This window comes from Pararge aegeria, chromosome 7 (assembly GCF_905163445.1).
Source record: "Pararge aegeria chromosome 7, ilParAegt1.1, whole genome shotgun sequence".
NCBI lineage: Eukaryota > Metazoa > Arthropoda > Insecta > Lepidoptera > Nymphalidae > Pararge > Pararge aegeria.
In genome coordinates this window covers 2,366,509-2,426,270 of record NC_053186.1, presented here as the reverse complement: position 1 = coordinate 2,426,270, position 59,762 = coordinate 2,366,509, and the positions used below count along the sequence as shown (strand labels likewise).

Here is a 59,762-nt window from a genome sequence, read left to right as displayed (position 1 = left end):
TCAGACAAACAGGATCGTTAAAATCTAATTGTATGAAGTCAGCGAAGACATATAGAAAACACGCTTTTTAATCCTGTGGCACAGATTGCAATTTAAAATGTTTTATTACTGAATATATTAAATAAATAAATATTTCGCAACCAAACATAATAACAGTTGAGTATAGCTGCCTTGGTATATCTTAAATAGTCATAAAAATTAGCATTGCACATAAAAGCATCTCTCATGTTAGTAACTAGTTTATTTCTTGTAAAACAAATAAATTTAGTTTTATGTATGGCAATATTTATTTAGATGTATTGGTCCCTACATTTTATAGGTTCTTAATATTAATACTACTATAATAAAAGCTAAATGATTTTCCGATTACATAAAAATCACATTTTATTAAAAGAAAAAAATTAAACGTTCTACTCTACATTGATTTAATCATATAAAACTAGAAAAACAAAAACTAATATTTGAAGCTTTACTCCTTGCTGTTTTTAGTATTTATTAAACTAAAGTTTACAAAATAATCTTTGTTAGTTTCATGACAATGAGATGAAGGTTTAGTTAATAAAACAAAAGGTTTTAGTTATTAATTATTAAAAATAGTTTTCTTATTTTAATAACATCAATACAATAATAGTTTATAATATAAAAATAATTGAGTTTGAACTATTATATAATTCAAATTTTGCGTAAAAATATTCCTATATTTTGAACATACATCCACAATATATTTTGCAACATCCAAAGCGTTTTGATTATAGGCTTTATCGTATCTCAGCAATTACATTCGTTAACTTAAAATCCATCAGCACCTCCCCATTTGGTCTAGTGGGAGGCTTCGGTGGTGACCTACCTACCGACAAAGACGTGCCGCAAAGCGAATTAGCGTTCCTGTACCATGCCGCGTAGAAACCGAATAGGGGTATGAGTTAAATATTACCACCAAACCATTAACAGGTTAACCCTCTACCATTTCATCATTCATTCATCTTCTTTTAAAACTTGAGATTGCTGTCAAGGGCAAATGGAAAGCAGTATGTTTAAAAGTTTCATATGGCTGTAAATATAGGATTTTAACTTGATTTTAAACTATGCTCCGTAATTCTCTTATTGAAAGACTGTGCAATCAAGTTGTCCAATATTTGGTTTGATCTAAAGTAAAGGATAGTGTACACTTTTAAATCAGTGCAATAGTTTAATACAGTAATAAATTTATCTAGTAGAATGTATCATTCAAGTTACAAGTAGATTAGTTTTTTTTTTGCTTAAAAATATCCAAAAAAGTCGTTTGATATTTTAAATAGCTCTTTGAAAACTTTTTGTTCAATAAAGAAACATTATTTTACAATTATGGCAAATATGATATCCATTGCCAACTCTCGTTTAACATGGTATTTATTATGATGCTCAGAGCCTGGTATTTGGTTAATTATATTAACCTTGGTCAACCGGATAAATTATCGGTTTCTCTTTTATTAAATTAACCTTTTCCTCGTTAATCTTGGTTTAACCAAGTTACTCTATCACAAAACATAGTTAAACAAGTTACCATCTCGTTAATCTTAGTTGTCTAAGTTGCCATCTTGTTAATGTTAGTTAGCGACTTTGCCACTTAATTTATCGTAATTAAACAAGTTGCCACCTTTTTAACCGTTCTTGACCTCTGTTTTATTAATTCCCAGTACCCCCTAATGTTAGTAACGTGAGGCTCACTTACCCCTCAATATTGAGGGGTCATTAAAACAAAGTAACCACTATACCTAACCAGATTAATCACGCTTTTAATGGTCGCTAGCAATAAGTTTCCCTAAATTCCATTAGTTCTTAACTAACATTCCTAAGTAACCATGTATCTATGGTTACCATGCTTATGGTTTGTCTTTATGGTTTTAATGCATACTGCAAACACGTTAATCATGTTTAACCAACGTGCCACCTTGTTAACTGTGTTAACCATATTGCCACCTCGTTAAGCATGTTTGTTGCCACCTTTTTAATGGTGTTTAACCAAGTTCCTACCTCGTTAATTGTGTTTAGCCATGTTGCCACCTCGTTAATCATGTTTAACCATGTTGCCACCTCGTTAACCATATTTGTTGCCACCTAGTTAATCGTGTTTAACCATGTTGCCACCTCGTTAATCGCGGTTCTCGATGTTGCCACCTCATCAATCATCGTTGACAATGTTTATTCCATGTCCGAGTAATTCTGGAGGAGTCAACCCCGGTGTCAGTTGCCCGTGGGGCTCAACAGTAGAGTATCATCCTCAATTCTCTCCAAGCGGTACGTAGAGTTGTCCGGCAGGTGTCGTACCAGCTCGTCGGTTAGGCGTACCGGTGCACCGTTCGGACCGGAAACGAGTACGGTGTCACATTCCTGAAATCAAAGTAAAATATTTCTTTATTCAAATAAGCACATAGATGGTACTATTGATGCGTTAATTACATGCAAAATGTGTACATAGCAGTGAGTAGTGATGGCGATAACTACATTCGTAAACTTAAAACTAAAGCTACAAGGGTTCCAAATGCACCCTGGTCTAAGAAGAAGCCAACAAACAACTTAGCCCGGTAAATGAAACAAAGACATGATATTTGATGTTTGGTGAAACAAATATTGAAATCTATACAATTTACTAGCGGTTCTGTCAAGTAAATTTGTCCCATCCAAAATATATTCTATGACCCATGTCATTTTGCATCGGCCGCCAGTTGCTCGAATCCAAAAGGTCGCAGCATTATGGTAAAAAAAGTCTATAATCTTTCACAAAAATTGATCTATTATTTGTTGTTAAAGAGATTATTCAAATCCGAAGGGCAATTGCAGAGATGAGCGCATTGAAACATTAAAAAAAAACTATATTATTTTAAAGTTTCACCCCTCACCAGAACGAAAATTGTATGTGAATTAAAAATAAATAATCTTAATTATAAAGGACATTGCCCGTGGACAAGCCCAGGATTTAGAGGCGTGTCACATGTGTATTTAATCCAAAAAAATGTCTGATTCTTTTAGCCTACCATTAAAAAACTCAATAAATAATGGATTAATTGACTAAATTATTTTGCACATCTGCCAACCTACAAAATGTAACCTAAATGTTGCCAGATATCGGAGCTGTATTTCAATCAATTATTTATTAGAAATCGATTTAAAAATTACGATACTCTTTGACTAAATAAAATGATTACCTACATTTATTCAAACTTCAAAATAATAATAAAATATCTAACTACTTGGTTGAACGAATAACGTGAAAACGAAAATTGCTTGAATAATTACGTCCTAAACTAACCTTTTTCTAATCAAAGAAAGCAACAATAATTCAAATATCATTTTTCCTTAAAAAATAATGCAATAATGAATACGATATTATTTAATAATAAAAACTACTTCAAAAATCCATTTCAAAAATCGAGTGTCAAAATAGTTATATCTAGCAACACCATATATAAACATTCGGGCGGTTACGGCGAGTTGTTTTTGTTTACATCCTAGATATTAGATAATAATAAGATATAACCTCAATTTCTCTTAAACCTGGGTGAGTAAATCAAAATAGTTTGCAGAATTTTGAAAGATAATTGTTTTTCTACGTAATAAAATTAAAACCACCGTGACATAACATAATGCCATTAGGGGCCCAAAGCTACTAAGAAAATGGGCAATGTCCCTTTAATTTATACTAATACTATAATATAGTATAATAGGTTTATTCATATTTGCATTATTATTCTCAATAGTTTTTAGTTAAATACTTTTTTTAGATTTTATTTTTTTATAATGTGACCGATAACAACGATAATACTGTATACACCTATAATTGATTATCGCAATGGCACTAGAGATAATTTGTAATTCTAATAAATAATTTATTTTTTTATGAATGTAGGTACAATAAATTGACTGTGGGTCTTATGAATGAATGAATGAATGAATGAATGAATAAATAAATAAAATTTACAAATGAAAGTTGTAAAACAAAATAATACATAACAGGTTTAATTTTTTTTTAACTCTATCCCCCACAGAGGTTATAAAGGGCATGAAATATTATTGGGAACGACATAAACTAAGGAGTTATCATCAGTCCTTATATAAATAAAACTTTTTTACATTAGATAGGCGGGCGGGCGAGACAACGCAATCGGAGTATATTGTGTATGAAAGTTTGCATGCGAACATTACCAGAAGTTGTTCGTTTTCCGAACCTCATTTTAAGTAGTTCAACTGACCTTGCTGGTGGGCGGTAGAAGGGTTCGGAGCTTATGCAGCAATTCCGCGGCCCGACAGGCGTGCAAATAAAGCACGCTGTACACGGTGCAGCCGGACGGACAGACATACACTGTGAGACGGGGCTCGATGCGTCTGTGGAGATAATGTTTAATTTTTTTATTCAATACTATCTATTTATCGACGTCTGATTGTGTAGGTTGATTCTAAACCTATTTTGAAGGTTTTTTTAATTATTTTTTCAGTACCAAAATAGGTGACATACTCCCAGTGGGAGGCAGTGGGAGAGGGAAGGAAAATAGGTAAAACAAGAATTACAAGTAGGACATATTAAAAGCTTAAAATAGGGAACGAAAATTTAAATTAAAGGTGTTAAACAAAATAATAAATAATATGTTTTAATTCTATCTCCAAAGAGGTTATATGGATATGGAAAAATTAACAAGGAAATACTTATCTCTCTAAGAGATCTCTACCAGTGACCCAGTGTGGGGAGAGGGAGAGGGAGAGGGAAGGATAATAAGTAAGACAGTAATTAAAAGTAGAGCATATACATATAGTACATCTTGTTATATATAGATATATGACTATATATAAGTCAAATTCAATATGAAATGTTTACCAACAACATGTTGCTGGACCAAAGACACGCAGATGTTATGAACCTTTTGTAAAATTTTTAAATTATTTTAAAAATAAATAAATCACTCAGTTGGAAATATTTATATAATATTATCTATAATTATATTTATATTTATTTTTAATATTTTAGATTATTTGTGTTAAAATTGAAACAATTTTAAGTCGAATTAATCGCAGATTTTTGGCTCGCTCATTTTGATCGTCAAGAACATTTCACCACGCTTCAAAATCCATTCAAATAGGGTAACTCAGGATAACTAATTTTTTTCTTAAGTTCGTTAATAGAAAAAAAATTATCATCATTTCACTTTTTGTAGTCAATTTCACGATTGATCAAAAAAATACTAAATGTTCCGCGAAATTCTATGATGAGTATAATAGTGTAGTTATATATAAAAAATTGTATTAAGCAATGGTTCTTACGAATTACGCACTGGGCGGTACAAATAAGGGTGTTTAACTAAAATTTTAATGTTTAACTTGGATATGGTGATAAAATTACAATTTTTGATTATTATAAGTGTGTAATAACCAAAAACGACCATGTACCCTATACATGGTCGTTTTTGGTTTGTTTACATAAATTCCGCATCGAAGTTGGCTGTAGTATATATTACATACAAGTTTTAAATAAAGTGCAATGACTTTTTAACGTTCTACGTTTTTTTTTTACAATACTGGTGATTCGCGAAAAGCTGTAATTTATAAAAGAACACTCACTTGGCGTGCAGTGCGTTGAACAAACGTATTCCGTCAGCAAGGCCGCATATCTGTATGATGTCATCACGGGATAGTCTAGGGGCAAATAACATCAAATTTTAAAGTTTACCATTAGGGTTTTTTCCTACAATTGGCGGCCGATCGGCGCAGTGGGCCCTGCTTTCCAAATCCATGGCCGTGGGTTCGATTCCCACAACTGGAAAATGTTTGTGTACATGAATATTTTTCAGTGCCAGGGTGTTTATCTATATTTCATAATTATCTATTTATTATTTGAAAATATGCACCATTCATCTGATGTGTGTATTGTCTTCGTGTATTTATTTATTTATATATTTCGGAGAAACCTCCGAAGGAAACGTAGACGTATTTTTTTTATATTACTTTATCTCATGTTAATCTTAATATATATAAATCTCCTGTCACGATGTTTGTCCGCGATGGACTCCTAAACTACTTAACCGATTGTAAATTAAATTGGCACACCGTGAGCAGTCTGCTCCAACTTAAGAGATAGGATAGCTTAGATCTTTAATTATAGTCGCAATTTTATTTTATTGCAAATTATTTGTCTATAATTAATTGTCAGTCACATGTTATATATATACTACTATACTCATTTAAGGCTTAGCGATACTGAATACAATAAAATCAAAATCAAACGCAGACGAAGTCGCGGCCAACAGCTAGTTAAATATATATTCATTTTTATTCATGTTTTTCAATGAATTCTAAAATGCAACCAATATAATTAATATTTTTTAAAATTGTGCTCTGGTATTACATCTTGTTACAGTTTCATACTATTTTCGCAACGTTCATGTTCGTCGCACACACATTTTCCAGTTGTGGGTATCGAACCCACAGCCTTGAAACTAAGAAAGCAGGGTCGCTGCCCACTGCGCCGGCTATCAAATCATGAAGGCTCTCTTACCTCAGCAAGTCAGCTCCGGAGAAGTTGGTGAAAGTGGGCACATGCTGCGTGAAGCGGTGTCTCGCCAGCCACGCTTGTGTCTCTGGGGCCGTAGCGTCCTTCGACAGCCCGCAGTTCTGCAAGCAAATATATACTAATTTTATAAATGCGAAAGTGTTTGTTTGTTTGTCCGTCCCTACTTCACGCTCTAAATATAATAATAATAAATAGATATACTACGACAATACACACATCGCCATCTAGCCCCAAAGTAAGCATAGCTTGTGTTATGGATACTAAGATGACTGATGAATATTTATATGAATAACATACATAAATACTTATAATATATAGATACACAACCAGACACTGAAAAACATTCGTGTTCATCACACAAACATTGTCCAGTTGTGGGAATCGAACCCACGGCCTTGGCTCAGAAAGTAGGGTCGCTGCCCACTGCGCCAATCGGCCGTCATAAACAACAAGGGAGTAGAATTTTGACGAAGACCTTGGCGTAAAGGCGAGCGCTGTGAATTTAAGTTGGAGGTCCCGGGAACAATTCCCGGCAATTTGGGAATTTATAATTTCCGAATTTCCTCTGGCCTGGTCTGATCTGGAGGTTTTGGCCGTGGCTAGTTACCATCCTTCCAACAAAGACGTGCCGCTAAGCGATTTAATTTATTTACTAACAGCTTTATTTACAAAGTTGACGGCCCATTGGCGCAGTTTGCAGCGGCCCTGCTTTCTGAGTCAAAGGCCGTGGGTTCGATTCCCACGACTGGAAAGTGTTTGTGTGATGAACATGAAAGTTTTTCAGTGCCTGGGTGTTTATCTGTATATTATAAGTATTTTATGTTTATTATTTATAAAAATATTCATCAGTTATCTTAGTACCCATAACACAAGCTACGCTTACTTTGGGGCTAGATTGCGATGTGTGTATTGTCGTAGTATATTTATTTATTTATTTAAAAGTACCCTTTATACACATTCATTCTCATTAATGAATACAGTAATACACACCCTCTCTTCACTACAACACAAACTCACACAACAGACATACACCTTTATATTTATTATTTTTTTATAGAGAGGAACAAGTAGTATATAACATATTTATAATCAACCTTTTACAAAAATTATAAATCAATTAGCCCGTTAGTATATTCCTATTATTATTAAGTAATTATAACTGCATGCTTAATATTTAAGCTAAAAATAATCAAAAACCCTAGGGGGTGAAGGCACTGAAGCTGAAATACAAGGTTTCTTAGTTTAGCTTCAGAAGCTTGTAGTAATATAATTTTTTTTAAGATTTCATGGATGCCCCATCCTATAAAATAAGAAATGTTTTTACTATATTGTTTAGACTTAAGATTTTTGGAAATTATTATTATTATTATTATTTATTTAGTGTTCCGGTGCGATGTCGCGTACAAACCGATTAGGGGTATGACTACGATACTCCCTAACAGGTTAACCCGCTACCATCTTAGACTGCATCATCACTTACCACCAGGTAAGATTGCAGTCAAGGGCTAACTTGTAGTGGAATAAAAAAAAAGTAGAGTTAGTAGGAAGGACGGAGAGTGATAGAGGCTAGTTTTTATCCCAGGAGAACAAAAGGATTCCAAGTGATCTGAAAAAAAAACATTATAAACGCGGACATCGCTCAAAACTTTTAGACTTCTGTACACAGATGATGTCTTTTATCGCGCATTTGTATTATGTGTTGTACAAATTTTATGACAACTTTATAAAATCACTAGCTGCTGCCCGCGACTTCGTCTGCGTTTGATTTTATTTTTTGATGTGGCATTCAATTTAGTTGTAGTTCTAAAATTAAATTTAACTATTCAGTATTGCTAAGCCTTAAATGAGGGGTTTGTTGCTATCCGCTGCGGAGTTCTGTCCTCTATCTCCAACCACATTCATCAGATCTACACAAAGTTTAGGCAAAATTAAACACATATTATAACCTCTATAGTACAGAAATAATTATTTAAATCGGTTATAATTTGTCGGAGTTATGATGTAAAATCGTCAAACACTTTCATTCCCTCTCCCAAAGGAACCGAGCTTAATGTCGGGATAAAAAGTATCCTATATTACTTCTAACACTTCCAAGAATATGTCTACAAAGTTTCATGAGGATCGGTTAAGTAGTTTTTGCGTGAAAGCGTAACAAACAAACTTACATTGACATTTATAATATTAGTAGGGAAGTAGGGGTAGGGAAGTAGGGATTTCCCTAAAAGTAGGAATTCATATTAGGTTATCTGTTTATTATTACGAATATTGTAATGTCCTACCAATGCTGTACCCCATTTGCAACTCGCGCTAAGTATATATGACATACTGTTTATCTAGAAAAAAAAACCGTAAAGTGCCGTAACCACGGAATAACTAGTGCACTAGTGTGAAACTGGTTAGTTTGTTTGGATTACCTTATCAGGATCTTCCGCGGCTTGTGGCAGGTCGGGCAAGATGGCACCGGGCGAATGACATGGTGGGCTGTTCACCTTAACGTCACCGCCGCTGTAGAGAACAAACAAAAACTATTAAACCATTTGATAAAAAAAATTTCTCAGCGACGTTCTCCGTTTTATTGACTTTGATTGTGACTTTGACTTTACGCGACATCAGACCAGAACGCTAAATCGCTTAGCGGCACGTCTTTATATGTAGGTTGGTAACTAGCCGCGGCCTTAGCATCCCACCAGACAAATTTAATTGTCTACTTAAATACCGGTATTATCGATTATAAAAAATTGAGCAATGTCGTGACATTCGTTAAAACTTTCACCCCCTATTTATCCCTCTCAAGGAGGTTTTTTTAGCGTTGGACTATCGAAAGCAAAAATGGATTAGACTGGCGCTTCTAAATATAAAAACAACTTCCACTTATTTATATAGAAGGATATAATTATGAAACTAAGTTTTTTAGCATTAAGTAATTTTTGACAAAAAAAAAATGTAAACTCACTCTGAGCAATACAGTGGTTTCATCTGGTTGGTGGATGGAAGTATTGCTGAAACAAAAAAAAAAACGGATAATTACTCTATGGTTAGAATTTTTTAGTATGGTGCCAGGCTCACCTACAGTGGCGTGCATCTCATAGATGCAAATAAGCAGTGCATACCCTGACCTCAGGGCCTCTCAGACCATAAGGACGACTTAAAATTTAAAGATTAAAAAAAAAATTAAACAATTTATAGAAAACTATAAAAGCGCCATCTAGTTAAAACCGGCCGCACTTCTATGTAAATCAATGGACAAGTCCCGTGTCATGGTTTAGAACTAAAATAGACAAACTGCATAATATTTCGACTATATCTTAATTTTGAGTTGTAAACAGTATCCCTAAATAAAAAGTAACGCTTTAAATATAATTTAAATCTCATAAAATTAGCTGGGGTTTTCACGATTAAGTATCCATTGCCGGGCAAATCGTTTATTCGTCGCTCGAATTAATGCGCCGCGCCGCCGCGGTCTCCATAGAAGCACGGCGATTGAATGCATCTGTCGTTACTTGTGTGCACCAGCACACATGGAAGTTCTGGTGTGTAGTGATATAATCGCGTGCGTGCTTACACAATATTTAGCTCTTTCTATGTGTGCGAGTTTTCCAGGTTTCCAGTATAGGGGTTTCGCTTGTGTGCAAATCTTAAAAGCACTGCTTACGGAAATTTGAAATCCAAATGTATGCTTTGTTTTTTATAAGCACAAGTAATTTGCTTTGTTTGTTATTGTTTTAAACGGCAATAATTCTTTTTTGTAGTTAAAAAATTTATCAATGAATTTTATTACGTTCAAGGTCTTTAGAAATTTATAAGTACCTAATTTGTTCAAAAAGTATATTAAAATAACCAAATTAAAAGTTGCCGAATTATGTTAAATAAATTATTAACGTACACCAGGTGCCATTGGTAACTGATGAAGTAATATTCTTCAAACGACAACTTTTAATAGCATTTGTGTACTAAGAAAATATTACGGACATATTTTGACTATGATATTCTCATTATCGCTGGCGATCGCTCAGCGCCATTATTGTTTACCTTTTACCTTCTGTCATAACAACTTATATTCACCGAATTAGAATTAATTACTGTTTTTTTTCGTTTGCTGTACGGTTGTTTGTAAATAGTTACAATTATTATTGTTAACATTAACCTTTGTGACAGTGTACTGTTTGTAAATGATTGTGAGGAATATTCTTAGTGTAAGAAAGTTCTTATATTCGGCGTGTGATCTGATGGTTCAGTGTGCTTGGAAAATGTAGGTAAGTTTAGAGCTAATTCTTAACTAACGTTTAATTGAGATTATTCGTAAAGGAAGGAATGCACCTACAAGGAGCGGCACGTAAAAAGAGCTCTGACTGACTTACAGAAACAGGCAAATAGCAGTGATCAATGTTTTGTTTCATTATTTATTTATAATAATACCTATGTTTGTTTATTGTTTACACTAAAAAACATTATTTAATGTAATTGCCGCAATGGCAGACAATTTTAAAAACTCGCTAGTCGGTCGTCTCAGAGCTTACTATACCTACTGGAAATAGGAGATGATGAGAAGATCTACATGGGTATCACAAACAATGTTAGGTTAGGTACCTACTCACAAATAAAATTATACAGTAACATCAAAATAACATGTTCAGTACCTATTTTTTTTTATGCATACCCTGACCGAAAACCCTATGCACGCCACTGCTCACCTACTGTCTATCATTTCAATTTTTTCCCCAGTTAGGAGCCACGCATATACAGATTTATGTGCGGCTGCTATAATGGAAAAGTAGAATGGCAAAAGAATGGAAAGATAGAATGGTAGGTAATTAAAAAAATTCAATACCCTAGTAAATTGTCACGGAGAAAGTGTAGTTATGATCATCAGGCTACACCTGTTTAGCTTTTTTTTTATACGCAAAAAATGTTCTGAGGCCAAAGAATTAGGAAAATACAGAAACCGTGTACACGACTAACATTGAAGCATAAAAAAACCACTCTTCTTTGGTAGTGATTCTCGAACAGGTGGTAAGTCACTTCATTCCATTTTGCAGTTAATTATGTTACCTCTGAAGAAAATGGGAAAAGTGTGTGGGCTAGCAACATTCCCCGGCTGTGAAGTGAGACGTGCGCGGGGCGTTTTTACTGTTTTTGGACACAATACAATAATAACTTAATGAGGGTTCTGAATGTTCTTAATTCTGTGGCCAAGGCCTACTTAAATAAAGAAATATTTGATTTGAAAAAGTACTCACCAGGTTGAGATACGACTGGCTTGTTTACCAGTACTGGACTTGGAATAGCCTTAGGGCTGACACTGAAACAAAAAAAAAACATTGTTTCAATCTAACTTCAAAGTAATCAATAAATAAATAATATTATTGCTTCACACGAAATTAAAATAAATCTAAGACGATTGTGTAGGTGGGATTCTGCATAGATAATGTATTCTCATATTTCATTCCTGAATAATTCCTTTAGAGTTCTAAACGCTTTATGTTTGTATTTTTTTTGGAGACTAGAAAAAAAAAAATAACATGAAAGTAAGAGTAACTTGGATATCAGCTTTCTTAAAATTTTCCTAACTAAAATAATTGAATTGGCTCTTTGCGATTGCAATGGACAAGAAAATTCGTCAAGATTTGTCGGCGCTGTCGCTGTCTTGTAAGACACACTGAATATTAGTAGACATTAGGATTTCAGGCTCAGCATAAAGAAAATAGTGGTTTTAAATACCTATTAATCGAATCTGTCCCAGCGAAACCATTGTCTTAAGGGTAATATCTGATCTTATATCATTAGTAGGTGCACTGTCAGAAAGTAATCGATCTGACACGTAGAATACCAGTACTAATGTTTTATTAACCGGGTGTGATATATAAATATTATTATTCTATTTATTTAATACTAGCTGTTGCCCGCGACTTCGTCCGCTTTTGTTTTTCTTTTTTGAAAGACATGTGCCTCATAAATGTGGCAGCACTTACGTATTTAGGATAGCTAAGCCTGGTGTAAAATCGTCAAACACTTTTGTCCCCTCTCCCAAGAGAACTGAGCTTAATTTTGGGACAAAAAGCAGCCTATATTACTTCTAATACCTTCAGGAATATGTGTACAAAGTTTCGTGATGATCGGTTTAGTAGTTTTAGCATGAAAGCGTAACAAACAAACTTACAATCACATTTATAATATTAGTAGGGATAGGGAAGTAGGGATATGGATTGCATAGCATAGTACAGGAAAAACTAAGAATACTTTTAAAATATTACAGGCAAAAGGCGACCTTATCACTATAAGTGATCTCTTCCAGGTAAACAAACAGGATTATATAAGAGGGAACTCGCAAATACAACAAAACAATATATAAATTTACACTCTAAAGTACATCTTAGTTCATGAGTAGGAGCATACCAGGAAGAAATCCTATGTTTACCCAACATATATGTCAACATGGAACACCAGTACTAATTGAGGTCACATTGATCCAAGTTGTCACTCATGATTGCAATAAGGTGACCTCTCTGTATATAATCATTCACTTTAGCTAGTTTTGCTGATATTTCATGTTTGCGTGCCAATTTAAATGTATTGTTCCAACCTAGACTTCATATTATCATCCAAACTATATTAATATGCAAGGTAGTGTTAGATAGCAAAGCTAAGCAAATCAAAGCAAAGAAAACAAGGTGGTATAGCATAGTCTTATCTTATCTAACGCTAGTGTATTCAATGCAATATTGTCTGTGTTAAAATTTTTATACATTTCCCATTCAAACTTTCCACTGATATGCAATATAGAATCCAAATGGTAGTAGTAAAGAGCAAATCAAAGCAAAGAAAACAAGGTGGTATAGCATGGTCTTATCTTATCTAACACTAGTGTGTTCAAAGCAGTATTGTCTGTGTTAAAATTTTGATACATTTCCCATTAATACAGAGTAGAGTAGTACAGAGAGAGCACTTTCACCAAACAAAACTCATCAGCTTTATTAATATTAAAGATTTCTAGTGGACCTACTGGCTTTTTGCAGTTAAGTCATATACTTGTAGTTTGAGTCGTCAATCATCATCATTATAATCATTTTAACCCATATAACCTTGCCACTAGAGGGCACAGGTGTGAGACACAATGAGGAGGGAGTTAAGGCCCTAGTCCACCACACTGGCCAAATGTGGATTGGTGGAATCCACACACCTTTTGAGACCATTACGGAGAACTCTCAGGCATGATATGCTGTTATCCTCACAATTTTTTTCCTTTGCCATTGAAGCTAGTGGTATTTAATTTCTTAAAATACACAACACTTAGAAAGTTAGAGGTGGGTGCTGGGATTCAAACTTGGCCACCTAAAAGTGAAATCGCTGAAGAAAGTTTCAAGAGTCTGAAAACCATTACCAATATATTGAGAAGCCTTTTACACTAATGCAGTAAGACATCTGTTAAATTGCCCGAGTATCTACAGGTTAAAAAAATCATTTCAATATTAGACTAACCACCATATGAAAAAGTTAATTAAATGTTATGGGTGCATCAGTGAAGGCAGCTTAACTTATTCTACTATATTATAAATGTTATAGTTTGTATGGATGGATGATTTTTACTCTTTCACGCAAAAACTACTTAATCTATTTGACTGAATTTTGGAATCGAGATAAATTAAACCAAAAACCACATACAAAGCCACGGGCAACAGCTGGTTATAAGTAAAATAATAATAATGCAACACTTGCCAGAAATTATCATGTTTTAGTAATAGATTGGGCATAGATGTGCTGTGATAGTCATAGCATAGAGATTCCTCTAAGCAAAATTAAAACCAAAATTGAAGAGATAGTTTCCTTGGTCCTAACACCTATGTTTTTTTTTTAAATATATAGACAAGTGCTTGACTGCAATCACACCTGATGGTAAGTGATGATAACACCTAACATTTGGAAGTACCCAAATTATAGGTATGGGGAAAATAATTATGTAAAAGATTGTTTAACAAAATAATCTATTTACACCACTACTTTAGTTTTTTCCACTACAAGTTAGTCCTTGACTGCCTGACTCGTAACCTTGTGGCTATCCTGTTAGGAGTATGATGTTTATATTACGCCCATACCCTCAATCACTTCCTATGCTGAAACATACCAGAACACACAAGCTCTTAGCGGAAAATCTCTCTTCGTCAGAAATGGCCACATAAATAGACTATAGAAAATTACAAATTACTGAATTTTCTCTGTGGAAAACCTTCCACTTATTAATCTGTCAGACCCAGTGCTACAGACCTCACAAATAAACCAGGGAGGTTGACAACCAACGCATACCACCCACAAGATACAATAAAACGCATTATTGAGTCTCATTATTTTTCCCTTAAAGTGCAAAAGTGGATATATATTTACGTTATACGAGATCTCCTAGGCCTCACGATCACATTCGCTGCGCGCAGTCTTCTAGCGATTTCTGTGTACGTTTCTGGGTCAGCGTCTATTTCCACCTCTGTCTTCAGCAAGGAAAACTTCATGCGCCACCCGTTTGTCTCCAAACCGTGTACGAGTCGGGCTCTTATGATAACCCCACGGCCGATCTGCCGTGCACTTAGTCTCTGCTCTAAAACGAGCATAATACTCGTCAGCTGTAGTCTTGTCTTGTCAGATTACAGAATAGGAACGCTCCAGATCCCACACGGTATGCCGCTCCGTCGATAACCACCATAGCTGGTCCACAAACCACTTCCACAACCATTTGGTCTCGCAACGAACTTATAAAACAATCAACGATTTGTTTTAGTTCACTTGTCTAACATTATTCGTCGCTGAGCGACACTTTCACGCACTATTCCCGTATTATTATGAAGTTTAGATCAAAATTGAATAGCTTTATTGGGTTTTAAACACTATTAGTAGGGCACGAAGTGTAAAATAGGAATTTAACAGCACAGAGCAGTGGTAAATAAATATAATGTCAAAATAACAAAGAACATGGATGGTGGAAGGAACTCAAACGACTGAGCGATTAGGCCTCTGATTGGTCGCGAGTGAAGCGCGGCATGTCGATTGGATCGAAACCGGTTCGGAGCGGTTCGTAGAGGCCGCGGCCGGCTCGCGTTGGTGCACCGTGCTACGTCATGCGTCACGATAATATAGTGACGCACCGTACTTCGGTTTTATCGATTCGAGTTACGGTGTTTTGTTTAATTTACTGAAGTACGATTACAGCATCTATAGATAAACTAAATTGTTTTGTGGGTTCGAATGTATTTTTTACCACAAGTGTTATTAAATTTATTCTGGTTGGATGTATCGGCAACGAACCGGATACAATAATGGCTGCATTCGAGCAGTTTAACACAATTGAGTGTCAATTTGTAGCAAACTGATGTTATCCAGTTTTCGTTTTTTGATCGCTGTGAACGCTTATTCCCACGCAAAACAGCAATCACTAGGAATTGCGAAACTATACATCAGTTTTTATGCATAATTACTATTAGTAATTTTAAATTTAACTCAAAAGAAGATTTATTTATCCGTCTGTAAGATGAAAGGGCTGAATAAGTTTTTTTGCTTATAAATATAGTAAGAAGAACTATACATGTATAAGTACAGTAAAAATAATGTATTTAGCCCGAAAAAATAAATACTGTGACGATGATTTGAGTGAAACGAGAATTTTACCTACCCTAGTGTTTGTTAACGGTTTTAATAAAAAACTTCGAGAGCTGCCGTGCCGTACGGTTATATTAAAAACGTTTCGCATGATTATAGAATCATGACCTCAGACAATATGATGACGCGATCATAGTTCGTATTTCGTTTACCGTGCACATAAATTATAAATGAATCTTGTGCTCACGAGTGCGTATCTGTTAAAAATAAAAATTAACTACCTATCAGAAATAAATATTGAGCATATATATATATCAAGTATATGCTATGACAAGTTTTCTAGTCGACATAATATTGAGTGGTAGGACGGTTCACGTGCATCAAGCACTTGTAGCTATTGCGTAGCAGATTATACTTTCAATTGTATTGTTTTCATTGTGTTCTCATGGAGTAAGAATATTACATTTTTTAATTTTTTTATTCCTCTATTTATTCTACTTAAAACCTGAGTGACTGAGTAACTCTCACTATCGATAAAAGGTACTTTTTCATTAAAATAATACAATTTTTATGAGCGCTTGTCTATGATTTTCGGATTGTGTAATAATGATATGGCTTTTGGTTTTGTACAAATTAGCAAATGTGTTCCTGTAGATGTAGGAATGTACCTATAACACTTCAGTCGTAACATATGATAACAAAAATATCTCAGGGTCAGTTAATAACAGTCTGCGCATTAAAAACGTATTTTCTGATGCGTAGTTTTTCCGCACAGTGGTTTAGGTGTACTCGTGAATATGATTAACTGGTTATATATATACGTTTATAATATTATATATATATATATATTCTAATGTGCGTGTGTATGTCAGCGTGTGAACTCCTCCTAGACGGCTGGACCGATTTGAATGAATTTTTTGGTATACGTTTGGGTGGCACCCTGGATGGTTTAGATTCACAAATTAGCCCGACAGATGTCATATAAAATCTTATCGTATAAACCATAATGCTCTAAAGGAAAAAATTCTTATATAAGCAAGGTTAGGTGGTGGCGGTGAGGGTGAAATTCACCATAGTTCCTGAGATATACTCTATATATATACGACTTTTTTATCGAATCTATTTTAAGCATACAATAATAACCGACCAAGATAAATATAGATAAACTTGAACTACATTTACAATTGCGCGCAGCGAATTCGACCTTTGGAATATGAACAACGTAACAGATCCTTTAACAGGTTCTTTAATAACAAGATAAGGAATTATGTCCTGGCGATGGTTCTAAAATTACCAGTCATATTCTTAGACCTTAAGTTGGTAATACGATTGTTATGAAACGATGACGCGCAGACTTTAAGGTATCGACACACGTTTACTTGGTGTCCATGACTTGATTTTATGAGAATCCTATCAGCTACTAGGGCCCGCGCGTGTTTGCCGTTATGTACTTTTATGCGTTCAGTTTTTTAGCGATTTCGGAAGTGTTTTCCAACTTGCAACTAGTTTGCCTCCGTCCAAGCTGCTGATCAGTGGCGTGCACTGGGTATCTTACCAGGGTATGCATACAGCAGGAAAATTGCATAAAACAGCAAAAATCCTCCTTTTATACGAGTTATATATCAATTTTAGGGTATGCAGTGCTTTTGTGCATCTATGAAGTGCACGCCACTGCTGCTGATAGCTAGTCCACGACTTATTGTAAGATAGGTAGGACTAGATTATCCTGGATCACGCATGAGGCAGCTGGAGATAACCGGGGATAATTCAGTATATGAGAAGAAAAAATCGCAATAGAAATCCATACTATACCTACATTTAAAATTTTGGTATTTATGTATATCTATCAACACTCTTGGCACTATCCCGTTCTCTTGCTGTAAGTCCTAGGTATCTATAATATAAAGCTTGCCTGTAAGAGATTGGCAATAAGGCCGCCTTTGCATGTCTACATTGTGTACTGTATACTCCTTATTGTTTCTTTTCCTGTGCAATAAAGTGTTTCTTCTTCTTCTTTTCTATACGATGTGTCGATAGCCGAAAGGTGAGGGCGGAAATAGAAATAATAGTTCCTGAGCACACTGACAACAATGAAACTATGATGCAATAAGTGAATACTCTGAAATACAATAATTTTGGTATTTTTAGCATAACATTATAATATGAGTCACGAATAAACGAGTTTCCCAGATATACATAGACACAATTACAATACTGCCACTGGGAAAATGCGTAGGACGATTTCGACCTATGCACCGTGCATACGCACAAATAAATAATTGAAAGTAGGTACTTGCAGCGTGGCGAGGACAAATTAACGAGCGAATGATTTAGAGGGGGGGGGCGTGAAGCCAAAACACCGAGACCGAACTGAAGTGGTTCTAGCCAGTTACAAATTACAATACGACTACAGTCTACAGTTTAGACACTTTCGTCATGTCTTTGCTTGCCGTCCGGCGATAAACGAAAATTGTATCAGTAATAAATTGTTCTATAATGTATGCAATCTTTATCGTCTCGTTTATTTTGCTGTAGAAGCTTTAATTGCTTTGTTTTTTTTTAGAGAATGGTGATTTCCATATGCTATCTCTATCTTCTTTCTTTCTTCTATATATCATATATATGTAAAGTTGTGCGTATCTTATATTATATGTAATTTCATGTAAGTTTATTGTATGTGTTGTTTCTCTACACCAACCACTGTTCTTTGTTTCTATTGTTCTCCTTCTACTTAATGGTTGCCACTGTCAGTGATAAGGCCGCCATTACACCCTAGTTAATAAGATGTTTGTGTATTATGTTTTATAAATAATAACTAGCTGACCCGTGCAACTTCGTCTGCACCAAATCTGTTATTACCGGAAAACACGAATAAAATGAAATTTTCTAAAAATCAATTCTAGCTAGATCGATTTATCGCCCCCGAAACCCCCTGTATACTAAATTTCCTGAAAATCGTTGGAGCCGATTCCGAGATTCCAATTATATATATACAAGAATTGCTCGTTTAAAGATATAAGATAATAAGTATACTACGACAATACACACCTCATCTAGCCCCAAAGTAAGCGTTAGCTTGTGTTATGGGTACTAAGTTGCCTGATGAATATTTTTATGAATAGTATACATAAATACTTAGAATATACATATAAATACCCAGACACTGAAAAACATTCATGCTCATCACACAAACATTTTCCAGTAGTGGGAATCGAACCCACGGCCTTGTACTCAGAAAGCATTGTCGCTGCCCATTGTATGTCTTGGTGTGTCATAAAGTTTTTTTTTTACCTACCAAAACCATTTGGCAAATAATAAGATATTTTTTACTTTTTTTACTGAGAGAGTACAATAGAAATGCAAGAAAAAGACACCTCGCATTACAGAAAAGCGATTGTTAGGCGTATAAATTACATCACAGAATCCGTAGCGTGACTTAGTTACGCGGTGGAGTCGACGACCTATGATCCTGGAGAAATAGGCTTATTATAGCAACACACACTGATCCTATAGCTGTATCAGTTGAGTAACAAATCACTGCAAAAATATTTATCTAATAACTTTGGAAACCTCGTAGTTTACTTTTAAGTTGACGAATTTAGTCATCACCATCATCAACTCACTTCTATGTCAAAATTCAAAAAAATTCAAAATTCAAAATTCATTTATTTCAAGTAGGCCTAATACAAGCACTTTTGAAACGTCAAGCCTGTCCGTGTGTAGTGACTCTACCACCGGTTCGGAAGGCAGATTCTACCGAGAAGAAGCCGGCAAGAAACTCAGCAGTTGCTCTTTTCCAACATCAAAAATTTACATTTTATATGTCATATTCTACATGTAATGTACGCATCAAAAGTGCCATCTATGTGCCTATTTGAATAAAGAAATATATGACTTTGACTTTGACTTTCGTAAGCCAGTTGCAATCGTATTATGTTGCTGCTACACGACATAATTCGCGTGTTTATATTTTTTTCACATATAATATCACGACCGAAATCAGGCTCGGCGATCGCAAAAAAAAAACCAGATCAACAAGTCTGTCTTCAAGTTTGAATAAAACATGTGCCGACCAAATATTACATGAGATAAAGGAGAGATATATTTTTTGACAAGGAATAAACACATATGAAGAGATTCGATTTGAAAGTATATCTAAGATGATCTAGCGCATATAACTCAAAAAGACTAGTTTGCAACTGGTAATCAAAGAGCTGGCATATCATCTCAAATCTTTATCAAAACCATTGCGAGACTAGGCCGTTTGGGAATGATAACGCGGCTCGTAACATAGCATCTGCAGATCCGCACCAAACAGGTTCGTATCTCTTCGGGAAGTGTAAACAAATTACTTCGCTAAATATAGCTGCGCAGTTATTTTCGTAAACGGAAACGGAAATCCGAATGTAATAAGCTCTTACTTTTGACAACATTACTTTAGTTCCATATTATTTTAATAAGTTTCAGTTATTAAACACTATATGTGGTGTCATATATATGTTGAAATATTATATGCGACTGGCTTGCAGAGATTCACTCGGTGTTTGTTTTTAAATCGTGTTTTTGAATAAAGTAGATCATGACGTCAACATATCCTGATGATGCGACGTATTAGCTAAATGTGCGTCGAGAGCGAATTGTGTTATGTGGAGTTTAAAATAAGTTTAATTTCACCTTATAGATTAGTATGTCAAGGGTGTAGCAAATTAAGCTTAATGTCTATTATACAAGAACGGCTCTAAGAACTGACGTTTATGACTATAGTTTAAACAAATTGATGAAACATTTCAATTTATTTATTAAACAAAAAACTTTTTTCTCATATCATCAAGTAAATAATAACAACGCAAACTAGTGACGATAGAAGAACGTATAAATTATCCGAAAGCCAACAAGCAACAGGCATAAAATACAGTCGCATTTCTTATTATCTGTATACAGCACGCAGTAAGCACATCAATTGAATAACAAGAGCCCAATTGAGGAACGGTATGTTAATTTAAGTTCATAGGGCTCAACCAATCAAACGTTTGGTGCATTTAAGTTCTATTTTTGAAACTAGTAGTGATGTCACTTTTTTGCAGTTTTTATCGATTAATAAAAAAATGTTCCTACCGGTTTTATATTACGTTAGATGAAAAGTAGAAACCACGCTAAAAAATTAAATCAAATTGTCTGTCGGTGATTTAAGGATAACTACAACATAAAACGTCCAATCATATATCTTGTAATTTTTTCATCTTTTAATATCTTAAAACTCTTAGGATTTTTGACCAACGGAAAGATAAAGCGGGAGTATTTAATATTACTAAATATATTGACGTACTCGTAGCTAGTTTAAAATATTCGATAGATACGGAAATAAAAAAAAACAAATTAACAGGTAATACTGTGTGACCTACGAAATAAACTTATCGTTTCGTAGGTCACACAGTAGTTCGATATTGATACAAATCAATCGCAAAACACATAGCGACAATGTATTTTAAATAAACTCTGTAACTTACACTTTCCCTGAGAGAGTATCCAAATAAAAAATATAATAGTGTAAAAAAAAACTTTAAAATTCACGCTTTTATACAAAATAGCCTTAATTTGTGTCACCGATTCGGCGGATCGTAATGTTTAAGGGGCTCGTACTGCCACTTTACAGATGAAATAAATATAAATCCGGTAAATAATCTTAAATCCACACGAAAAATGAAAAATATGATAATACGGATACAAAATAACACATCTTGTGGTAAAAATATTAGACAAGTTATAGTTATATGAGCTGCCTAGTGAAAATCGATTGGTGAAAGGCAAATATGTATGCCTTCTTTGATTAGGCGTTACCTACTTAGTCATTGCCTTGCCAGTCGTTAATGAAAACGGGCATTATATTTATAAATACACATATTATTACACATACACATAAAATATACTCGTAAGAAAAATAAAATATATATTCAGACTCCCTTGACACTAAAGTGTGTTTTACTCAAAACAGTTATTAATCAAAATTCTACATTACTTACCACATTTCCGGCGAGTATGGTGGTGAAGTGGTGACCAGGGATGGCGGTGGTAGCAATGCATCGTTTGACAACTGAGGGCAAATAAAAACAAGGTCACAAAGAACCTTAATACTATGAACTTAAAGTTCTTAATTGCAAGTTCAAATAGTTTTTATAAGATCACAGAGCCACACCACTGCGCTAGACCTTACCGCTAGTCTTCACTATCATCGCATAAAGCAGTATTATTTTAGTATTGTTAACATTTTGTTCCAAATTCAAATTAAAGAACGTTTCGTTCATGTAGAAGGTCTATCCCTCTTGAAGCTTTCATACATATAATATTACTACAAATGCTAGGTGAATGTGATAACTACATTCGGTAACTTAAAACTGAAGCTAGGAGGGTTCCAAACGCGCTCTTGTCTCGAAAAACCCACAACAAATTAAGCCGCGTTTTTTTTTCCATCTGAGATATGGTTTTTATTAGTGTTTTTACCTACACTTGGAGGAATTATCAATTTTTTAAATTTAAAATGCGTATAAAAATATAAAAAAGCAATGTGTCATCTCTTGTTTCAAACGTGTATCATTGTTATATGGATCTTTGAAAAAGTAGATCGAAACTACAACGTTTCCTACTAGATGACGCTACAGTCGCCATAAGACTGATGTGAAAGGCATATACTAATTTCGGCATCGACGGTAGGAGAGCCGTAGCTTAATTGGTGAAAGCGCTCAGGCCGCGATTGCCCGAGAGTCGCAGGTTCAAATCCTGTCGGTTCCGAAAATTATTATATGCATTTTAAATTTATAAAATTGAGATATGGATTTAAATCAGTTTAATAGAATACGAAGATCTGTTTGGCGTGGAGTATTAAGATTGAAGAAATTATGAACTCCACACTGATTCTCCTGCTTTTCGCGCAGTATAACAAATTAAGGGTAACCTTCATAGTATATGGTGGAATTCCGAAAAGTAAATGCTTCTATCCAACGTTTATAACAAGTAAAGGTACGCTTACAGTGGTGAGGACGGTGGCATCGCAGCCTGGCTGGTATTTCTCGTGGCCGGTGGTTGGTCGCCGCATCACCTTCTCGCGGTCTTGCTTGTGTTTGCGGTCCGCGCCTTTCAGTTTGAAAACCTGCGTAAAGAAAACAATACATCATAATCACCAAAAACCTATAACTGTCTACTGGTGGAGTTAAGGCCTCTCCTAAAGAAAGGTGTGTGTTTTTGAAGTTATACTTCTTTAGCTAAAAATCATGGGTGTGAAATTATACTATGTAACGAAATGCGCACGCGCATGGTTACACGATTTTAACAGAATGCAGTTAGTTGCGATACCGAGTGTGAGAGGAATACATCGTCCGTAAAGAAAGGTGTGTGCTTTTGAAGCTATACTTCTTCGGGAAAAAAACATGGGTGTGAAATTATACGATGTAACGAAATGCGCACGCGCATGGTTACACGATTTTAACAAGATGAAGGTAGTTGCGATACCGAGTGAGAGAGGAATACATCGTCCGTAAAGAAAGGTGTGCGCTTTTGAAGTTATACTTCTTCGGGAAAAATACATGGGTGTGAAATTATATTATGTAACGAAATGCGCGCGCGCATGGTTACACGATTTTAACAGGATGAAGGTAGTTGCGAAACCGAGTGAAAAGAGAATAAATCGTCGGCCAGCTCACTTTTTACGATGCTCGTGCACACAGTCACAAAAAAAAACCGACGACCTGAAGTTAGCTATAAGGTTTGACAGTGTTTCAATTGTCAAAGTCTGCGGGCTCATTCCGGTGATCTAATTGATTCAATTGTAAAAAAATCGCAAATTTTAATATTGAGTGAAACTTGCTGATCCGATAATGAGATAACTATATCTAAGATAATGCGTTAGAATAAAACTTTCAATGTATTAAATACCTTTTTTCTATTGTTAGTGTAGTTTTTCCTACAGAGGTAGAATAAGGCGAAAGATAAAATTTTTGAAAGGATTTTTATCTTGTCACGCTGAAGAAGTATAACTTCTAACGCGTGTTCATAAATGCACACAGGTTTTTTTATATTAATTGACGGACCTAGCAGACGGCACACCTGATGGTAAGTGAAAAACCATATAAACAGAGCAACACTTCACAGGGCACGCAAGTAGCACGTCCTGCAACACGCCGCCCTGTGTCCATCAATTGGACGGGCGATTGGCGCAGTGGTCAGCGACCTTGCTTTCTGAGTCCATGGCTGTGGGTTCGATTCCCACAACTGGAAAATGTTTATGTGATGAACATGAATGTTTTCAGTGGTCTACAGAAGCACCCGCTTCTCTCTTTTTTATAAGTATTCATATATAGTGGACCCCCGGTAGTCCGACAAACATTTTGCAGGGCAGTGTCGAACTATCGAATTCGTCGGATTATAGAGTACTGCCTAAGACCCCCTATAGTCCGGATTTTTTTACAAAAGAGTACCTTGTAATCCGACAAATTACAGATCCAATGATAAGATTATAAATATTCGTATTCAATAATAAATAATAGACCATGTCGGATTACAGGGGGCGCCGGATAAGACAGGGGCCGGACTACCAGGGGTCCACTGTAATTCTATAAAAATAGTCATTAGTAATCTTAGTACCTTAAGCACAAGCTACGCTTTCTTTGGGGCTAGACGGCGATATGTGTATTGTCGTAGTATATGTATCCATACCCACTAACCCGCTAAACACGACATTATTACCAATTGCGGTACTACCATAAAATATTGTTACTCTGGCAGGTGGTGATTTAATATGTTACTATTATCGATAGAATGACATTAAGCGTTATCACGATTACAACAAGAACGGTAACTTTTAGAGGTAATGGCGAGTCAAAATTAGTTCTTTAGGTAATTGGGCTTGCTTAAATTCAAGACCCTAGGAACGCCACTGTTTATAAGTAACTAAGGCAAAATCCTGTTATAATAACCTTTTCAAACCACTCCCTAGACAATACCTTATTGCATAGCCTAGTATTGCAAGGTAAAGTGCGTCGATACATCCTATAGGCTTTGCGGGTAAGTAATGTTGAGTCCCCCTTAATTTTTCGAATAAGGAACATCGCGCAAGACGCATCTGAATATAATCCGTCCATTCTAATAATGCTATCTCGCTCTTACGTATGGTGGCGTCCCTGTCACTCACCAGAGTCTGTGAACCATAAAGTTTAGATTGTAAAATAAGTGCCCTCGCAGAGATGCAAAACTCTCGCTACGTTCGGGACTTACACTAATATCCATCGTTTGCTGTGGATTTACACCGGCGCCCGTAACGTAAGACGTTGCTTTACACCCTTGTTGAACAATCTAGTATTACGCAACGCGTTTACCTTGATCTGGCACGCGGCCGCGTGAAGCCTGTTGTCATCGTTGGCGAGGTAAGTCTCCACCTGGATGCGAAAAGGCACCCCCTTCTCGCCACCATGCTTCTTGGCTGTGAACTCCGTGGATATGCAGTTCACCTGTACAACAATATAACGTCAAAGTTTTGTTCTTCCGGTTTCGGCTGTACCTAGTTACCACTATGAAAATTAAGCTTAATTTGCTGTACTCCGCGAAAAGCAGGAGAATCTGTATGGTGTAATTTATAATTTCTTCAATCCCTTATACTCCACACCAAACAGATCTTCCGCAATGTACCCTCTACGCACTGTTGTTGGTCTGTTGATGACAACCGGCTCCGGTTTCGGAGCGAAACGTGCGTAGACGATACATTGCGTATGTGTGTAGTGGGTATCCTGCACTCAATCATCGAGTCAACATTTTAAGGAGAGCAGTAATACACGTTTTTACCTAATTACATAAATTTATTACATTCTAACCAATAGAACACTTTTGAAACGTCAAGTCTTTCTGTTTGTAGTGACTCTACCACCGGTTTGGAATGCAGATTCTACCTAGAAGAAGCCGGCATGAAACTCAGCAGTTGCTCTCTTTCAACATCAACTGTTAACATTTTTCATTTTAACATTCATTTTTCTATTTTGTGAGATATGAAAGCGGAGCCGGATGCTTCCAAGCAACTTTGTCATTAAGAAATTCATCAAAAGTATATATCAATAATTATATTAACTTTACCTTATATAAAAATAAAATGTTTTACAAATTAAAGATAACTGTAAATTAATCTCAGTTCAGTTTAAGTTAAAAGTTCAAATAAATATATAAAAAACGTGTGTTCTTATGTACACGCTTTAGAAGTTATACTTCTTTGGCGTAACAAGATAAAAATCTTTTAAAAAATTTTATCTTACGCCTTATTCTACGTTTGTAGAAAAAATTACACTAACAATAGAAAAAGGTATTGTTTGAATTATTGAAAGTCAACTGTCAAACCTTTTTTAGAAAAACTGATATGTTGACTATAGCTAACTTTATGGTGTAGGTTTTTTGTGACGGTGTGCGCGCACATCGTAAAAATTTACTCTCACCATTTTTCCCTAACGCGCCAAAAGAAGTATAACTTCAAAAATAAAATTAAATGTGTGTGTTTATGTCTATAGGCTAGTTACCTTTATGTAAACGCCGACGTCCTTAGTGGGGTCCCAGTAAATGTGCAACGCGTTCAAACAGGTCGGCTGTTCCACGCGCGTCACCCCGTACGACAAAGGCACGTCCACCTGTGAACAAAAAAAATGTATGGACTATATACGTATGGACTGCGTATAGTACATATAAAGAAATAAATAAATATACTACGACAATACACACATCGCCATCTAGCCCCAAAGTAAGCGTAGCTTGAGTTATGAGTACTAAGGTGATCGATGAATATTTTTATGAATAATATACAAAAAATCCTTATAATATACAGATAAACACCCACACACTGAAAAACATTTATGTTCATCACACAAACATTTTCCAGGTGTGGGAATCGACCCCAAGGCCTTGGACTTAGAAAGCAGGGTCGCTGCCCACTGCGCCAGTCGGCCGTCAAATATCAGCCGTGGCGATATCTGCATCGCCACGCCAACAATCAGGTTTACCCTCGCCTATAGATGTTTCACATCAATTGGACATTTACATTACAGTTTCAAAGATTTGCATCAGAAGGCTTATAAAAGAAAGAGCGCCATCTAGCGTCAGGCCTGGTACCCAGTACTGTGACAAGATGACGCACTCTCGATACCATATAAATCGTAATCAACATTTATTACGATTTATATGGTATCGAAAGCGCGATCGAATGGATGAATTATTGAATACACTTGAATTATACACAAAAAAGTAGTTACAGAGATACATAGATATATACATAGAGCAAGACAGTACTTTGGTTATCTTATCGCTACACAGCGATTTCTTCCAGGAAACCAAAGACGCAAAAGAAAAACATTTGTGCTTGATTGAAGCCTCAAATTTATTTATTTTCCATTTTACTTTTTTATCATCCCTTTTTTTTGTACATCTATTCAGTTTTGAACTTTTCTTTGTTAGTTGATTAGCTTAAAGTTTATTTTAAATAAGCATGCCATGATCATTTCTTCTAGAAGGTTCCTTTCTTTCTCTTTTATTTGTGTTATTCTCATGATAATGTCATTGACTGTTACCAGTTAAATGATCAAAAGAAAAAAACATATGTGCTTAATAATTTAAAATGTCAAGTTTAAATTAGAAAGTAGATAAATAGTACATTTTACTCCGTCTGGAATAATAATCGAGGCAAGAATCGCGAGTGAATAAACGGTTTCAACCAAAATCTAGACAGCGGCCTACGAAACTTTCATACAAAAACAGGAAAAAAGGGTACAATTATTTTCTAAGAATGTATTTAAAGGTTTATCCCCTTTTTATCTTAGCAAGTGAGATGAAAATCGCCGTAACAAACGCGAATGGTACACTACCTGAAACACTCTCGGCTTCCTTAGAGCGTTCGCTTTTAGCTCAAGCGCCTAATACCGCATCGACTATAAAACGCAATGTAACCATACTTGATACATAATGAACTAATTTTCATTATCTCCCAAACTGTGCGACCCAATAACATTTTGTGAAGGGCAATGTTTATCGACATAGGATTGTCTTGATAATAAACTGTAATTTTTTTTTAAATATTAATAAATAAGTATGCATAAAAATTACGATTAAAAATTAAATTTTAATCTTTTACCCCCTGTTAATACTATGGTTTATAAGAGGTGGTTTAAAGTAGCTTCCCACAGGCGAAATAATATTAAAAGCGGTTAAGTTTGCGAGTTCACGCATTACATACGAACATTAAAAAAATTTTTACTCTTTCTAACATTAGTAAAAATACATAGACACTAACTTCTATGATCCTTTCCCCGGGTCTCTCAGCATGCCACTGAGCAATCTGTTCGCGTTCCATGTACTGCAGGCGACGCTCGTGGAAGCAAATCTTGATGATACTCTGCGAAAAAAGATATAAAGATATAAGATGTGTTACTAGTTTAAAGAAAAAAATAAATAAAAGAAAAAAAAAATACCTTCAATATCTTGTCCTTGCAATGCAACAGATCGCCAACTTTCTTGAGTTTAATCTCATAAGGCTGCCCCTGATTGAGGTAAGTTAGAGTTTCCTCGTTCTGTTTGGTCGCTATAGACGTGGCCGCGGCTAACACGTATTGGAATCTGTAAGTAAATTGAAGGTTTTGGAATCTGGAAAAAATTACATTCTTGTTATCTGATGAATGCTTTCACGTGAGAAGGAAATAAATATAATTGCATTATTAGAAATATAAATAAAGAAATAAATATACTACGACAATGCACACATCGCCATGTAGCCCCAAAGTAAGCGTCGCTTGTGTTATGTGTACTGAGATAGCTGATGAATATTTTTTTTTTAAATATAACACACATAAATACTTGTAATATACAAATAAACACCCAGACACTGAAAAACATTCATGTTCATCACACAAACACTCTCCAGTTGTGGGAATCGAACCCACGGCCTTGGACTCAGAAAGCAGGGTAGCTGCAAACTGAGCCAATCGGCCGTCACTGGACCAGAGTGGTGGAGTACGGCCTTAACCCCTTCTCATTGTACTTGTACCCGGAGAATCATATCGTAAACAGCTGGCTTGCCGTACATCGCGACGGAAACCGTAAATAGTAGGTCATACGGGTACAAGTACCTCTTTTGGGGTAATTTATTATATTTTATTTGTATTTTTTTTTAATTGAAGAAATTAAAATTCTTATTTTTTAGATCTTTTTAAATACTTTGCTACTTTATATAAAGCGTAAGCTTATAGAAAAATCCTATTATAATATTAAGGATTACATGTATGATAAAAAAGCTTGGGTATGAATTGCACTAACTTCATAGCTCAACATTTACCAGACTGTGAGATGGTGATAACAAAAAAAAACTTGGCTAAGTTTGTTGTGGGCTCTTCTTAGATCAGGGCGCGTTTGTAACCCTCCTAGCTTTAGTTTTAAGTTAACGAATGCAGTCCCCATCGATAACATTAGTGTAACATGTTGAATGTATGAACGCTCCATAAGTCTCTATGAATAAAATGTTACTATTGTCTATATGAATAAAACATTTTTGAATATTTGAAAATAAATTATAGCTTATGTTACTTCCTTATATAGCTTAAATAGTTTTGCTTTCTTTTGGTGAAGATAAGGTTAAATTCAGTCGATTACTTTCGGAGTCTTATTGGGTACAAACACACAAACACAAAAAACTTTTTTTTTTATATAATATTAGTAGATAGATAATAAGTTACCTGGTATCATCTTTGAAGCTGTTATCCGAGCGGGCTGTCGGTGAGTGCAGGAAGCTTTCCAGTGAGCTCGGAGAGCACATTAGCAAACCTGCGATTTTTTTAATGCATTACGAAAACGCTATAAGACTAATATAAATGCATATATATACTGATTTCGGCATCGGCGGAAGGAGAGCCGTAGCTTAGTCAGAGCGCTCAGGCCGCGATTGCCAGCGAGTCGCAGGTTTAAATGCTGTCGGTTCCGAAATTTTTTATATGCATGTAAAGAACTCTTTTCTCGAGTTCATATATCGAACCTTTTCTGAAAGTCACCAATGTTTTTACAGTGATGAGTGACATAAAGAAAAGGATGTTTAAGAAGAAATTATTTTGATTTTAAAGACCTGAAGTCCTTACTTAAATGTTGTTTCTTGTATTTTTACAGAAACGCATTATCGTCTTTATTTCAACTACCCATTGAAGGGAGTATTATAAACATTATTATATGCATTTTAAATTTATAAAATTGATATTTCCTCCAAGGGTAGGTAAAAACAATAATGAAAATTATAAAAAATACGAAAACAAGTCGTATAAAAGACCAGCACAATGGTGTTTTTTATGCAACATGTAAATGAAAACCGAAATAATACTCCAGAGGCTTTAGAGTTACATTATTTACTGTCCCTGACATTCATGATCATTTGGTGCACTGGGCACCGACACTGCTTTCTGAGTCCAAGTCTGTGGGTTCGATTCCCACAACTGGATAATGTTTGTGTAGTAAGAAACATAAATGTTTTTCAGTGTCTGGGTTTATAGTCGTAAAAATGTAATAGGCCCGTTTTGACATTTGTGCAAGACCATAGAATGTAACTTGGAACGAAACTGAAAGAAACAATAAAATAAAAATCAATTACATACAATGTTTTTAAAAATATATAAATTTTTTTGGGACGTTAAATAATATGAAAGAATATATCGCGAGTATTCTTTTTGCCCTTACTTCATAGTAGCATGCAATTTATAATTGTTGCAAAACGTTCCGAAAACAGTTACGTTCTCAGTCTTTTTTTTTTTTTTTTATACTAGAGCTGAACCATTTTTTTACTGAATATCGAAATGAAATATTGTGTAGTAATCTTTACTGCAAAGAATGAGCTTGGTTCTCAAAATGGGTTCTAAATAATGAGTCTGAGTTGATGTATCTGACCAAGCGGCACATGACTGAAGCGTCCCCACGCGCACTGCGCAGTTTTTCGTTCCTCATCTTGTAAAGTTGACTGTGCGCTCGTTTAAGTTTGATATATATTGTTTACTATTACGTTAACTATGGCTCTTCTATTTTGGACATTAATTTAAACATAGTGATTTGACTCGATTTTTGTGTTTGTTGTTATATAGTACTAACTCTGTTTCAACATGTTGAAAAGTGGACGTATAATCAACAGCCAGTCACGCGTATTGGTTGTGAAGTTAAAGGAATACTTTGAACGATCGAACACTTTACAATACATAATAATATCAATCAAGTACTAATACAAACTTGAATTGATTTATCGTGAGTATCGAGTCCCGAGTCTTATGGTTCCATAACTAGTTACGTCGCGATGACAAATGTCAAAACGGGCCTATTACATTTTTACGACTATAATAATAAATAAATATGTATATTTATTTATTTATTTACCAGACGCTGAAATAATAAATATATTACGTATTGTCGTAACTTAATGGTTGCCACTATCAGTGATAAGGGCGCACGTACAACAAGCGAAGCGCTAACGGGCGGAAACTGCCCAGAGAGAAGAAGAAGAAGAAGGGCGCCATTACACCCTAGTTTAGGTTATAAGATGTTTGTGTATTATGTTTTATAAATAATAATAATAAATATACTATGACATCACAATCTAGCCCCAAAGTAAGCGTAGCTTATGTTATGGGTACAAAGATGACTGATGAGTATTTTTATGAATAATATACGTAAATACTTATAATATACAGATAAAACACCCAGCCACTGAAAAACATTCATGTTCATCCCACTAATATTTTTCAGTTGTGGGAATCGAACCCACGGCCTTAGAACTCAGAAAGAAGGAACGCTGCAAACTGCGCCAACCTTCCATCTGTTATCATAAGTTTATCTGTATAACATAAGTATTTATATATATTATTCAAAAAAATATTCATCAGTCATCTTTCCACCCATAACATAAGCTACGCTTACTTTGGGGCTAGATTGTGATGTCATAGTATATTTATTATTATTATTTATAAAACATAATACACACACATCTTATAACCTAAACTAGAGTGTAATGGCGCCCTTATCACTGATAGTGGCAACCATTAAGTTACGACAATACGTAATATATTTATTATTTCAGCGTCTGGTAAATAAATAAATAAATATACATATTTATTTATTAAGAAACATAAATGTTTTTCAGTGTCTGGGTTTAATAATAAACAAGCTAAACTTTACGGCTAGATGGGTCGTAGTATATTTATTTCCTCTGTGTAATACGCACGTACCTTTGTTCTCCTGGTTAGTTGGCGAGTGGTAGCCATTCATTGGCATCACGATTGGCATCGGTTGGCACTGCATGCTTTCTGGGCTGGCTGCGGAGCGAATACATACGTTTAGTCTTATAATACATACAAAAATATAAATCAAAATATATAAATATAGCTATGTGCCCCGCCCATTTCCACTTTAGCATCGCGACTTGTTGAGCTATGTCGGTAACCCTAGTTCTTCTACGGATCTCATCATTTCTGATTTGATGATTTGATCACGTAGAGTCTAGAGATACTCCTAACATAGCTCTTTCCATCTCTCGCTGAGTGACTCTAAGAGCCATAGTTAGCGACCACACTTTAATGGTAACGAGAAAATACCCTTACATACAAATCATTGTATTTCAGCCGCTGCCCGCGACTTCGTTCGCGTTTGTTTCAAGTATTTAAAAATCATTATGAACAACATCTAAATTTGGATAAGGATTAATAACTGATAATAATCACCTTATCAAATAGAGCAATATTTTTGGACAAGTTTGATAACCATAAAACAGGCTATAGTGAGTCAATCTTAAATATATGCTCCCAAAAAGTATACGCTCCCAAAAAAATTGCCGGAAACTTTTTTATAGAACTTTCAATGTGACAATTCATCTAAGTACGATTTTTTTTTTGATAATTTTTATATTTATTTTTTTCTTTTAACATAAATTAATGTGGCGTATGTAACCCACTATGTAACTTGCAATAAATGATTATTATTATTACTCTACAGGGGAACGCTTTCGGCTTACACGATCTTATTGAAACTAAAAATAAATATAAAAATATGAAAACTAACAATGTGTTTTATAAATTTAAAATGCATCAAAAAAAAAACTCGGAACCGACAGGTTTCGAACCTAAGACACTTTGACAATCACGGCCTGAGCGCTTTCAGGTCGCAGGTTCAAATCCTGTCTATTCCGAAAAATTTGATATGCATTTTAAATTTATAAAATTGATAATTCCTCTGTGTATTTAAAAACACTAATAAAAATTATAAAAATTATGAAAAGCAATGTGTCATCTCTTGTTTCAAACGTGTCTCATTGTAATATGGACATTTGAAAAAGTAAATCAAAACTGCAACGTTTCCTACTAGATGACGCTACGGTCGCTATAAGACTGATGTGAAAGGCATATATTAATTTCGGCATCGACGGTAGGAGAGCTGTAGCTTAATTGTAGAAAGCGCTCAGGCCGCGATTGCCCGAGAGTCGCAGGTTCAAATCCTGTCGGTTGCGAAAATATTTATATGCATTTTAAATTTACAAAATTGATAATTCCTCTAAGTATATGTAAAAACACTAATAAAAATTATAAAAAAAAAAACCTTACAGTGTGTGTTCATCATCACACCGCTATGCGGCGAGGTCTGTTGGCAGCCATCATCCAAATCACGGTTGTCCACCACCATGTTGGTAATCTGGAAGAAAATAACATTGTCACGTATCCATATCTTTACATTCTTATCCTTATATCACCAGTCAAAAAAGGGAGAAAATTCAGTACATATATTAATTATTTATACAAGTAGTTTTATGGCTTTTTTTTTTCTCTATTGACCAAGTAGATGTCCAGTGGCGTGCACTAGGTTTCTTACCAGGGTATGCATTCAGCTCGAAAATAGAATAAAACGGCATAAATTCTCCTTCTATACAAGCTATGTTTAAATTTTAGGGTAGGCAGTGGTTTTGTGCATGTATGAAGTGCGCGCCACTGTAGATGGCCCACCTGATGGTAAGCAAACCATCGCCTATAAACAGAGCAACACTTCACACTGCACGCAAGGAGCACAGGTGGTGTTAAGCCTTATGTGCAATCACATCGGCAACCAGACTTTTCAGACACTTGGAACAATGCTGCTTAGCGGCAGAAATAAGCACAGCTATAGTAGGTACTTCCCCAGATGGGCCCTGTCACATAAGCGGTACTACTTCTAAGTCACCTGTCTATCGTCGGTCCTCCTCGGTGGCCACACACGCCTCGGGTTCGTCAGCAGGTTGCCCGGTGGAGACAGAGCTTCCTGTTTGAACCCCGCCAGCGACGGCAGTGTAGACAGCAACGCCTCACTGTAAAGAGACAGTGAATTGTCCACTTTATACTTTATATGGGCTTAATATTAATAAATAAAGTTATTAATATTAAGCTAAATTAAATGATTCCAAGTGTGTTAGTACTTGTTATCTTAATAAACTCCCGACACAAAAATGACGTGGTGTTTTAAGTTTGACGCGCTTGGTTGCGTGTGTGTATGTGCGTGGCGTGCGTGCGTGCGCGTGTGTGTGTGTGTTTGTGTGTGGCGGCCAGCGCCTTTAAATTTGGTTCAATAGTTTTAATGTTGTTGAAACCAACCTCATAGACAGTTCTCCAGGTAAATCCAGGTCCAAATCATTAGTCGTCCATCCAGGGGACATGTGGGACGACGAAGAGCTGGTACCGCTTCCGCCCATATCTCCGAGGGTCGCTGGAATCAGACAATTACAATTTATACACCTTCCTTTTCCACTTGGAACAGTAGCTTGTCGTGTTAATGAAAACCGAAATAATACTTCACGGGCTTTAGAGGTACATTATGTACTGTCTCTGAGACTTAGCTGTGAAACCGAAACGCTAATAGTTTTTGAGTATTTTGCCATAGTTTTAGAAAGAAATCAGATACAGCTCTAACATCACATGCAAAATTAAAATCATGTGACTCCTGTCACTCTATTAGGTACGCGTCGCGTAGCGTAGGTACTATGCGCGTGTCGGTCTTTTATCTTCAATAGGGTTGTCCTAAGTAAACATTTAAAATGTTTTAAATTCGTTTGTATCGAAAAATAAGTAGGTATGCTTCTTTTGATTTGATTCCTTATGAAATATACTTATGCAACCTTTAAAATAATTTAGTATGTCTGTTACACGTTGTACAAACTAAAGTTTACTAAAAGTTTGCTACAAACATGACACTGAAAAAAAAGAAATGAAAAGATTATGTACATTATAATACATATCAGACAAGTAATTAAAGGACATTGCCCATGGACAGGCCCTGGATTTGGCGTCGTGTCGTATGTATATTTAATCAAAAAAATATTACTGATTTCTTTATGTATATTTGTTTTTTATCAACATTTATTTTACCCTAACATTAAAACACTCAATAAATAATCGATTAATTTATTGAATTATTTTGCACATACGCCAACCTATTCAATCAATTATATATTAGAAATCGATTCAAAAATGACGATACTTTTTGACTAATAATAATAGTTTAAAAAAAACTAAAAAACACGCTTTTTATAGAAAATAAATTTTAATAAATTTAAATTAAGAATAGTGTTAAAAATTTCAATAAATATAAATTAATAATAGTGTGAATAAAAAAAAAATATTTTATTGTAAAAAAGCGTGGGGTGCATGGTGTCAATAGTTATAAATATTTTATTGACAGATATGAGTGGAGTGATTATTATTTTGATAATATCTTAAAAAGCACCCCACGCTTTTTTTAAATAATTTTTTTTTTCATTCACACTATTATTCATTTATATTTATTGAAATTTTTAACACTATTCTTAATTTAAATTTATAAAATTTTATTTTCTATTTTTTAGTTCGGTTTTCTATAAAAAGCGTGTTTTTTAGTTTTTTTTAAACTATTATTTTTTTCTACTTTTTAGTTTGGTTTATTTTAAAGTGTTATTTGTTCTAATCTACTATCGTGATAACTTTAAAACAGCCCATTAAAAAGTAACAGCTAACGCCCTCTACCATCTAGTCAGTGGCGTGCACTGGGTTTCTTACCAGGGTATGCACACGGCTGTAAAATTGCATAAAATAACAAAAATCCTACTCCTATACGAGTTAAATATCAATTTAAGGGTAGGCAGTGCTTTTGCGCATGTATGAAGTGCACGCCACTGCATCTAGTAGCTTAATGTTTTCTGTGGAATTTGTTAGGAACGCGAAGGCCATCTGTTGGAAACGCCATAGGTTTTTTACATTTGGGTCTAGATGGCGCTGTAGTAATTTTAATTAATAGTTCGAAAAAACTAAAAAATCTTATTTTTTTATATTGAAAATTGGAATAATCTTCTCAGATTAGTGTATTGTCATCGGTCCTCGATATGTCTACAAACTTTGAATCAAATCTGATAGTTCAAAGTTGGACAAAATCTTTATAATTGTTTAAGAGCCTGCCTTAGAGTTATCGAAAATGTTCTCATGGGCGTTTGAAGTCTACAAATCCGCACTAGGCCAGCGCGGTGGACCACATCCCAAACCCTACTCATTCTTAGAGGAGACCGACAGGGTGATTACGTATCTCGCGACAGGTTTGCGACAGGCGTATATCTTGCAATCACTGCTGTCAAACTTCACTTTTCCATACAATAAATAAACAAAAGTGACGTTTGACAGCAGTGACTGTGGTGCCGAAAAAAATTTTGACAGTGACAGTGTGCGGTGCGGATTAAATTCACAAAAATATTTACTGTAATATCTATTGTGGAGCCATAAATGCGGTCAAAAATCGTGAGGAAGCGTAGACAAATTTTTCTCTCGAGGAAATTTTTCTTAATCGTGTACAGCGGATATCCATTTAGTCAGAAAACTGGTCAAGAGAAACAACCTGTTGTTTTGGACTTCGTAGATTTTAAGCCACACGGTGACGGCAGATCAGAATGCAGTTGTTACCACAGCTCTTCTAGCCAGCGGGTGTCGTATGAGGTGACTAAGGGAATGTAACGGAGAACGGGCATCTATGCTATTACTACCAACTGCTGTCGCGCGTCGTCTCATTAACCTATCGTCTTCCCAGCAGTGGCGTGCATAGGGTTTTTGACCAGGGTATGCATAAAGCAGGTACATTGCATGAAATAGAAAAATTCCCCTCCAATACGAGTTTTATAAGATAATTTGGGTATGCAGTGCTTTTGTGCATGTATGAAGTGCACGCCACTGCTTCCCAGCATGGTGATAAATCGCAAATCCTTACATTGGGAGAGACCTTTAGAACAAAAACGACACCAGCAATAGAAAAAAGGTATTTAATACATTGAAAGCTCTTTTATATTATCTAGTTAAATAAAGTTTATTTAAATATCACAAAAAATATTTCTACATAATCACTGACGTAGGTCGGTGTACATAATGAAGGAATGGACATGGCAAACATAAATAAATTTGGAATTCTAATAGACTCATTATAGGACAACCAGGTTTTACTCAACATTAAATTTTCTGATTTTTGCACAATTGGATCAATTAAATCACCGGAATGAGCCAATTATCAAACCTTATAAATTTTTCAACTCTTCTATATTAAATGCGTAAAACACAACGATTTAACCGATTTGACTGAAATTTCTTTCAGAGATATATTGTAGTCTTGAATAGCAAATAGGCTACTTTTTATCCCGGGAAATAAGAGTTCCCGCGGGAATAATAAACCTTATTCCACGCGAACGAAGTCGCGGTTATCAGCTAGTAATTAATAGTATATTACAAACTCAGATAATCAAAAATTGGGTGACCCAATTTATCCGAGATACAAGAGTTTGTAAAAACTTCATCGGCTAGGCAGTAGGTCGCCCTGTTCAGTTCCACTCACTGGTGTCGTGTGCTGGGGTTTATCTCCGGTCAAGATGATTACGACTGCTGAGTGCAATTCGTTTTGAGTCTACTTATCTTTCGCTCCTTCTCTTATCGTATTGAACATTATATGTACGTAACGTATTATAATCAGTTTAATGTATACATTCGCGTCATCAATACATTTAAATGTATATAAATAAATTAAATATATGTGCCTGTCTGTGATTGTCTACAAACCATAGCCAATTCAGCCTTTAGTCAAATTCGCTTACCTAGCCTAATACTCTTTTTGCTGCTGCAGTCATTTGTGATAGGGAATTAAAGTATAGAAGGTAAGGTGAAGCCGTAGTACTCGTAGGTCCCCGGAACGGTCATTTACGAGTGACATTGCGAAAGGTCTATCTGTTTTATTGTTTGATATCTATGTTTGACGGCCGATTGGCGCAGTGGGCAGCGACACTGCTTTTTGACTCCAAGGCCGTGGGTTCGATTCCCACAACTGGAAAATGTTTCTGCGAAGAACATTAACGTTTTTCAGTGTCTGGCTGTTTATCTGTATTTTATAAGTAATTCCCTATGTATATTATACATACAATTATTCATCAGTTATTTTAGTACCCATAACACAAGCTACGCTTACTTTGGGGCTAGGTGGTGATGTGTGTATTGTCGTAGTATATTTATTTATTTATGTTTGGCTCAACTTTCACCGATTTTGGTCAAAAATGCACAGTGAAAGCTTATAACAAGACACTTTATACACCGAAAACGCACGTCAGCTAGAAGAAAATAATAGAATAGAATAGAAAAACTTTATTGCAACACAACAAAAAAAGGAAAAATACAAGGAAAACAGTAATAGTACTTAGTGCTAGGGTGCAAGAGTTAATAAAGAGTAGGTAGGTAATAAAATTTTACTTTTATACGGCTTAGTAGGAAAACCGATAGCGACAAAATTTTGCATAGATAGGGCTTGCATTATAAATAGACATTGCATAATTCCAAGCCTGGGCAAATAAACTGTTTTAACGGAATTATTTCTTAAATCTAAATAAACTTTTTTTATGATGCGCGCGCACATCGTCACAAAAAACCGACACCCTGAAGTAAGCTATACGGTTTGACAGTGTACACTTTCAACTGTCAAAGTCTACGTCCATTTCTTTAATTACCAAAGAAGTGTAACTTCTAACGCGTGTAAACACACGTTTTTTTATTAAAAGTTTGGTAAAATGTAAAGCATATTCAATCGTGGTGGTTTTTGTTTTTATTACTTCAACTTGTTCCATTATATGGGTACGGAACCCTAAACTAGATAGTTCATAGAGTCAACTAGATAAAGGGCAGAGACCCCGATACATATTTTATTTATTAACATTTTCTTCTCGGACAATTACGCAAACATTAAACCGGCTCAGATTCTCTTGGTTATCAGTTAAACTTTGGCCGGGGCCTGGGTAGGTATACATAACTAGTAATTACTGATAATAACTGACGATCGTCTCGGTCGACCATTACAAGGGTTTAATTTGCAATAACATTTAATCCCAAGCATAAATAACTTTACAAAATAGACCATCTTCTGCTTTATTTATATCATCATCATCCCCTTGGAGTCAAATGCTTGCGAGACATTTCACCGCGGGCGGTTGATTGCCTCTGGTGACAGAAGGGCTGGCTCATTTTATGCGCAAAGAATCAACCTGGCTGTTTAGCGCGGAAATGCAGCCCGCATTCTTGGCACCATTCCATACGGGCATGACCTTTATTGCAACATTATAAATAAATGTTATCGTCATCATCTTTATCAAGAGGGGGAAACTAGACTATAAATTATCGTCAAAAAAACGTAAAAGGGTCAATTATTTTAAACAATAACATACTCTGTGGGTCTGCCTTAACAGTGGCGTCAATTAAAATTAGAGCGATTGTTTTTTGCGTTAGATATTGAGATTTTGTGATATATCCCGGTTTCAAACTTTTTACAAAGTGCTCGTAACGTAGAACTTAAAACATATTAATTTTGAATTGGGATTATTTATCAAGCCTCTCACATCAGAAGTGGGATTATAAACCCATGTCGGTAACGCAATTGACAATAAACCAATTTATACACAATTCGATTGCCAATCAAAGTAGATTGTGTGGAATTATCTTAAGAATGAATAATTAAAATGAAATAAATATTACCATAAGGATTGTACGCGAGGCCGGAAAACGCATGCGCGCCAAACTCCGCCAACCTCCTTCCTTCCATTGCTTCTCTTGCTGCAAACTGTAAGACAGCTGCGGCAGATAAGTGGCCAGATTGTAGAGTGTCTTCTACCATGTTGTATTTATTGCCTGATGAACCCCTTTGTGGCAACAGTGGTGATATTATTTTAACACTCTTACTAATTATTGCACTTTTCAATTTCATACAGTCACTTTTTTAATAAATTATATTCAAACAATCTTTAAAGTTTTGCTTGATGGTACCACATTTCAAATTTTTGTAGTGTCATTGGAACTGAATATAACATGCACGAAAAAAGAAGTTTATTCGTAGAATCACGTGGCTATTTCTTTGTAATATTTACACTAGCTACAATTTTATCTTTTAAATTCCCAGTTTTCTACAAAGTTACTTCTTTATCGAAGTAAATCTTGTGCTGAAGCACAAGTAGGACTTCAATGTCACATTTCTATAAAAGCCACATTGAATTCTTCTTATATTTTGTTGTTTTTTGTAAATTTACGTTAGTTTTTGGTTTTTGGTCAAATCTTTCCTTCCAATCTATACTGGATTCTTAGTCATCATTATCACTCGTTAATAAGTGTCCCAAATTCTGGCACAAGCTGCCTCTTTCATTGTATAGAGAAATATAATATACGAGTAAAGCTACCAATGCAAACTGAATTGATCAACCTTCTTCGGTAATTTAAAATTGCTTTTGTTCTTTCGATTATTTGGAATCTATCTTCCTTCACTGTTAAATCTTGATTTGGTTACTTTTTCAAGACTGATGGTTTCCGTGATGAGATATGAGACAGAAAAAGCGGTTCTATTATCGTTTTTATTTGAAAGTTTTGTAATCGTGTCACTTTTTTCTAGACTTTCCGCGACCTCTTTTACTAAAGTTTTGGCATTCGATTCAGCGTATGTACCGAAAACACTAAATGTCCTTTGTCAGAAAACACTAACACATTTTAATGTCCATATGTATTTTTTCGTCAACATCCTCTTGCACGTTAAAATTTTCAGGTTGTCACGCCAAACGGTCATTTTAGTCAATTAATAACTTTTGCTGTTTTAATATTCTTCCTTGAAACTAGTTAACGGATAGCTTGCATTATATCGAGTAGATATATTTTATTCAATTCTACGAATATTTTGTTTGAAACCCAGTGAAATGAGAAAGATAATGAAGGGTTTTTATTCAAGATCAAGAAGAGTGGAAGCACACTTTATAACTTCGCGTTAGAAATTTAAAGTACGCACGATTCTGCAGTTTAATGTTGTTGTTCATGGATCGCTAAAATATAAATAACTAGCTGTATAAGGGAAAGATTTTAATTAAAATGATAATTTTGTGTCCAGTGGGAGCTTAGAGTGAAAAACATAAGACAGACAGAAAGTATATATAGACACTTTTATAGAAATGCAAAGTTTTGTAAAGAAATCTATTCAATACATTAACTACTTATAGTGTAGTCCTCAAGAGATTGGTTTAGCAATGAGACCGCCTTTGCACACAACTGTATCGCTTTTCTTCTTTTTACTGTGTATCATGTTTTGTTTCCATGTACCAGTATGTGCAATAAAGTTTTCTAAATAAATTAATAATAACAATACATTTCAAGTAACATACGGAAGCTAAATTATTTTATTCATTGCATTCAATGTTATTTGGAAAGGGAGTGCTAGGATACCACCCTTATGAACAACACCTACACAACAATTAGAGAAATAATTATAATTTCAATTTTCAGATAATAATAGTAAAAATTACAACCCTGACTCAGCTTAATGAATGATATATATAACGTAAATTAGTTAAAGTATTGTATGTATAATGGTGTCTTTGTGCGTGTACCAAACATTTTCTATTATAGTTAAGGTACATAGTTTTGGGCTTACATTGTCCGCAGTTTATTTTAAAATTATAAACACTAGAGTTAAATAATCATGTGTTTCCACTAAAATCAAGAACGTTTCTAAACGTCTCGCCATATTAGATTAACTATAAAGACTTTTGTTTGCGTAACTTTATCTGAATTTACTTACATGCATGCGATATAAAATTATGTGTTTATTTAAGTGATTATTTTCGCCGGTTATCTAATTATTATTGATGCCTCGTAAGCCTTGTTAAGGCTTAAAGATATGAGATTTTGGTTTCATTAAACAAGCTTTAAAAAAGAAATAATATGACTGAAAACTAAATAGAAGGGGGGGGACCTTCTATTGGAATTTATGCATTTCCAGAGCTTTACAAATAGTCCTAATAAGTTTTTGAAGTTATAATTATTTTGGCGCGTTAGGGAAAAATGGTGAGAGGAAACTTTTACGATGACGGTGTCACAAAAAACCGACACCATGAAGTTAGCTATAGTCAACATTTTAGTTTTTTGACTTTTGACTTTCAATAACTCAAACAATACCTATTCTATTGTTAGTGTCGTTTTTTCAACAAATGTAGAATAAAGCAAACGATATAATTTTTGAAAAGATTTTTATCTTGTTACGCCAAAGAAGTATAACTTCTAACTCTTCTCTTCGTTTTTTTTTATTATAAAGATTACGATAAATATATAAATATACCGATAAAAGCGGCTGCTATCACACGACACATCTGATGAAAAGTGATGATGCAGTCTAGGGTGGAGCATGCTTGTCTAATTTATTCACTCACGACTCGAAACTACCCATTTTTACTACATATTTTTATACCATTTATTTGGATAGACAAGGATATCAACAGGAAAATAAGAAAATTAGATTGAATATATAGAAGTTGAATGCAAAAGGCGGCCTTATTGCTTAGTAGCGATTTCAGCCAGGCAGCCATATATAATAGACATATTTTTAACAAAAAGTGCCAACACAACAAAACTCTTTCTTTAATAGGAATATTTTGATGTACCCATTTATACTGTTATATTACTTCAATGTTAAACAGTGATTGGCTGATAGTCTCTGTACACAGCAAATGTTTAACATGATGACGTGCTAATTTTTGCTGTGTTTTGCCACACCCATTTATCTGCAGAGGCTTATGGAAGTTTTCAGTATCGCCTACAAAATGTTTGTAGGTAATCCTTTTTCCTAGTTATAACCTCTACTTTCTTAGTCATTGGTTCGAGATGATGATGATATTACACAACAAATAATCAAAACGTCACAATAGCGATAATTTAACAAGTAATCTGTCACGACTGGTCAATGTAAACAGCGCGCAGATGCGCCATCTAATTGAATTATTTCTATTTTTACACCGTAACCATGAAAACCATGTATTTTGTGTCATTTTGCGTGTTACTCTTAACACTTTAACGATAATAACGATTTGAATCTATACAAATCAACAAAAATGCAGTGGCTGCGAGTCTGTGTCTGTATACAATGTCAAGATTACAGCTTTTCACTAAAAGCATACATATTATGAGAGCTATTATATGTTACGTATAGCAAACAAAAAAACCCATGATATTGCACCATACTGTCCCACTGCCATCTATCAGGCTGATCATACAATCTAACATGCAGCCTGCCAGCGTTCTTTCTTTAAGATACGTCAGGAATGACATCGACGAATCTCGGTTTGCAGGACGAAAGTTCGCAGTAGCGCACAACGGGTCGTGCATACACCACGGTATAGCCCCAAAAAAGGACGACCGACTAACAGGCGTTTACTACTAAAAGGGCTTCAACGGTCGCCGCCATCAGCGTAGCAAAGCGCAGGACCGAGTAGTGACGAAACCCAAACGCGGGCTCTAACGCCATGAAGCATCCCCGAGAAACCAACGCGGGTAAAGGCGCTGCACCGCGGGGCTCGACCCGACCGACCAATAAAGACCATGAACGAACATCATTTCTGCGCATGCGCAGGATTTGACTAAAGTAACGCATCGTGCAAATAGAGTCAATGGTTTTATTACACTCGTGAACCGAATTCCAATCCTATGTCATAAAGATAACGAGCTCAGGTTCCTTGAATTGTTTTCTACATTTAACGGACCATCTTATATTAATATGGGTTATAAACGAGTCATAAAAAGTACAAACACGACTATCTGTTACAGATTTTCTTCACTACATTTTATAGTGTAAACGAAAGTACACCATTTGTCTTAGAAAAGATAATCACAATCTCTATCATTAAAATAATGGATCCTACTTCAAAGTGCTATGTATTACTAATACCTAGTTTAAAGTTTACTTTTTATAAAATACTAGCGGTTTCCTGCATTTCACTTAATTCATTGCTAAGTCAACATCTCCTGAGGATGTTCCGGTGTCGCAAAGAGAAACGTGCGAAGAGGCCGAACCTCAGTTTGGTGTGGAGTACAAAGATAAAAGAAATTTTAATCACACCATATAGATTCTCCTGATTTTCACGGAGTGTAACAAATTATGCTTAATTTTCATAATACATATATCATGGAATTCCGCAAAGTAACGCCTGCGTCTACCCAAGGATTTATAATTTAATAAAACAAAATGTTGTCATCGTATTATTGTAATACACTCTACAAGAACCCGAATCTTCACTACTCTACGTTCTAAATAATGAATTAAATAGGCAACAAGATTATAATTTGTCACGCCATCGTGTCTGCTGTGTTGTTTAATCTATGATAACAGGCTAATATGTACTTTGTGTTCGTGAATTAAGGAATTTATTTACGTCATTAATTTTTGTTATTGTGATAACATATTAATTAGAGAATATTGTGTAAAATCATATTATTTTGTAAATTATAATAATGGGAATCAGCGGTAATAGCCGTTGGGTTAGGCTTTTCAAAGTTAGGTGCGGTTAAATATAAGCAAATAAAAATCGCTTGCTTTAACGATGAAGGAAAACACCGTTAGGAAACTTGCACGCCAGATAGTTCCAGTTCTTAGGAGAGACCCGCGCCGTTTAGAGGACCGTAATGAGTTTATAATAATCAGAGGAGTAAGTTTATTCTTTCTATTATTATAATACTATTCTAACCCTACCTCATCGGCATAGTAACATTTTTATAAACAGTTATATAAAAAAAGGATTATCTTGAATCCAAATACTAATAAACATAGAGCCAGTATCAACCGGTTTCATTATAATGCACACAACATTTCCAATGCTCGTATCGATTTTTTTTTCGGATAGGTATAATCAAAAATAAGGGTTATCTAAGGCTGAACATATCGCTAACTTATCTTTGAAGAAAGTTGGAGATTGGTGATAAAAAGTATTTCATCACGATTATTCGCAAAACGTGTTTATTATTTGATAAATGAGGAAAATGTAAATGATAAATTATCAAACTCACACTATATAATATAGTTAGAGTAAATGAAAATAATTGAAGAAGAATTTACTACACCTGCGAAAAGAATCAAAACATTCTGCATTTAGAAATTTTAAAGCAGTTGGTCAAATTAACCACCTATTCGGATATTGAGACCGCCACCGCACCGCGCGGCTTAAACTCGATATAGAGTGCTTCTTATAGCCCAAACTAATAATATAATTTGCTAAATTTCTATCAATAACAGTTCAATACATTGGAAATATTTTATTATTATTAACTGGGTCTCTGTCGTGCGACGAACCTTGTTGAGTTATAAAGAGAGATTTCTGTTCGTTTAGTAATATCTACACTTCATATCCGGTGAAGACGAGATTTCAAAACAATTACCTAAAATCAATAACGATAAAGCAATGACAAAAACATAAACCGGTTTAAACTAGAACATCGTTAATATGGAAACATATTATGCTTTATTATTATATCGATTAATAGTCATCATTATATTAAGCCTTTATACTTCCCACTACTGGGCCTAGACCTCCGCTCTCATAGGGGAGTGATCGAGAGAACAGGCCAATCTCACGCCGGTTCCAACGGTACACCTTTTTTTCCTGTAAATGTCTTCATGATACAAGCTATCTATATCTGTACCAAATTTCATCAAGATCGGTAACGGTTGAGCCAGACATCGATAGCAAACAAACAAACGGACACACTTCCACAATCTCACAGCGGAAGTTTCAACTTAGCTATTGTTAGGATTTAAATTTAAACTAGCGTTATAATTTTCACTTGTTCGTTATTTTTTTAATTTAATCTTATTCTTGAACGAGACGATTGGTTGTCATTCTCCGATTGGTTAACGCCGGTAGACGCATAACGGCGGGAACCAATCAAATTGATTGGATCCTACCTCGACGGCTGTGTGTTTTGGCGGGAGATTGGGTTTTTCTTCTTGGCGGGTTGGATCGTTCCCTGTAGGGTCAGGGAGTGAAATGCGAGGTTGAAAACAATAAGTTCATATTGTCATAGTTTATAAAGTAAATTAATAAAGTGATATTTATATGGTATGTTTATTTGCATCTTTTCGTGGCCTCAACGCTATCCTACTGCAATTCTAATACTATTAAACAAATTTCCTATCACAAATGACTTATAATCGAGAGATGTGTGGCCTAATGGCAGCACCAAAAAATAGTCAATTGCGCTGCGTAAGTAATAAAAAAAAAATCCTGTGCAATTTATTCACACACGGCAGAAGTGTAACTTCTGAAGAGTAGCCTACGAGAGATTGAGATGGATGTAGAGTATCAGAACTATTAGGATAAATGTAAGGTTTAGTATTTAGTTTCCATGGTAACTAGAATAGGTATAAAATGTATAATGTTTTCTATCTCACTCTATCCATACATTTAAGTGTTTGTATCTCAATGGACTTATTTTTTTCGTTTCACCGAGTTAGGAATCACAACGATTCTAAAGAAGTTTCACTTCAATTATGCTTAATTTCTATATTCCGCGAAAAGCAGGAGAATCTGTATGGTGTAATTTATAATTTCTTCAATCCTTATACTCCTCACTGCACATATATTCGGCAATGTACTTATGTGCAATTTACATAATATATTATGGAATTTCGCAGAATAAGCGCTGCTTCTATCTTCTGTATATAAGTTAGCAAACAGATGGGTGACCACCTTTCTAATCTTGTTTGGAGGAGAATTTCTTGTACGCCTGTATCAGCTTCTAATAATAACAACGAATAGTCATCGCAAAATTAAGTCGACATCGTAGTCTTAGTTGACTCGAATGCATAAGGTTAACGAAGGTGCAACAAGGTGACGGCCGATTGGCGCAGTGGGCAGCGACCCTGCTTTCTGAGTCCTAGGCCGTAGGTTTGATTCCCACAACTGGAAAATGTTTGTGTGATGAACACGATTGATTTTCAGTGTCTGGGTGTTTATCTGTATATTATAAGTATTTATGTGTATAATATTCATAAAAATATTCATCAGCTATCTTAATACCCATAACACACGCTACGCTTACTTTGGGGCTAGGTGGCTATGTGTGTATTGTCGAAGTATATTTATTTATATTTATTTAATGAAGAAAATTCCGACCATTTTTTATGAAGTGTTAGCGGTCTTGTAACCAAGAAAATTCCTACCATTCTTTATAAAGTGTTAGCGCACGCATTTAAAAATTTACTCTCATCATTTTTCCCTAACGCGCCAAAAGAAGTATAACTTCAAATATCTGTATTCATATATCTGTATATTATAAGTATTTATGTGTATAATATTCATAAAAATATTCATCAGCTATCTTAAATCTTAATACCCATAACACACGCTACGCTTACTTTGGGGCTAGATGGCTATGTGTGCATTGTCGTAGTATATTTATTTATTTTTATTTATTTATATTGGGTACCTACTGATAAAAATTAGATAATACTCAGCACCTGATAAATACACATGCAGCAATGTTATCAAAGTACCAGTTGATACCAGTTTAGTGTTTTTGACATTACTTGGTACGCAAACATAAACATTATTTCTTTTTCGTTTCAATAACAAAGTCAAAATCAATGTCAAATCTTTAATTTAAGCTTTATTAAAATTAAGTCTATAATAATAGTTACTTTTGTTACTTTTAATACATATTTATTGATGTATACGAAAACAAGCTAGGTGCGAGTTTGACTTAAACAAAGGGTTCTGTACAAACAAAGGCGGAATATGAAACCCTAGATGGTATGCATCACGTGATTTTGGGTCCGATGGTGTGGAGTGGGCTAAAAAGATTTAAATCTTGTTTCTTACAAACTCTCCTTTAATAAGATTTCCCATTGAATCCTAGAAAATCAGCGTGGTGGGTACATTAGTATCCGGAACATTAAGCCGAGTCAGAACCTTTTTATTGGCACGACACATCGTTGACTAAAGACTATTAATAATTAAGTATTAAATAATAAGCTAGCTACTCCGTATGCCTGTGTGTATTGTTTTGGTAAATAAACAAATAAATATACTACGACAATACACACATCGCCATCTAGCCCCAAAGTAAGTGTAGCTTGTGTTATGGGTGCTAAGGTGACTGATGAATATTTTTTTTATGAATAATATACATAAATACATATAAACACCCAGACACTGAAAAACATTCCGGTTCACCACTCAAACATTTTCCAGTTGCGGGAATCGAACCCACGGCCTTGGACTCAGAAAGCAGGGTCGCTGCCTACTGTGCCAATCGGCCGTCAAACATTCTATTCTATTCTATATTAATGTGTCCATCGCTAACCCAAAGCCCTCATCGGTGTCTACGCTGCATCGTATCGAAATTCTAAATCTCTTGTCCACAAGTCTTTGTCGGTAGAGTGGTAACTCACCAGACCAGACGAAATATATTAGAAATTTTAAATTCATAATTTGTACCCGTCTGGGTTCGAACGCGAATCCAACCATTTATAAGTCACAGCGCTCACCACTGCGCCAAAGAGGCAAACATTAGATGCGGTGTGAATGGAATCATATGATCTTTTATCTATACACGTTCTATGATAACGGAATACTCAAACAACGTATTGCACGTACCTACGGAAGTTAACTAACCGTGCGTAGGAATTTCATCTTTGAAAATAGATAAAAATGTGCAATTTTTAAATTCAACCGTCTTTTAATATTATTGTTATTATTTACTATTGACAGTAAGTAATGTGAAAGGTACAGCAACATTTAAATTACTTTACAAAAGGATTCGCAGCATTATAATGCAACTAGATTAATAGGCTAGATTTTGCTTTATTTTATTTAAACAATAAACTTACATCATTAAATTTTTAATTTAAGTCTCATAACATATTAAATCATTTATTTCTCTCCGTATTCATTCTCTTCTATTTTTTTCTCGAGCGGATGAAGAACATTATCTACACCCATGTACGCCCAAAAATAGAATATCATCATAGTAAATAAAAGCTGTATTTGACAGTTTGACAGTTCAAAAATAGGAGTGCTCCGATCGTCACCAAACTTTACAGGATTACTCGCTAGGACAATCCGGAGATTACCTGAAAGTTTTATTGAAATCGGTCCAGCCGTTTCGGAGCCTATACGGATCATACCCACCCACTTTCTGTTTTATATTTATAGATGTTATATTTTTATTTTATTTTTTGAAATTTGTAGTTTGATATTAATTTAGATTTAAAAATATATTTTTTGTATTAAATTGCAATTTTAATTTGATTTAAGTTATATTAACGTATTCTTTATTTGTTTATCTCAACAGTATTTTTTGTTTTAATCTTTGTCATTCGGCCATTTTTATTGTGTTCGGCCTGAATTAAAAGCATTTATTATTATTATAAATCGAACTGGTCTTAATTAAGCACGTAAGCACGTGTTTCACATTAATGTAGATTTTCAACTTTGTGTTGTGCTAAAAAGTACAACACGCACTTTACTGGTATATTACATAGATCGAAAAAAATATGAAATAATCATAACCAAAATCCCTATTTATATATGTTTTAATAAAAAATAAAAAAAACCCTATTTTACCCTTAAAGACGATAAAATACAGACGAAGATAAAAGGATTCCTTGTTTTACTTCGGAACCCTACTTACCCTATCACGAAGAGCCTTAAGTTTATTGAGGTGTTAAGAACACATTAAATGAGAGCAAGAAAGATAGTGAGAAAGAGATTAGATAGAGAATGGCAGACGTCATTAGTAGATTTAATTTTAAAATAATACAGAGGAAAGATTTCTTTATTATCGTATAGTCTGTCTATATATATATATATATAAAAGGCAAAGGTGAGTGAGTGACTGACTGACAGATCAATGAACATACGCGGATCGCGCTGAAGTTCTAAAGTTCTAAGAAAGGATTTCTGTAAATTCCAACCCTAAGAGGGTAAAAGGGGGGTATGAAAGTTTGTATAAAATCCTTTATTTATCAATTTATTTTAGGTTTTCGATTTAAAATAAAGAAATACTTGTTTAAAATTTCTACACCAAAGATAGGGGATAAAAATTTATATGAAAGTTTCTGACTTTCTAAGTAATTTTTTAAGTAACATCAATTGAACTTGGTATATCTATATAGGCAAAGGTGACTGACTGACTGATCTATCAACCCAGGAGTCTAATGTCTAGTAAGGCTATAACGATTTAGCCAAGATTTATCCAATAGACATTTTCATGCCTATTTTCCTATTGTTGCGAAGAAATTACTCATAATTTTTTTCGCAACAGTAAAAATAACCGCCCGTCTGTATCTCTATACGACGCCTCAGCGGTACCTAAATAAGAGCATGATCGTTTGCCTGACCCGTGTTCAGTACTTAATGGAGTAATGCAGGGTCTTGAGAAAGTATCTGTCATAGAGTGCGGTCCCTGCATGCCTGTCTGCTCGCCTGCCTTCCTAAATGTCCGTCTGTCTGCCCGCCTGCTCGCCTGCCTTCCTAAATGTCCGTCTGTCTACCCGCCTGCTCGCCTGCCTTCCTAAATGTCCGTCTGTCTGCCCGCCTGCCTGCAAGCCTATCTACCCGCCTGCCTACCCGCCTCTCTACCCGCCAGCCTGCCCGCCAATCTACCCACCTGCCTGCCAGCCTATCTACCTGCCTGCCTGCCCGCCTGTCTGCCCGCCTGTCTGCCCGCCTGTCTGCCCGCCTGACTGCCCGTCTGCCTGCCCTCCTGTCTGCCCACCTGCTTGACCCCTTGTCTGCCCGCCTGTCTACCCGCCAATCTATCCGCCTGCCTGCAAGCCTATCTACCCGCCTGCCTGCCCGCCTTTCCACCCGCCTGCCTGCCCGCCAATCTACTCGACTGCCTGCCCGCCTGCCTACCCTCCTCTCTACCCGCCTGCCTGCCCGCCAATCTACCCACCTTCCTGCCAGCCTATCTACCTGCCTGCCTACCTGCCTGCCTACCTGCCTGCCTGCCTGCCTGCCTACCCGCCTGCCTGCCCGCCTGCCTGCCCGCCAGTCTACCCGCCTGCCTGCCTTATATTTATCCAGAAGTAACATAGGCCATATTTGACTTCGATTAATCCGTACAAAAATTAAAATAAAGACTATAAAACACGCTTGAAAATTATAAAAAGTCGTATTGGCAAATTGAAAAAAGGAATAATCTTATGAAATTATTGTATTGTCATCGGTCCTCGATATATCTACAAAGTTTGAACGAAATCAGACCGTTTGCAAAAATCAATCAAAAAAAATCGTTGGTCAAAATCAAGTCCAATGGAGTAGGTTACAAACATACAGGTTAAGCTAATAAAAAGCGTGTAAAAAAAGAGTCAGTTTAATTTAAATACCTTGCCCTTTACGCCATGGTATTTAGTCGAAAAGTTTGGGAGATCATCACCATTGTCATCACCAACCCAGCCCAGTACAAGACACGGGTCTTCTCCCTCCCTGGGCCGTGATAGTCTAATGGGGGGTGGGGACTGGGGTAAACCTAACATACCTGAGAATTCTCCATAATGTTCTCAAAAGTGTGTGGAGTCCACCATTTCGCACTAGGCCAGCATGGTGGACTACGGCCTTAACCTAAGTGGGCGGGTAAAGGGTTGATGACCTACAGTCAATTCCTAATAGCCAGCTCATTGCCCAAGGGTAGGGGGAGGTAAAACCTGGAGAGTTTGTTTTAAAAATCCGAATTTTGTTAATAGAATAAATTAAACCCGTGTAAAAGAGAATAAAGAGAGAGAGAAAGATATGTCGAAGTTTCATTCTTTTTTGTCTCACAAAGAGCAGAACAACACTGAACACAAACCATTCTACATGATAAAGGGAGATACAAAGAGATAGAGACTAATAAAATGACAATTCTCACAGATAACAACTCAAACGCCAAACATGATCTTTAATTGCATCTTAAAGGCAAAGGCCAGGGGATATACTTCTAGAGTATTGTATCAATTAATGATCACAATAAAATCGACATAATGCAAACTTTTACCGTACGATAGTTTTAAAACTATTTGGTAACTAATCACTTATTTACACTACCGAATACTGATAATATGTATTTATGACACTAACTAAATTACAACCCAATATTCGCACTAAATTTCACTTAGGTCACTAACGCACTCGCGATAGTAGAAGTCAAACGTCTAACTTGTCTTATACTTCTCGATGTACTGGGTTTCTATACGAAAAGTTTATAATTTGTCACATACATTATCTTCGCGCCTGTATCAATAAAGAATAAATTGTTGTGTGCATAATATAGTATGATATGATGCCTAATTTCGTTTTGTCTCTCAGGGGATACTATAAAAAGGATTATTATTTTATTAATTAGTAGAATAACTTTGTTGAAAAGGATGTTTTTGGCGCTGGTTTATTACAATAAATAATAAATATATATAAATTCAAATTTCAATTACTCTTCTATGGTTTTACTAAGTTGATCTAAGTTGATCTATCAATATGAACACAGCATTTGGCCGAGATTGTTTGCCCGTTCAATATAACTGCTGTCCCATTGTCACAAAATCAGAGGGGATCCCTCTGATTTTGTGACAATGGGACCACCTCGAGAATATGTACATCCATTCAAACTCTAAAATATATTTAAAAATCGGTCTACAATTTACTTACATACAAATATCTCTATATTGGTATCTAAGTGCAGTGTGGTGACGGCAGATCAGAATACAGCTGTTAACACCCCTTCCCGCAGGTATCTTACGAGGTGACTAATGGTATATAATAGAGAACGGGCATCCTCTGTGCTACTTCTACCATCTACTGAGATCACAAACCCTTCCGTTGGGATAGGCCTTAGTCCAGCAGTGGACGGTTGTAGGATATTGATGATGTTTTGTATTTGAATTTTGAAGTCGGTTAGTTAAGAGTTCAACACCCTAAAGCGTCATATCTACGCAGTTTCATAATCTTTGACAAATCGATGCTCACGTTTTATAAGTACATGTGTATCAACAACTCAGTTTACTGAAGCAGTTAGCCGATTCTAGTTTAACTAAGTCATTTTAAATGACGTTTACGATTAATACACGTTTTAAAGACCGATTAATAAATCTATAGATACAACATTCATGAGTAGTACTTATTTTTTTTTTAATATAACTTCTCGCTTATCTGAGCATGGATGCTGAAACTCGGTCCATCATCTTTGGTCCAGCATGGATGGTGGACCTAGATTATATCTATACTTCTATACTACTGTTATAAAGTGGAAAGCTTTTTTTTTCGCTTGATTGTTTGTTTGTACCGAATAGGCTCCGAAACTGCTGTTGCAAGAATGTGACCCTAGGTAGTAAAGATTTGCATATAACATAAATTATTTGGTATACGCGGAGAGAAATATTGATGTTACATATAAATTATCTACTACACAATCAAAGTACTTATAATTAACACAGGCGAAGTCGCGTACAACAGCTAGTTATATTATAATTTATTTGCATTAGGTCTTTACGTTGTGAAGGTAAAAGGTAAAATTGTTACCCAGAATGATTAATTTGCAAAACATTTGTTAATAGTAAATAAATATTTTATTAGAGACCATTTTTAAACATCAAAAACATATGATTTGTTACTATTTAAAAATGATTCGTTATTATTTAATAAATTTGGTGTTTATTTATTAAATATTAACAAATCCTCTGTCGATATTTGTTAACAAATCATATAATTTTTGTCAAAAACCTTGGCATACACATTGACTGCTCTCTAACTGAAGAAAACTGAACTCTAACTGAACTCTCTCTCTGCTCTCTCGTGAAGGTACTGTATACACGCATTAAAAATTCAAAATTCAAAATTCAAAATTCATTTATTTCAAGTAGGCCTAATATAAGCACTTTTGAAACGTCAAGTCTGTCGGTTTGTAGTGATTCTACCACCGGTTCGGAAGGCAGATTCTACCGAGAAGAAGCCGGCAAGAAACTCACAGAAAGGTTTATTAAAGCACTGCCTATCCTTAGAATTTTATGACTCGAGTTAAAGAAGGATTTTGTCAGTAAGTGAGTGGGTGTCCGTTTTTCAAGGTACGTGTGCAACATAAATACCAAGTTTACGTTTCATCCGTACTTAGGAAAACGCGTTGGTTGGGGTGTGTACTATATATAAGCACTAAACTACTTTTTGCCGCAAAATTGTACCTTCCATGTTATGCATTTTTTTGTTTATTTTATTTTTGATTTCTATGTTGTGCACTATAAACGAGTATTCATTCAAATTTGACTCGGGTTAATAAGGATTTTTCCAATGGTTGCAAGAAAGCAAATCTTAATACTCAAGGTACATCAGTGAGACCTCTATCCCAGCTTCAGTGCGATTCACGATTCGATGTCCGATATGTGCCGAAAGGTTTATTACATATTTGTGATTGTATAGGAAGAAATTTTCAGTACTAACCCTGGCTTAGGAGAGCACGTTTATTGATCCCTGGTATTTTTTATTTTTTTATTCAACTACAAGTTAGTCCTTGACTGCAATCTCACCTGGTGGTAAGTGATGATGCAGTCTAAGATGGTAGCGGGCTAACAAATTCAAATTCAAAATGTCTTTATTCATGTAGGCCTATCACAGGCACTTATGAAGCGTTCATACATATTTGTTTACATAATTGTAACGGGATGGTGATAACTTCGTTCGCCAACTTAAATCTAAAGCTACGAGGGTTCCAAACGCGCCCTGGTGTAAGAAGAGCCCACAACAAACTTAGCCGGGTAAAACCTATTAAGGAGTATGGTAATCATACCCATAATCAGTTTCTACGCGACATCGCAACACTAAATCGCTTAGCGGCACATCTCTGTCGGTAGGGTGGTAACTAGCCAAGGTCGAAGCCTCCCACCAGACCAGACCAGAGAAAATTCAGAAATTATTCATACCCAAATTGTCACTACCGGGAATCTAACCCGGGACCTTCTACGTAAATTCACAGCGCTCACCGTTGCGCCAGGGAGGTCACTGGTATTATCACTAACAAATAATAATATTATAAAACCTGCAATGGGAGTAGACTGTAAGGTCTAAATCCATATGAAAGAGATCTGTGCCCAGCAGTAGGAGATAAGGGAGATCTCACTCAAAGAAAATGAAATTATCATGTCAAATTACTCACCCATAATTTTCTTAGGCGGCACTTTTCTTTGTTCTCTCTCGTCCCCCTCTTCCCTGCGCATCATCTTCCCATCCCCTTGCCACTTCCGTTTCCTCCCCTCCCTTTCCTCCAGATACATCCCAATGTCCTCCGAACTCCCCACCAGGGTCAATCTCACTGAGGACTCCCAAGCGAGGTCATCCTTGCGGCATTCGAGCATAATATTGTCTTTGGCCTCCTCGAAAAATTCCATCACAACTTTGCCATTATAACGAACATCACAACACTAAAGTTAAAGTCACAGAATGATAATGAATGAATGAATGATATAATCTCCAAACTGAATGTGTCAAGTTAAAATAGAACGAAGAATGAATTGTATAACTTCTTTATTCCCGTGGTCTCTCGTTGTCTGTGGCTTTGGAGTAGTTCATTCTCTATTTTTAAGAGCATATTGGTGTTCGAGCGACAGGTGCGGTGCTGTTTGTGCGGGAAGGTGCCACGGTACTTGGTGAAACGGTTGCCGATCATATACGTTCGTTGGCTGCTTGGGTAGGTCTCCATGTGGTCTGTCGAGGGTTGGGAGCTAGAGGTACGTCGTACTGATGCCTTCCTAGTGATGGGCGGCGGTGGTACTACGGACCCTGTAAAGATAAGAGAAGGTTGTTTTAATGTGCCGAGCGCTGCTAAATTTGAATGAAAAATACAGAATGAACGAACGAAAGACAGAACTCATACTGGGTAATAATCTATGCAGTTATTTTAAACGAAGAGAAGATATGTTATTCTAAACATATTTTTTGTCTCAATGGTTGTACGCTTTACACGATTCAGTAAAATTTTCTAGATAGGAAAAAATGAAAAAGTTACCTCAAACGAAAATTTTTTTTTGGTAAGTAATTTAAATTAAACCATATAAATATTATAAATGCAAAAGTGTGTTTTTTTTTTTGCTGTTTTTACTTATTTTATGCTGCTTTATGCTAACTGAACAACAAATCGATCGGTTTTTGGACAGAGTCAGAAAGGACGGAGTGAAAGGCTACTTTTTAACCCCGGAAAAATAAAGGTTCCCATGCGATTACGCATACATTATATATACTCTGTCCAAAAACAAGTCGATTGGTTGTTTAGTTAGAGCGCAGTACAAACAGCAATAAAACACACTTTTCGATTATATTCCACTTTTATATTTTATCTATATATATATTATTACTAATTATTTTAATTGTTTATAAGAATAGCTTAATGAACATATAATGGAGGTGATTTATCATGATTGCACGACTTCCTGAATGCATTAAGTACTATTGGGAAAAAAAAGTTGTCCATGGACAATTAAATTGAATAACATTCAAGTCATTGAATTATATATACAAGGCTAGTTATAAAGGGGATGGAAAGCCGATGGGATATTGCACAAGGTGTCCTTAGTAATTAAAAAATCTTGTTCCATAACATTGACCGGAGATCAATATTTCTGGTGAAAAAAAAATGTTCCTATAGTATAAATCCGTTACGTTTAAGAACCTACGTTAATTAAGCAAATTATTATTAAAAAACCGGCCAAGTGAGAGCCGGACGAGCGCCCGAAGGATCCCTATCCTATCCGAAGGAGCCTATCTATGAAAACGGTAAAAAAACTTTGACCGTAGACTTTGATTGGAGCCTACAGTCTAAAATATAAAAATAATTTTAATTTCATTATTTATTTCTAAAGTGAATATATAACTAAATATTCTGTGAATATTTAAGGTTCTACCTGTGCAAAAAAATAAAGTTTGGGAGCTATCGTAAATATTTATTTTGTTATAGCGGCCACAGAAATACATCATCTGTCAAAATTCCAACTGTCTAACTTTCACGGTTCATGATTTACAACAGTTATAAATAAATATTACAATTGGTACAGACAGACAGACAGACGGAGGGACAGCGAAGTCTAAGTAAGAGGGTGGCGTTTTATCCTTTGGGTAAGAAACCCTAAAAACCAAGTTCTTAGCTATTTCGTTCTATTTGCCAAAATTATAGAACTTTCCATAACATAGATAGTGTGAATGCTTTTTTTGTAATCCGTATTGTGTTCGAAACACTATTTGAGAAACTTCATTGAAATATTAAAAAGTTAATTCACCATTTAAAATATAATTTTTATTAATACATAACTATAACCTAAAATAAACTATTTAAAAACTAAATAAAATCTAAAACGTCCTCGAAACCACCGCAGCGAGGCACAGTTCCTAAGATGCTGGCAGCATTGCCCCTCTGGATGGCCAAACTAATTCGTTGGCCAAGGTAACTGCCCGCTCTAGGATCACCGGTAGACTCGATAACCCTTTTCGATAATTCTTTGAAAAGGGCTCTTGCCTCCGGACCCCACGGTCCCAAAGTCTCTACTCCAAAAGGCACAAAAATGAAGCTGCTATCCAGGTTTTCATATTTACGCCTCTTGGCCTGCTCGGCACTGGAAGCAGCCGCACCTACCATTGACGAAGTGGCCTGGATGTGTGATGCAGCTAGGGTATCAACACAAGTTGCATCCCACAGAAGTGACCTTCCAAGCCTCCAAGGTATGAGCGTCATACCATCAGGTCTCTTGCCATCGCTCCGCGCCAAACCAATAGGTTCTAATACAACCATTTAAAATAGGTATGATTTATTTTTATTTAAATTTTAATTACTATGTACTATAATTTCCTTAAAACACAATAGAAGATTTTTAAACGAAACGGAAATTTCACCATTTGGGGTTTTACCAAAATGCGGTGAGTTCCAGAGTTTAGCATACTTCTTATTTCGAGCTATCTATCTATTTACATATTTTTTTTATATATATATATATAGTAACGAGATTACTATTTATCTAAAAATTTTATATAAAAATATAGTTACAAGCTGTATACTTTTGCTTAAACCTTTGCCTAAAACACTGCTGTGCGCTTTGCTTTAAAAATTTTGATACTTTTTCTTGTTAAATACGTTACTGCACATGTGCTTTCCGCAACAAAAAACCACCTCACCTCTTTCAAAATAGTCTTTAGTCCAAGAAAAAAACAAACGAAACACTCCACAAAGTCCTATATAAACTAAATTCAGCAAACGTCAGCCATTTTGGCGAAAATCCACTTCAAAATCGCCATAATCCATCCGTCGCCGTCGCGCAAAAACATCGTCAGTCTACCATTATGGCGAATCGTCGAAATCGGCGAAATCGGCTACGATTGTTCTACCGCGCATAAACTTCGCGATCGCAGTGTTCTGCGCTCCGGCCTTCTATTGCTAAATTGGTGGCCAAGACGGTCAAATGAATAAACAGGGAACATTGTCGTTAATTCGCCGACCAATAGCGCGCCTGGACGTGTGGAATTGGACCATTTGGACGGCAGGGTCACTCAATTGCTGGGTCAAGACGCTGGACTTATGCCGGTGCCACAAGGTTCAGTATACGTGTTTCTTGTGGGAACGTTATTGCGAATTCCTATGAGTTAGCGAATCACGAGGCTAGACAGGTACAGTTAACTGTATCGAAATTCGAATCTTCCTATAGTCAAACCTATACATCTATCTGTACTATAAACGCCATTCATCATTATCATCGTCATCACTTCAGCCGATAGAAGTCCACAGCTGGACATAGGTCTTTTGTAGGGAGTCCCAAAATCCACGGTCCTGGGCCGCTTGTTTCCAGCGGTTCATTTTCTGCCGTCATTAGAAATAAGCAAATTGTAAAAATCGCACCAATTCCAGAGCTACGATGCCACAGACAAACACACAAACACACGGAGAGACACGTCAAACTTATAACACCCCGTCGTCTTTGCGTCGAGGGTTACAAATCAAAGATCATAAATAAAATTGCAAAATGAATCCAAAAATTGCCGCGCAAATAAACAGTACTTAGCAGCAGTTAAGTGCCTACTTATGTATAAAAAAAAACGCAATTTAACTATGGCAGCCATCTTGGATCTGAAATTTGTCATAGTGTATATTACTATTCTACTATCTTGGACCGATTTTCACCAAACATAATTAATTACACTCTTGACTAATTCATCAATCTAAAAAACAAAATCAAAGTTGGTTACTCCGTTCGGGAAATATGATGCCACAGACAGACACTTCAAGACGTCTCAAGCACCTCATATCGAAGGTATGTGGTG

At 35.5% G+C, this 59,762-nt stretch overlaps 2 protein-coding genes across 7 annotated transcripts; both read right to left on the bottom strand.

Annotated features, from left to right (window-relative positions):
- Positions 1 to 622: 622 nt before the first annotated feature.
- LOC120624915 (transcription factor CP2-like protein 1) lies at positions 623 to 55,873 on the bottom strand. 6 transcript variants are annotated; one of them, XM_039891713.1, is made up of 20 exons: positions 52,480 to 52,640; positions 40,180 to 41,300; positions 34,762 to 34,873; positions 34,355 to 34,478; positions 33,745 to 33,832; positions 32,377 to 32,463; positions 29,860 to 29,947; positions 28,603 to 28,774; positions 28,425 to 28,526; positions 26,665 to 26,772; positions 25,483 to 25,614; positions 23,142 to 23,261; positions 22,138 to 22,208; positions 11,776 to 11,837; positions 9,492 to 9,537; positions 8,953 to 9,043; positions 6,524 to 6,639; positions 5,590 to 5,664; positions 4,230 to 4,362; positions 623 to 2,370 (listed from the first exon to the last, which is right to left on the bottom strand). In XM_039891713.1, the coding sequence occupies exons 2-20, from the start codon at positions 40,406 to 40,408 to the stop codon at positions 2,224 to 2,226; spliced, it is 2,103 nt and encodes a 700-aa protein (XP_039747647.1). In that variant the 5' UTR covers positions 40,409 to 41,300; positions 52,480 to 52,640; the 3' UTR covers positions 623 to 2,223. The 6 variants fall into 6 exon arrangements, with proteins under 6 accessions (XP_039747647.1, XP_039747648.1, XP_039747649.1 ...); XM_039891714.1 differs by having other exon boundaries at positions 52,485 to 52,640; XM_039891717.1 differs by having other exon boundaries at positions 2,224 to 2,370; positions 28,603 to 28,747.
- A 46-nt stretch (positions 55,874 to 55,919) lies between these two features.
- On the bottom strand, positions 55,920 to 58,859 carry LOC120624917. The gene is made up of 2 exons (XM_039891719.1): positions 58,623 to 58,859; positions 55,920 to 56,243 (listed from the first exon to the last, which is right to left on the bottom strand). The coding sequence occupies exon 2, from the start codon at positions 56,161 to 56,163 to the stop codon at positions 55,954 to 55,956; it is 210 nt and encodes a 69-aa protein (XP_039747653.1). The 5' UTR covers positions 56,164 to 56,243; positions 58,623 to 58,859; the 3' UTR covers positions 55,920 to 55,953.
- Positions 58,860 to 59,762: the final 903 nt, after the last annotated feature.

Coding starts and splice junctions, on each gene's coding strand:
- LOC120624917 (XM_039891719.1), bottom strand. CDS start 56,163: ATGGAGACCTACCCAAGCAGCCAACGAACGTATATGATCGGCAACCGT.
- LOC120624915 (XM_039891711.1), bottom strand. CDS start 55,852: ATGGAATTTTTCGAGGAGGCCAAAGACAATATTATGCTCGAATGCCGC. Junction 29,948..32,376: donor AACTAACCAGGAGAACAAAG/GTACGTGCGTAT, acceptor AAAAAATCGCAG/GTTTGCTAATGTGCTCTCCG. Junction 2,371..4,229: donor TTCTACCGCCCACCAGCAAG/GTCAGTTGAACT, acceptor CTTTGATTTCAG/GAATGTGACACCGTACTCGT.